This window comes from Uloborus diversus, chromosome 3 (genome assembly GCF_026930045.1).
Source record: "Uloborus diversus isolate 005 chromosome 3, Udiv.v.3.1, whole genome shotgun sequence".
Taxonomy (NCBI): domain Eukaryota; kingdom Metazoa; phylum Arthropoda; class Arachnida; order Araneae; family Uloboridae; genus Uloborus; species Uloborus diversus.
This window is the reverse complement of record NC_072733.1, coordinates 211,788,958-211,861,046: the sequence shown is the minus strand read 5'-3', so window position 1 is coordinate 211,861,046 and position 72,089 is coordinate 211,788,958. Positions and strand designations below refer to the sequence as shown.

The 72,089-nt window shown below is 33.6% G+C and overlaps 2 protein-coding genes across 2 annotated transcripts; one reads left to right on the top strand and one right to left on the bottom strand.

The window, feature by feature from the left end:
- The first annotated feature begins 5,513 nt into the window (after positions 1-5,513).
- On the top strand, positions 5,514-7,286 carry LOC129219278 (uncharacterized). The gene has a single exon (XM_054853613.1). It carries the CDS (start codon positions 5,514-5,516, stop codon positions 7,269-7,271), a length of 1,758 nt encoding a protein of 585 aa, XP_054709588.1. The 3' UTR covers positions 7,272-7,286.
- Positions 7,287-35,238: 27,952 nt separating this feature from the next.
- Positions 35,239-71,355, bottom strand: LOC129219160 (fibroblast growth factor receptor-like 1). The gene is made up of 7 exons (XM_054853480.1): positions 71,268-71,355; positions 62,714-62,995; positions 55,719-55,784; positions 51,555-51,836; positions 41,263-41,384; positions 38,298-38,550; positions 35,239-35,603 (listed from the first exon to the last, which is right to left on the bottom strand). Exons 1-7 carry the CDS (start codon positions 71,353-71,355, stop codon positions 35,239-35,241), a joined length of 1,458 nt encoding a protein of 485 aa, XP_054709455.1.
- Positions 71,356-72,089: the final 734 nt, after the last annotated feature.

Sequence of the window (72,089 nt, the reverse complement as noted above, 5' to 3'; positions counted from 1 at the left end):
GTTAACTATATATTATCGTTTCTTACATAAAGAGCTGAATTTTTACGGTATTTTTTTAAAAGTTGCATTATTCAGCATAAAATACTGTTATGATGCATGAAATCAATGATCAATGGGAGAGAGATATATAAAAATAAAACAGTACGGAACGTACAGTATGTAGTAATAATAAAACATTGCACTGCAACAGTACTATAGAGTAGATACAAATGGGTTACATTTATAGCTTAAAAATTGAAGATGATGATTTATCCTGCGCAATCTGATCGTCATTCTAATATATTTTTAAACACAACAGCTTCGCAATTGCTTTTATAACATTTACATCTATGGTACGACCCATTTTCTAGTTGTTCAAGCTTATCAACCTTTTCTTAAATTGTCGCAAGCTTTTGTTTTCGTCCTCAAACTTTACATAAAACAGCGTCCCTAGGTGCCACAATATTTCATCACCTTTCATATTTAGAATATAGCCATTGTAAATGAAAAATGAGGAGTGGTGAAACATACACACGAACAATACTATGTTTCTAGTGCAGTATGTGGGAACTTGCGCAGTCAGTGATGCTGAAAGGACATTCACGATTAGTGTTTAGTAGTCAATAACAAAACTGAAACTTAGCATCACAATTCTTTTCCAAATATTTTCGAGTTGAGAGCGAAAAATTCGCTTTAGCTCTAAAATTTGTTGCTCCGGAAAAACTAGCGTTATAGCCATTTTGCGTAAGTCGGATTGGGTTGTAGCGGGAGTCGACTGTATATTCAATTCAACAAAATCAGTTGAAGTTTAAAGAGACAACCAGTGGTGGGAAATATTTTGATACCTGAGATTTTGGCACATTCGCCAAATTTTGAGGTTTTGTAGTTTTATTCTGGCAAGATTGGCTAGGTGAAAAAAATTTAAAGCCTAGAATATATATGAGCATACAATAATAAAAAAAGATTGAAATACAAATATACAAATACAAATACAAAAGTGACAGGCTCTGGGCCCAGCTAGACTGGTCCTAGTCGATTTACAATCCCCAGTGAAGATCAATGGCCCTCTTAAAACTGTCTACTCCTTTGCTCATTACCACCTCTTCCGGTAAGCTGTTCCAAGGTTCCACTACCCTGCTAAAATAATAATTTTTCCTAATATCCATGTTAGCCTGAGATTTAAATAGCTTAAAACAATGACCCCTTGTCCTGTTTTCAGTGCTAAACTTTAGCTCCGTAACATCTTTCATTTTAATAAATTTAAACAGCTGAATCATGTCCCCTCGGTCTCTTCTTTGCTCAAGACTGTACATTTTTAGCCTTCTAAGCCTGGAATCATAATCTAAGTGGGAAAGTCCACTTATTAGCCTTGTAGCCCGCCTTTGAACCCTTTCCAATATATTAATGTCTTTCTTAAGATAAGGAGACTAAAACTGAACAGCATACTCCAAATGGGGTCTTACCAAACTTCTATATAAGGGCAGAAGAACTTCTTTAGATTTATTTGAAATAGATCTATTGATAAACCCAAGCATCTTATTGGCTTTGTTGCTAGCAATGCTACACTGTTGGCTAAACTTTAAATCCTGACTTATTAGGACCCCCAGATCAGTAACTTTGTCTGCCTGACTAATGACTGAACCTTGCAAATAATAACTTGTACACTTATTTCCATGCCCTAAATGTAGCACTTGACATTTCCCAACATTAACAGCCATACCCCATTTATCAGCCCACTCCGTAATATGATCTAGATCCTCTTGCAGCTGATTTGCTTGTTCTTCATTTTCTACAGTCCCCATAACTTTGACATCATCAGCAAAACAATTCATGTTCCCAGAAATATTTTTGTGAATATCGTTCATAAAGACAATGAACAAAACAGGCCCTAACACTGATCCTTGAGGAACCCCGCTTAAGACCTCATTCCAATTAGAATAATTTCCCCTTACAACTACTCTTTGTTTCCTTCCGGTCAGCCAATTTTTTACCCAAATGAAAGTTTTCCCTCCTACTCCTATATCAGCTAATTTGCTAAGTAAAGCAACATGCGGTACCTTATCGAAAGCTTTTTGAAAATCAATGTAAACAACATCTACAGGCTTCTTATTGTCCAAAGCCATGGTAACTTTGTCATAGAAATGTAATAAATTAGTTGCACAAGATTTACCTTTCCTAAAACCGTACTGAAAACTAGTCGATTATTAGTCTCTAGAAAATTTACTATCTTAATTTTCATCAATGTTTCAAAAATTTTGCAAACCACCGAAGTTAGACTCACAGGTCTATAATTTCCCGCACTCCCTTTAGACCCTTTCTTGAAGAGCATTGTAATGTTAGCCAGCTTCCAGTCCTCTGGCACTGTCCCCGAATTATAAGAAGCATTGAAAATGTTTGCGATTACATCTGCTAATTCCTCTGCACATTCAACTAAAATTTTCGGATAAATATTATCTGGCCCCGGAGCCTTAGTCTCTTAAATTTTTTTCAAATGAAGTAAAACGTCATCCCTGGAAAATACAAAGTCCTCAAGCTGTACTATAGCTTGTGTCTTGTTGGTGTCAACTGTTGAGATACAGTTATCGTTAAAAACACTCGAAAAAAAGTTATTAAGAACATTAGCAATATCACTATCGTCCTGAATTAAAATTCCGTGCTCATCAACCAGTGGCCCAATATGACTATTTCGAACTTTCCCCGAATTAGCGTATGCAAAAAACCTCTTGGGATTCCTGTTTATGTTATCTGCCAGTCTTTGCTCCAACTCTCTTTTCTGAATCCGTACCAAATACTTAAATTTACGCCTTGCCTTACAATATTGGAGTCTATCTGCACTGTGACCTGTTTCTTTAAACCTATGAAAAGCAGCTTGCTTGTAATTTAGAGCGTCTTTAGTTTCCCTGGAGAACCACATTGGCCAAATTTTAGTGTTGACACCCTTTCTCCTAAAAGGAACATGATCCCTAACCGTATTCGCTAGATTTTCCTTAAACTCTGCCCACTGAAGATTCACATCGCTATTGTCCAATCCAGAAGAAAAAACAGCTTTCAAACTCTGCCGAAGTGCCACAAAGTCAGTATTTCTGAAATGGGGCACAAACCTAAAATTCTCTACTTTGTGCATATCAAATTTAATCCCAAACCTAATACTGTTGTGGTCACTATCTCCAATGTGTTCCCCTACACATAACCCCTGAACAGAGCCTTCCATGTCGCAGAAAACTAGATCTAAAATCGCGTCCTGTCGAGTACCCTGAGTTACAATTTGATCTAAGAAACTGTCACCAATTACTTTCAAAAAAACCTCTTCTCTGCTATTACTATGGTTAAAATTATTCCAATCAATTCCTGGAAAATTAAAATCTCCCATTATGATGACTGACCCCTTGCTAGAAATGTCACTAATAATACTAAACATCTGTTCGTCTTGACCCTGGCTTAAGTTGGGTGGCCTATAAATATTTCCCAAACGTAGTTTTTTGCCCTTATTACTAATCAACTCCAGCCAAATCATATCAATCTCATTAGGTTTATCATTAATTACCAATTCATTGCAAATTAAATTGTCTCTGACATAAAATAAAACCCCACCACCTCTTTTACCTACTCTATCTTGTCTAAACAAATTATACCCAGCAATAGATAATAAATCATCATCACTTTCGGTAGCCCATGTCTCGGTAACTCCAATAATATCCAACCTCTCTTCTATAATTATGCTTTTCAATTCTTCCATCTTGTTCCTAATACTACGAGCATTTGTATAAAAAACCTTAAGTAAGCCCATCTTACTTTTATTTAATGCTGCACGATTGTTTGAATCCCAAGTGTTAAAATCTTTTCTCTTATTAGCCACCCTATTTCCGTTTCTACTAAAATCCCGATAGTTAGTACCCTTTCGAATTCTGCTCCTTAAACCATGCCCCCCATTCCAACTTAGTTTTTTGATTCTGAAGCCTCTAAAACCAAACCACTAACCATTTTGACCCCTGTAGAGCTCAGATGTAGGCCATCCCTAGCAATCCAATCTCGTTTACATCTACTCCACACATCAATAAACCTGATACTACGCTTAACGCAAATTTCCTTGAGTACCAGGTTCATACACCTAGCCCGTTGGTTTAACCAACTCCTATGCACTCCATACCTGGGAAGCAAACCAACCACTTGGACATTTGCCGAACAGTTGGTTGCTTTGTCCAACAGGGAATCCCATTCCTTTGTAAACTCATCATTGTTACTATGACCTTCATCATTAGTTCCCACCCACAAAGTAACTACATCCTCTTTATTAAATACCCCCTTCTTTTCAACAACCCTATTTACATCTCTCACCCGAGCCCCTGGCAAACAACATCTAGCCACCTTACGTTTAACTCTGCCTGTTGAGTTTCCCACCTCACGCACCATTGAATCTCCCAAAATTATACCCTTTGTTTCCCAGTCAGTCGCCTCAGCAATAACTTTCCCCTTTACCTGTGGAATTTTCCCACTATCTAACACACAGCTGATTCCCACATCCTTTTTACTAACTTCCTCCTTTAATTCTGGAATATTCCCACTATCTAACACACAGCTAATGCCAACCTCCTTTTTGCTAACTTCCCCCTTTCCCTCTGGACTGTTTACCCCATCTACACGCCTACAGCCTAATGCTAACTCACCTTCCAAAGTAAGCATCCTAACTCTGATTTCTGAGAGTTCAACACAATTTGTGCAAATGAAATCCTTCTCAGACTCATCCTTCCCCTTAAACAAGCAGAACATCTGACATAGGTCACAAGAAATCCACTTGTCCCCTTTACCACTTTTAACCTCCTTCATTATGAAGGAGGTTAAGCTACTTACTGCTCCCGAATGTAATACTGCTCTAAATGAAGCTACTTACAGCTCCCGAGGGTTAATGAGCGATTGCTCCCTAGTTTATAAATATCAAGGTGTTTTATATTTAAAAAGCATGCTAAGAAAGAGTGGTAAGAAGCATGAAAATTGAAATAGTGAGAGAGATGGGCTAAGTTGTTGTTTAAGGCGATTTTCATGCATTGAAAATAAATGCTTCAAACATTTTTTGCTCATAAACTATTGTGAAACAATGCCTTATTGAGAAAATTGAGCTGAAATCAACGAGGAAACAGTACATTTCTATGAGAAAAATAAATTTAAGTTTGTAAAAACTGCTAAAGCAAAAATGCTAATTAAGCTGTGCTCAAATTTCTGCCTCTTCCTGGGTACATTCCGTGAATAGAAATAATTCTGAGTGCTAAATTATTTTAATTTGTGATTCTTCACACAATTGTTTTGTCTCTAATTCTAGTGAAATAGTTAGTTGTAAATGTATTTGATGTTTTCTGTTGGCAAAATTATTTTAGGTAATTTTTGTCTTAATGCACAAATTATTTACTAATGCACAGTGTTTAATATTTATTACAGATGGGTTTATCCGTTATTTGAAGTGATGATGCTACTTATGGAATTTACTGCATATCAACATTGCAAGTTTTCTTTTACTTATAGCTTAGCTTGAAATTTAATCTATGGATGCTATAAAAAGAGCCAGTTTTGCTTCTAAACAAATCAAAGCAGGACTTGCTCCATTAGCTTCTTTTGAAGACTTGCCTTCTGATGAATTAGAAAGTCCTGAAGAAGTAAGAGTTTGTGCTAGAAGTTCTCTTGAAATTGAGTCCATTAGTCAAGATCTTCAATTTCACACTCCGGATTCTCTTACTTATTCATCTCAGTCCACACCCCGTGTTGAAAGTGATTTTGATTCTCAATACACTCTTACACCTGGTGATCCATATCATGGTCAATCATCTAGTGATCTCAGAACTACATCATTATCTTCACTCTCAAAAGAAAGCACAGCTCTTAGTGCCAAACAAAAGAAAGGTTCAGCAGTATCTTTAGGAACATATGAATCTTCTGAATTGGAATACAGTCAAAGAAAAACATCATGGACAGATATTTTTAAAAATCATGATCAAAACACTTCTAAAAGTACTAATTCTGTACCAGCAGTAAATGAAAAAACCATAAAAAAGAAATCTCGCAGCAGTGATGTGTCCAAAGATTCTTTAGAGACAAAATCCAAAGAAAAGGGGAAGTTTTTATCAATTTTCAAGAAGAAAAGCAGTAAAAATATCAATTCTCCTGTTTCCTCTGATACTTTCATTTTACCAAATGAAAACCTAACTGAGTGTGTTCAAATTCCTGAAAATGTGTTGCAGCCAAAGCTAAATAATGGCAGTGTTTTTAAAGGTAAAGAAAATGAACTACCAGAACCTGAATTTTGTCCAACAATTACTGAAGTTCAAAATGACCTAGGTAAAGTAAATTCTGAATGTAGTAAAACAACTGACAATCATCAAATAAGCCACAAACAAAGAAATATAAGCGAAAAGTCATTTGAAAAAGAGTATAATATTTTATCTAAAGTTGATGGGAAACAAGTAGATCAACTTTCAAAAACTGAAAACATTAAAGCTATAGTTGAAGAATTCCTTGAATCATCAGAATCAGAATTAACATTTGAAAGTAAAGAGATTGTAGAGGAAAAAAAAGAAGATGATTTTGAAGCTGAAATCCTCCTGCCACATGATTTATCTGAAATAGAAGAAGATCCAGTTATGGAATCTCGGGCATTTACATTTGAAGTTTCAAAACATGTTGTTTTACCAACCCGACAAGAACGATTGAAGATAACTACTAAACCAATTGATAGGCCACGTAGTACCACACCCATAAATGTTGCCCCTTTAGAAGCATTTATACAATCTGTTTCTCCGACATTTGATCCAAAAGTGGAAAAAATTAAGTTGTCTTTGCCAGGGGAACAATTTACTGGTCGAGATAAAAGTCCGAAAAAATCATCAATAAAAAGTTGGGCAGATTTTTGTGAGAGAGGGCTTCATAGTCCTAGGATGCATAATAAAACTGACAGAGATGAACAAAAAAGCCCTTTTGATACTTTAGATGGTGCGTATGATGTGCCATATTTCACATCTAATGATAATTGGGCTGCATTTGAATCCAATTTTAAAAGCTCAGAACTGAATCGTTTTGGTGATAACTTTACCGTATCAGAAAATATTAAAAGTGATTCTAGTGCAATGCAAGTTTCAGATAATTATGTACATTTTGAAACCAATTTTCAAATAATTACTTGTTCTTGTGAATGTCATATAAATGGATGCAGTTCCTGTGGTGATTCCAATTTATTTGAACCTGAGAGCATCAAAGGAGAGTTAAATATGCAAAGGTGTTGCTGTCAGTGCCACAATAGAAAAAGTTGAGCTCAAGTTGGGCTAATTCCCAGAGACTGCTCAAATGCAGTTTGTTTACAATTGTATAATGTTGCCAATTCATATTATTCTGAACAAATAAAGTTTAATGTATTTGTTGATCATGCAAAACATTATAACTATATATAATTAATGAATGTTGAGTGTATCAATAGTTAAGTTTCCTAATTTATAACTAAAGCCTTATGCAAGTCTTTCAATTCAATGTTTGTTTTCATTTTCCTCATGGTGTATGGGTGAAAAATGCTCGAATGAAGTTTAGTTCTGATCAAGTGTACAAAATGCATTAGAGTATTTGAGTTTTCATTTTCTAAAAATTTAATGATAGTTACAGCAAAAATTATGAAAGATAATTTACTTTCAGTATTATGTTTTATCAGTATTATTTTTGCTTGTTTTGGGTAAGTTACTTTTCCTTTAGTTTTTGGTTGCAAAAGATGCGAGAAATAAATAATATTTATTTATTTTTAATGATAAAGGATCATTTAAATAATTCTCATAATTGAGCTGCTGTAGAAGTAACCAATTGTAACTTAATTTTCAGAATTTTCTCTTATTATAACATTTTAACTCTTTTTCATAATTAATAGATAGCTATGCTGCATGTCTAAAAATGACTAGTGTATTTGAAAAATGAAAAACAAAAATCAGGATGCGATACAGATAAAGTTTGTTACATTGTAATTGGTGAAGTTCCATGTGCAATGAAATTTATTCGAAAGTTCTGCAATTAAATTTACGGGCTGCCAAATGGAATTATGGATTTTTCGATAAGCCTTTTTGCAATTTTTCTTTAGGTTAACTTTCAAATGTACCAGACATTTTTAGATTTCAACTATATATATATATATATATACACACACATCTTCACACAATACAGTCATGCTGCCTAAATGTGCTGTGTAAAATATCCATAAACTGAATATATTTGTAATCAAGTTTTCATGTTGAAAATCAGAATATTATGCTGAAAATACTGTTAAATCTGTTTACCTGTTAAATACTTTATATTGCCCTAGTAAGCTTAAAAAAAAAAAAAACCTTCTATAAAATAGTAACTAACATTTATTTTCCATGTAGTTAAAAATTCCTTGAAATCATACACCTGATCATACTTTAATTGTTTAATAGTATGCTAAAGTAATATTTATAATAATCTCTGTCTAAAAATAGTTTTTGTTTTGCCACATTTTAATCTTTATTTTTAGTATTTATTGAATTTATTGACTATTTGTACTTTGTCATCACTGTGGTACACCCAATGAAGGATGCTAGTTATCTAGTTTATTATATTGCTATGTATTTTACATGTATTTTATGTATTAGTATATGTTTTTATTTTAATTCATTAAAGTAAATAGGTCCTTTTACAGAATTTTAAAATTTGTTTAATTTTTTGCTATGCAAAGCTTTTTGCTTAGGATGTTTTCCCGCTGTCACATAAGACATTTAATGAGCTTCTGGCAGTTTCATATCAAAGGAATTTCAGTGCAATTATTTGGAAAAAGGATAACATATTGGTAATATTTTGTTCTGTATTTGTATCCAAAGAAAAATTTATGAAAGGACCCACAACCTATAATATTTCACGCGTAACTTATTCCACTGTCACTTCCAAATTTTATTTCAAACCTTTTATGTAGTATTACATTGCTCTGACTTGCATTTTCTTTTTAAATCTGTGCAAGCTTCTGAGAGTTATTTTAACTTTAATACCACATACTTTGCACCGTTTTACAATGTTTAGTAAAAATTTAAAATAAATGAATAAAGAGATGTTTTTCTGTTCAAAAGACAAAACACAGCCTGTATTAATGGAAAATTCCTCACCTCCGTGACAGACCTTATCAATGTCATTATTTGAATGATGATCTGCCAAAAATGTAGCTTTTGAGGGATAGAAAGAAACAATGTATAAGGCAGGGATAGCTGTTCAAAAACATACAAGTATAGCATAACCATTAAACCAATCAGACTGCCCAATATGCAACTGCAAACTTGAAACACATTTTTCTTGAAACTACTTTTTTTAGTACGGTTGACAAGATATCTCAAGTTCTAATGCACCGATTTGTTTGAATTTTGTCACAGACTTTCTTAATACTATCAAAACTGTCTCCACATAGGGGTTTCTGTATTTTTGTTTTTTTACTATTTTTTAAAAATTACCAAAGTTGAAAAATGGAGCCAAAAATGACTTTTTTTTTATTCAAAAACCGCCATTTTGTGCAAATTTTTTCCCCCAAATTGGCTACATCCAGACAATTCTACATCCTTGTTTAATAACAGACAACCTTAATTCCATGTTTCAGATCAGCAGGGGGATTGGAATCTTGTCAACCTGTAGACACTTTTTTTTTCTGAGTCCCCACTTTGCCAACCTCTACTGATTTCAATTTTGAATTTTTCTTCCCACTATTATACATTTTTATGCTTCTCAAGTATCAATAAAAAACTGATAAAAAATTGATAGAAAAAATGGTCACAGTTTTTTTTACTATGCCCGCAAAATCGCCTCAAAATCGAACCTCTAGACTAGAATGCCCCTTTGAATGAAACTTGAACTTGGTCACTTGCCCATGACCAAGTTGCCTTCTTTGGTAATAAGGCCCTGAATCTTAACATATTTAATGCAACATTGTTAGATTGTTAGATTATGTTATATATTTTTGTAGGTTTCTTTACCTTACTTATAACAGTAGGGTTTGAATGATAGGGTTCAGTGAAAAATATAACTGGTAGAGTTGTTTCTTGAAGTTTTCTTGATCAGCCTTACCTATTTTGCTCAAACATTCTGGTGCTAATGATGGAAGCTGTAGAGACCGTATCAGTGAATTTTAAGTCTTTATTGAGTCATTTTAAGTGCTTCTTTTTAGAGCATTCGCATGCAATGGCGTACATAGCACCCCCGTGTTGCGGGGGAGGGGCACGTTCTGGAGAAATAATACTAATGTTAAAATTATGAAAAAAATTCTTGCAGGGGGAGGGGTGCATTATTAATCTTGCTGGGGGGGGGAAGGGCACTGAAGTCTATATTCGCAACTGTTTGTACAGGTAATTAACACTCTGCTATTGTTTCAAAAGCTTCATGACATACACTTCAACTACAAGTATCCAGCCCCTTTTAGTGATCAACTTTTTTAGATTCCTAGAAAAGTGAAGAGAAACTTGATGAAATGTGTGTTCAGTAACTTTTTTCCCCATAAAGCCCACAGTTTTCAGTAAAATTTGATTCATGCATACATTTGAAGACCAGCAAAGTATTGAAGATAATTTTTGGGTCATTCTGCATTGTCAAAAGCTGCAAGTTTTACAAAATAGTTTGATGTTATTCACAAATATTTTATAAATTTTTGGGGAAAATATCACTTATATTCATGAGATATAGGGTCTTACAGTAAAAATGAGTAGATTTGTGTGTGTGAATAAAACAAGCCCTGTGTTAGTTATTAACGAAATTCTTTTTTTTTATTTAAAATTCCCTTGCATGCCATTATGTATGGAATGTGAAAATGTTAAAATGTCGACTGCAGCTTCTCACGGTGGCACAGATAGGTTCACACGGTGACTGCATAGATCTGGCTTTAATTTGAGCAATGACCTGCATTATGTTGGCTTGAAAAGCATCGACGGATTGTGGCTTACTTGTATAGAACTGTAACTTCAGGAAACTGAATGAGAAAATGTCTGGCATTGTCAAATTGCATGATCTTGTGGGCAATTCACGACCATTCTGTGAGAGATAACCATACTCTCAAATCTTTCATGCAAAATAGCTTGTCTCGCCTTCTGTGTGGCCCGTAGCATTGTTCTGCTCAAACTATTGTCTACGTTTATGTCATTACGTTTGAACCACTAGAAATCAGTTATCATTCTGCAGCTTTCGCTGTTGGAGTAATGTTCTCACCAATGCCATTTTGAAAAAAAATATTAATGACACAGACAACCCAAAATCCGCACCAAACAGTAATTTCTGTGTATTTATTGTAGGGTTCATTGATTTAAATCAGCTTGATCAAAATCGGAATTAAACTAATGATTTAAATCAAGTGATTTTTTTTAAACAAAACCATTGATTGAAGTGAGTTGATTTCACATTATAAATTAATTTTGCATTTTTAGAATGTGTTGCTCTAATTTTAACTGTACTACATTATTCAATTTTAACTTCAACTGGCCAAACTACATACATCCCTCTTTCTGTGTGTGTAACAGATTTTCAGACTTTTTGCAATATTGTTTTTGCTTCAAAATAGATAGAACAATAGTTCAGAACAAGATAAAAATTTGCAGTTTTTCTTATACACCATGACCTATATAGTTCAAAAAAGAAAAATTTAACATATTATTTTGCACTAAAAATGTCATAAAACAAAATCACATCATATCTAAACATAATAATGTACTTATAAATGTTTAAAAAATATTGTACATTTAGCGAACTTATCCTAATTATAAGAGTAAGTTGAATGGATTCATTAGTTCAGATTGCTTACTTATCAAGGTTTTTTGCCTTCTTCATCCCAATTGAACAATTGAATCCATTTCAGAACTTTTTTTGAACTCAAAGCTGATAAATATAAAAAACTGCCCAATTAAAAATAAAAAAAAATCTTCTGAAAAGTATGAAAATTATAATTTTATGGAATAGTGGTACCGCTATTTCCTAGAATTATAGTTCTAGGGGGGGATGTAAATTTAATTTTAATCATGCTTTATATTAAAAGTGCAGTCTAATTATACCTATTATTAAAATTTAACCACTGCCATGAAATTAAAATAGCTAAAAAGTTGCTTTTTCATTTGTTGTATGAAACATATTATATTTTTAAATGTAAAGTAATAAATATCTACAAATTTTTGAGGATTAAAAAAAATAATAAATTAAAAAGAATTGACTTAAATAAAAAAAATCCGATTTAAATAAAAAAATCACAAACCCTGATTCATTCCCATCTGGTGAATCTCGTGTGGATTGGTGCCATCAAATACACTAGTGAAGGGCAACCTCATCTGCCGTAAAATGGTTACAACAAAACTCTTATTTTCATAGTTAAGTTCTACTATTTGGACATTCTGCTAAACTGGGTAACTTGCCATGGTGATTTGGCAACGTGAATGATACGCAAGACAGACGCCACCAAACAACAATCCTACTGCAGGCGGCCTACATATACCCACTCCAATTAAAGACCCTTTTATAAGCATTTCTTTCAAAAATGCAATTCACTTCTCAAGAATTCACTCATATGCGGATATCAGGTAGCGCTGCCTGCCAAACTTTCAGGAAACTTGACAGCATACAAGAAAAACAATGTACTGAAATTTGAAGTAAAAATTTTGAAAATAAGATATGAGCATTTGAAAGGATTGATTTTTTACTAATCCTTTCAAATGCCCATATGAAACATAGCAATTTTTCACAATTTCATATCCAACAAAAGATTGAAGTTAAACATTATATAGCTACGTAGGATAAAAACTGATCATTTGTGAACCGTCCATTACCATCAATCTCCTATTTGAGAACCAATGAAATTCAATTCATTAGATCTTTCTAAGTTTTTAAAATATCAAACTGGATTTTTTTCATATGTTGTCACATACAGCTGACTGCAAAATTATGGAAGTTATAAATTATCTTTTGGGCATGCTCAGTGAAATATTAATTCCATTGAATGCTCATCTCTTATCAAGTTTTTAATGTTTTTTCTCAATTTCAGTGTAATATTTCTCTGGTATGCAGTCAAGTGTTCTGGAAGTTTGGCAGAGAACTTTGTTATAAGCCAAAAACTAGCAAATAAATTGTCATTTTTGAAAGAAATGCTTATATTGTTTTGCACGTAAGTGATCCTGTATAGTTTATTAAAATTATATAGATTTATTATACATAGGAAGTTAAACTAATTTGAAATTGACTTCCTATTTACTACTCTTAGCAATTCAAGATGATTGTAAAATTATCTTCTCCAATTTTTTGTTGGTCTCCTAAGTGCATGTGGTTGAATTTTTCCTGGAAAGTGGGAACTTCCTTTTTAATAATCAAAAGTACAGTATTTAGTAACTTAAGAGTTTTGAAAAAATTTGAAGCAAGTATTAAGTTATTTTGTGTTGATTTCAACAAATACTTAAGAAAACTTAGTTAATAAAAATACTTGCTGACTTTTCAGATCAAAAGATAGTCAAATAAGCACACTATCATAAAATCATTTCTTGACTAAACAGTGTAAACTTTTTCCAGACAGTTTAAAAGTGAGTCAAATAGTGCAATACTTTCCAAAGGAAAAACAACTTGATGTTTGTCCAATCTATCGTATTAGGTGAAAATCATGTTTTAATGTTCAAATATGTGCATTTTAGTTTATTACTGCTTAAGTGATGAGAAATATTTAAACTCTATTGAGTTTGGAGACTTTTTTTTTCCTCAACACTTGTTCTTTTTATGGCTAAAAATCATATATATCAGTCAATATTTGTCACTTTCCCAAATTGTTAACAGCATGTATCTTATGATGATAATTTGAATTGTTGTATGAGTTATAAATATTTATATGCGTGAGTAAAGAAGCTATTTACAAGGTTTCCCTGGATCTTTTAAAGTGCTTTATTTTGAACGAAGCACTTTAAAACAGTGATACTTATCAAGTGTTAAATTGTTTTTATTAATTTTTTTTTCAGTTGAAATTTCAAATATATAATTGCTTAAAAAAATGTTCTCTATTTGGTGTTGCTTTGATTTGAAGAAATAGTTATTCTTAAAATTACCAACAAATAAATTCTTTTCATTCGATATAAAATTTACACATTTCAGCAGTTAATATGCTTTTATACTTAAATCACAATTTGTTCTTTGAACTTGATCACAGTTGATTATAGTTTGCTTTTTCTTGTTTGTTCACGGGTTTTCCAAGATAGGAGAATACATTTCGAGAAAGAGTGAAAATTTTATGATTTTTTAAGAACTTGGAAATAAAACTTTGTTCCACTAAAAACCCACTGTATAATAGGAGAAAAATAAGGTTTTTTAAAGCGCTTTATTTATATTTTCATTTTGGAGTCAAACCCTGTGTTTAACTTTGTTCGTTTAATATTGAATGCTGTATTGAAATGTGAATCAATGAAAATCAGCTTACTAAATGAACTGGATTCTTGATTTTTGTATTGTGTTATTTATATTATCTAGTAACACCATGTGTATTCCTCTTTTTTTTTGTATTTTATTAACTATGCATATGAGGCGTTGGTGAATGAACATGACAAAAAACATTTAAACATTAGTAATAGCATAATAAAAGCATTAGACAAATGTTCCTAGTTCATAAGGGGCTGCACTTTTTCTTACAATGTGCGTACAAACTCTGTTTTGAGTACTGTACAGTTCTTTCTCATAACATGAACTTATTATTCTTTTGTAATTGTTTTGAAATAAAAATGGCGCATTCAAAATTATTAAGTATATAGCCATTGACATTTATGGTATTCTTTATGCTTTTGTTGCCCCTAGAAAGGTTCAAAACAAGCCTCAATATTATTTTGAAAATTAAGCTAGTTTAATTACCTCTTTATTTTCTCTTGATAAAATGTTGTGTTCTGAGATATGAAATGAAATGATAACTAGTGTGTTGAAGGTTACCAAGTTTAGCAGATATTATTTAACATTCCTTGAAGGGAACTCTCATCTTTCGGGAGACTCTCTCTCTAGCCCTTTAATGAAAATAGTTGATAAGTTTTAAGGCTGCATTTGATACAAGAGAACAATATTGGGTGTGCCACTAACCTGCATAATTATTTTAAATTGTTTAATAAATACATAACATATACATATTCTTGTCATTACAATGTGTTCTGCATCACCAGCTTCAATGTTGAAACTCATTTTGTGCATTTCTTGTACTTCTTTTCCAAATGTCATTTAACTATTTATGTTTGCATTTTGACGAATTTATTAAAATTATATTCAAGTTTTTCTGAAGCTCATATCTCATTAATGTCTTAATTTTTTACATTTCCTCATTGTTTCTTCATTTTGTGTCTTCAAATTTATACTCAATGCAAAATTTAACGAAAGCTTTTTAAAATTTCAAAACAAGGCATAGAACTTTTATTAATTCTTAGATTCACTTGTTTAGCTAATCGTCACAAGCTGAATAATATTCTTTTAATCTAACAGCTATAATACTAGCTGTTAATTTTTATTTGGTAGCAGTAACATGACATTACAATCGTCAGTTGAATGTACTGCAATCATGCATGAGTCTTATCCGAGAAATACGCGACAAATTTTTTTAAATTAGCCATTTGTTTTTTGGTTGCAAAAGTACACTCAACTCCAAGCTAACAACATTATTGCATGAGAAATATCAAAAACAATAAAAGGTCAAACTGTCCAAAGAGAAAAGTCATGAAAGCTCCTTGTGTTCATCAGATATGAAGCTTGCATTAAAGTTTTTATCAATTATGTCATCCTGTTCTATATCTGCAACAAACACAAAGAACTTATGTTATGTAATACTTTTTTCATGAATGTCAGATTTCTTTGTACCCTATCAACCCGATGAAAAAGAATTTACTACAAAAGATGTGTATAACTGAAGGCAAATCACTTGTAACACACAAGTCAATGCATTGCCGAATTGGAACCCGATAATATAACTTAAAACCACTCAAAAAATATTTAGAGCATTAAATCGCCCCCCGTCCCCCCCCCCCCCCGTTTAATAGATATCGCTTTAATGCTATTTTCGTGCAGATTCTGTGTTCTTTCACTCTTAGCAAGGTTTCATAGCAATGGTTTGCTGGAAAATTCCCCATTGATCCTGCAATAGACCAGGATCCCTTGCCCTTTTTCGTTATTCATTACTAGCAAGCTAATTTTCCGTTAGTAGCTTCATTTTGTCGAGACCCCCAACATTAGCCAGTACAAAAATTTTGTAAGTGGTACTAACAGGGGTAATTAAGACATAGTTCGTTGATTTGGCGGTTATCAAGCCGAAAAAAAAAATTGTCCTACAAAATGCACAATTTGATCAAAGATGTCCCACTTTTGCAACATGTACTATTTATGAAGACATGAAATATAATTACTAACCTGCTGAATGTTTTTGGTCAGTTAATATTTATATGATTTAAGACACTCATTGTCCTACATATTACGTGGTATGCTTTTCTGGTCCGACACTCCAAAGTTGTCAATACCACAGGACCATTTTTTTTTAATAACCGTAGGACACTAATATCACTTGATAGATTAGTGTGTTTTGTTCCCAAATAAAACAATTTCCTATGAGAAAACAGGTATATATCCCTAGTCCTACAATAATTGTTATTTTCGTTTTCCTATGAAACATAATGTAAAGTGAAATCATATTTATTGAAATAAATCAACTTTATTATCTTATATAAACAAAAAATTTTTTTACTTTTACACATAAAATAAATTAATTTTCTTCTGACTCATCAGACAAATATTCGTCATCGTCGCTGCTAGTATCACTCTCATCTTCATCAGTATCTTCTTCATTTTGTTCGTCTGTGATATCTAAATCTGTAATAACATGAAAAAATTAATGAGTCGCCAAATAATTAAAAAATAAATTTCAATAATATTAATAGGGTACCTTGCAATTCAGAAGATAATTCTTCAAAGGATATGCTTTGAGGACCATCAAACCAATAATATTCATATTTGCCATCAATTTTTGTCCATCCATAATTTTCAGGAACTTTATCTGTGGGACATTGCATATATGCATTATGCCATACATTACAGATGAATACAGTTCTTTTAATTTGTTGCAGTAATTCTTGTTTTGTTGGTGGCAAACTGGAAGGATCATACTCTACAATATTTTTTTAAATACTTCTTCATTCCCATTTTTTGATTAACAGCCTTTTTCAAATAGCTCATACCATCTTTTGTTGATATCATTTTTTGTTTTTAATGAGTACACTCTACATACATACTCTTCAATAATTCAAACTACTTCATTGGAAGTTGTTAATGTTGTATGATCACTTCTTAGAGTTGAATAAAAGCCTCTTGAAAATTTTTATTTTTCTTTAAAATACTGAAAGGTTTTTTTTTTCCTTTACGAAAAAAAAAAAGAAGCAGGATTGTAGTCATTTCTTGTAAAAATATGGCATATAGCAAGTGAACATGATAATTGATCTCAAAGCTTGGCATAAATTTCATTTATGTTCAAGTATAATTTTTTTATTTGTGCTTAAATTAATTATTACTTGTATTTCATCTTTTAAATACTTGAAATTTGCCAACATTATTATTGGTATATCGGAATCTGTACAATGTATCTGCACATGATAGTTGCAATTGAATTGACAAACGTGGTACACAATTTTTTTATCAGCTTCTTCATGATAACAAGAAAGATTATGATCAATAGTTCTTTTTATTTTATTATCACTAGACATCTCATTAGTGTAACATTGATCATAATTAAATTTAACAGTCTTTCCTTCAATCAATGTAAAAAATTTATCCCTTGTCCATTCTTCATTTAAAAATTCGCCAAATTTTTCTTTAAAGTTGCTACTCCTCAATAATTTGCAGAAATCTGCAGGGCGATTATTGTCTCTACGTATGACGTATTACTGTGCATCCACTTCACCTCTCAGATCATGTTCAAAATCTTTAATACTGGGCTTTTCGTACTCGTCAAATATAATATGTACTTCTTTTTTATTATATGAAAGTATTTTTAATATATGCTTAGAGATTTTACCATAAGTATTTGGAACGTTCTTCAGAGTATGTAATAAATAAAATCCATCAATTATGTGAATGTCTGCTTGTGGAGAATTTTCAATTTTGGTTTGATATTCCAGTAATTCATTAATAATCAGATTTGGGAGTCTTGCAAATTGATCCATTAGTATGACAGTGTGAAAACGGAACAGGAGCTAGAGGATATATTAATCCTTTTTCTATGTCAATTTTATTTTCTAGTGATGCATAAAGTAAACTCCCAAAAACATCTTTGCATTTTAATTTCTTTGACTTTTCTATTAATTTCGACTTTTTTTGCATTCTTGTACTCAAAATTACTTATTTTATTTTTACTAATGGCTTTATCAAACCTATCTGGTGTTACCCAAGTCTCAGCAATGAAATTCTTATGTTGTTTTTAGCTCTCGATTTCAACTGATGATAAAAATTGATATATTTCATGGTTAACTTACTGACCTTTCGATATATTGTAAAGAATTTTTTGGCAGCTCGAACGAAAAAGGGTTGGTGTACTGCTTTATTAGTTGCATTACTGCTTCTAAGTTTTTGGTAGATTTCTTAATCGATGACTTCTTTAATTCTTTCCTTAAGTCATCTGTTGATTTAATATTACAAAACTCCATCATTCTTGATCTAACACTCGTACCTAGTGAATCAGTAATTGACCATTTTTGTCTTGCAGAGAAAGAGTTTGTAACGTTAATTCCAGAAGCTTTAAAAGCAGCATCAGCATTGATTGTTTGCTCAAGTGTTAAGTTAATCGGGATTCTTGAAAACGGTTTCATTGTTCTTCGAATGCCCAAAAAACTCTTTTGAAGATCATTAAGCAATCCAGGATGTGTAGTTTCAATATTTATTAATTTATCCAAATAAACAGACATATACCTGGCATAATTACGGTGGTTCTTTATAAAGAAAATATTGGTTATTTTCGGTAAAATGTATATAACAGGGGTGATTGTGTTCCGGTATTTTACCGGATTTCCGGTATTTACATCTTGATTTCCGGTATCTTCATCTTCGAAAATACCGGAACCATCCTATATTTTCAGAAAAACCCACTTTTGTAAAATTTAGGTCGATGTTTAATGAAACGCCGAAAGTCCAAATTGAAGACGTTTCGTTTGGTATAAAGCGTAAGCTACCGTCATGTTTTGCAATCTCTATGGTAATTATTGAAGAAGAGCTGGGGTGGGAGATGGAATTAAGGCTAGATAAGAAGAGGAAGGAGGGTTACTTGATATTTTCCCCCTTAATATTTTCTTTTCAAGATGACTAATAGCGTTTCTCTGTTGCATATCTTAATATGCAGATGATGTAACTAGGGTTGCCCATTCCCCCCGACTGCGATGGCACCCCTCAATTTTACGAAGCCCCCTTTTCTCTCAAGAATTGCCACCCGCTAATAAAAAACTTAAATTCTTCTAAATTAATTTCTCCAAAAGTTTCTGTGGTATAATCTACTTCATGACCCCCCCCCCCCCTCCCCTCCCGACACAAACACATGAAAATCCTTGCTATAACTATATTATTAGATTAAATTGCTAAAATATTTATTCACCAAGATGGTCTATGGCTTTTCTCTGTTGTAGATGCTTATGTAATAGGTTTTACAGTCCCCCCTCCATTAAATGCTGAATTTAACGACTTATATATATCGAAAATATCGATATTTGGAGAGTGATATATCGTGACATTAAAATTCGGATATCGCCTAGCCCTATTGCGCAGTGATCATAATACATTCTGCCCCTTTTGCCTCAAACTTATTTAATTCTGAAGTATTTATGCACTTTTAGAAAATGAATGTAATAAATGGTTAAGAATTCAGATACAATGGAGGAAAATAAAACATTCTTTTAAAAATTTTTAAAAATGAGAAAAATTAAAAGAATTTAATTCTCTCCATACACATGGACATATTAAGTCCAATTAAAAGTTCGAGTTTCAGCCCCAACAAATGATTATGTATATAAATAATGTGTGCATACACGTAATGTATATATGTATGCCCATCAAAATACTTTTTCTTCTTGGAAAAAAGTTCAGGTATTTTTTCATGGAATCACAATCACCCCTGATATAAGCAAATTAAAATTACCTATACGAATACTGTATTCTAATTGAAGATAATATTCAACTAATTTGGTGTACATTAAATAAATTTGAGGTGTTTTACCATGTCTTCCAATTGAAGTTTCATTTTTATATTATTCATATTTTTCAAATAACTTTTTCAAATTCTCATTGGTTATTTATGAGTCCTCATTTTCTTGTTCATTAAATATTTCTAGGTATTCTTGGATAGTTTCCAGGTTCTCATCATGTTCTTGTAAAAACCGCTCCAAATGTAAAACTTTCAAAGCAAGAGAGAGCAGAGAATGAATCTTTTTACACCTATTGAAATGTTTTCCACTTAAAAACGAATTGATAGAACCACTGGCTAAAATTTCGCCTAACCCTAATACACAGTAAACAATTATGTGCGCATGCGTACTAATATAACTGAACTCCATTAGCAAAATGTAGTGAATTAATCTATTTTAGTTGTATGAGTTTCAAATTACATTGGAGGATCGGCAAAATGTACCAGGCAATTTGTAAGACAATATTAAATCATATAAATATTAACTAACTGATCGAATAAAATTCAGCTGGTTAGTAATTATATTTCATGACCTTCTTAATGATACCTGTTAGAAAGGGGGGACCCCGTTGATAAAATCTTGGAATTTTGTAGGACAAATATTTTTTTGGCTAATATCAATAATTATTTTGAGAATTAAAAAAAAAAAAAACCCAGTTAGTAATAAATTTTTTATTATCATCAAATCAACATATTATATACCTGATCCTCCTCTTAGTTACCACAATCGAGTATTTTTGCAAAGGAAACTGTTGGGTGTCTCATCGAAACGAAACTACTCACGAAGATTCAACTTGATAGTAATTATTTTTATATTTGGGATTTGTACTACAACTTCATAGTTCGGACCAGAAAAGCATACCACGCAATTTGTAGGACAATGTGTGTCTTAAATCATATAAATATTAACTGACCAAAAACATTCAGCAGGTTAGTAATTATATTTCATGTTTTCATAAATATTACATGTTGCAAAAGTGGGACATCTTTGATCAAATTGTGCATTTTGTAGGACAGTTTTTTTTCCGGCTTATTTAGATAATTATTATAAGAATTATATATAATAAAATTTAGTTATAAAAATTTGATAACCGCCAAATCAACAAACGATGTCCTTATTACCCCTGTTAACTACCACTTACAACATTTTTGTGCTGGCTAATGCTGGGCATCTCAACAAAATGAAGCTACTAACGGAAAATTAGCTTGTTAGCAATGAATAATGAAAAAGGGCGAGGGATTCCAGTCTACAACCCCGGGATGCCGCCACTAAACATGTCTATTTAAGCGCACTAAATTCATTTTTGTGTGGAATCAAAAATATGGTATCAGAATTTCAGAGCTAGTGCTCCATTTTTAATATGATTATAGTGCCTAAATCTAATTAATTTTTGTTTCCCTGGTATGGATGATGAATAAGTTGATAAGAGTGTTTTTTTCTCTGGGACTGCATGTGTTTTAATGCATCTTTTGTCAAAGATTTAAGAGATAAATTAATAAAATAAAAAGAAGAAAAAAGAAAAAGAGGCTATTCTGTCCCACCTTTTTTTTTTCTCACACTGTACATAGCAATTAATAAATTAATGTAAGATTTTCAAGCTATTCATGTTTGTTTGAACTTTATTAAACATCGTTATTACACTTTCAGTTAAAGCCCCAATCATTTTGTATATAATGGAAAATTAAACCATTTTTAGAGAAAATTCAATGTACACTATGAACTAAAAATTTTTATACACTGTGACCCAGTTCTTTTTAGGCAATTCAGTATAAGTTATATTTAAGCTATTTCAAGCTTTAAAAATGTGTCACTACTTTTATCTCTCTCTCTCTCTCTCTCTCTCTCTCTATATATATATATATATATATATATATATATATATATATATATATATATGTATATATATATTAACCTGGGATAGATGAAAAAAATTAAGAGAAATGTTGAAAAACAAATTCACCAAAGGAGAGCAGTCGGGTAACATTTTTGGAGACTTGATGATGAGTCTATAGCCTCAGCTATCAGAAGATAAAATGAGATGTCCTCTGTCTTAATATAGTCTACATCTATTAGTAACATGTCCTGAGAGCTAGCATTATATTGCACATAATCAAAATGCTTCATCTGTGATGGCTAGGGATGATTTTTCAAAAGAGAAAAACTCATTTTCATTGAAAAAGGAAAGATAGTTGAAAAAATTGATGCTCAGTGGAATAAAACTAAGGTTTTGGAAAAGGTTTTACTCCCAGTCCAGAATATGAAGTAAGCTGAATACTACTGCTTCCAACAAGATGATACCTCTTCCCATACTGCATCTGTGCTTCAGGGGCAGGGCCGATCCTAGCAGGTGTGCAGAGTGTGCACCGCACAAGGGCGGCCAAAGCAAGGGGCGGCCGCAGGCCGCATCATATAGTTCTTTTAATCAAGCAAAATTCCTCAAGAATTTCTCACAAGATAATATAATAAGTCTAATAAATATGCTGAATTTTAAATGTTCAATTATCAAAGTGCCAATTTTCCAACAGCATAGCATATTAAGAAAAATGGAATGTTAGACCACATTGTGTTGCTCCATTATTCATCAATATCAACTCTTTACACACGTGCTTCATTTGGTTGTAAAATTTGTGACAGAACTGGTAATCAGGCATGGATACAGGGGAGGGGCAGTGACGAAAATCCCCCACCCCCACCCCGAAACATGAAAGGGTGCCTTTTAAAGCTCACTAATGCTTCACCCAGCTTCCCAAGTTTTTATTGTCCCTAAACAATGAAGACATATTTTGTGTAAAAAAAAACTATGTTGATAGGATACTCTCGCAAGTATTTCAAACAACAAATTCTGTGTTCCTCAGTCGTGGATGCGTGGAGACTGGAGAGACAATGGAAAATTGCGACTCCCCTGAGAGTCAAACATATATAATCAACGAACTAAAATTTTTAATTTTCCCCCTTTACAGCAATTTTTTCTAATTAAAATCACGAATGAACTGCCCAGTTTCAGATCAGGTAGGAGGACAGGGCCTTTGCCCCGGGTTACAAATTTTAAGTGTGGCTCCAAAACGAAGATCCAAAAGGATGCCTTGACGAGACTAAAGAAAGCTTCGAACTGCGTTTTTAGGACTTCAATTTCGGAAAATTTCGCTGATTGAATCTCCGATTTTAAGGATCCAATTAGGTCTCTTATTCACCCTTTCTTTCTTAATGTAAACAAACATAGCCTAAAAATGATGGCTCCAAAATGTCTTTTCTGGAGACAGCCCTCCATAACGTCATCAAAAATTTCTCAATGGCATTTTTCGCATTTCTTCTTCGAAGTTTTTGCGGTAGAGATCCTTGAAATCCATTCCCTAACATTACTACCAAAGATAGTCTGAATTGGCGTCTCTAGAGAGGCCTCCAATCCCACCCCCTCTCACTTAACGTATTCAAAAACAAACTAAAATTGCGTTTTTCAATCATTAGTTTCGAAGAACTTTGGGGGAAATTCCCCGGATCCCCAATTTTCTCCAATGTAATCACTATAGCTCAAAATTTCGTTTTTAGACGGTTCCGTGGAGCCACCAAACCTTCCTGCCTAAACTAGACTGAAATTGATTTCAGTTTCAAAAAACAATTCTTGAGGACACACTGAACCCCCACTCGCTCTTTGTCCCATCGTTATCAAACAATGCCTAAAATATGATTTTGGGACTTCCATTTCTAAAAAATTCCGGATGGCTTATGTAAACTCTCATGGCGCTAGGGCATCCGGCATCCCCCATCAATCGCCGAGGTGAGGTGGAGAAAAGTCTTTAGTTGTATTTTTCAGATATTGATATCGAAAAATATTCAGAAAGATCCGCTGAAGCTTCCAGGTTTCCTTAACATCACTAAAGATAGGACAAAATTGCGCTTTTTAGAGCCCCAAAATCCTCCCTTCACAAAAATAGTCTGAAATTGATTTTAATTCCGAAAAATATTTCAGTTCGGAATTTTTTCCCGTTTCCCCTATCGTGTCCAAATCTAGTCAAAAATGTGTTTTTGAAACAATAATGCCGATAAATTACCGGAGGAAAGATGTCAGACCCCCTAACGTCACCAAAGACATCCTAAATTTGAGTTTTAAACTTCAATTTCGAAAATTTTCGATAGAAGAAGACGACCGAATCTTCCTTCCTCCAGCAATTTCAACAAAGATAACCCAAAATTGCGTGTTTAAATCTTCTGTTTCAGAAAATTTTCGGGAAGAACGCCAATCTTTCTTATACTAATGTCACAAAAAATAGCTGCAATTTGACATCAATTTTGAAAGAATTTCAGGAAAGAACTCCAACATTACTTTCCCCTCAAGTCTCGAAAAATTTCCTAGAATTGCAATTTTTGACGTCAATATTGAAAATTTCTCCATGGGCCTTAAATGTTCCCGACTCTTTTGTTCTTGCAACCAAACACAACCAAAGATTAATTACAGCTATTTTTCATGCGCCAATATCGTATATTTTCTGGGGGCGATCCCCCCCCCCCTTTTCTGATGTCACCAAAGACAGACCATAAAATGCGTTTTTGCGACTAGTAAATTTCGGTACCTATTACTTACTTCAAAGATATAAATTGTACCTAAGGAGTTTCTAATTTTTTACATAAATTCATCCTCTTTCTGCTTTTTCTTAAAATTAGAACTTGATACAGAAATTTGAAGAAAGATTTATATGGGCGTTAAATATTTGTTAAAACATGCAAATTGCTCTTCAGGGGCGGCACATTAGGTCTTTGCACACGGGCGGCCGACACCCTAGGATCGGCCCTGTTCAGGGGTGGTGCTGCAAAAAAATTAGCTGACTCTTCTCCAGGAACGGAAGCTCCCCAACTCCCCTTATCTGAACTCACTTCATCATTTTATGTGTTCATAATTATAAAATCTCTGATTGGAGCAAATTCAAAAACGTTAGTCGAAAGATACAACTGGAGATGCCAATGGAAGTGTAATCCTTATGTGATGGATTTTAAAATAAGTCCTAAGCTCGTTAAGGAAGTAAGAAATGGAATTATTCCAAGTCATTCATTTTAATAATACTTTACAAAGGAGGCAATGAGAAGCAAAGGGATGTAAGTGGACATTTTCAAGTGTCGAGTTTAACGACTGTAAAGATAACATTCTAGGTATGCTATCATTGATTGTTCCCCCTAAATCATGCTGTACAGCAGCAGCTACCAGGGCTACTAGTATCATCTCTTGCCTCAAGACAGAGGAGGGGTTCACCCAGCTGTAGTTATCTCCAAATTTTTAATTTTGCCACTTGCATCCCTTTATGTCTCACTGCCTGAAATGATACTTTCACTTGATTCAAAAATTTTTTGTATGCTTTGTTTTGTGATGTTGTAACAGAGCTTAGAAAGTGCATTGGAACTTATTGGTCACGTTGTAATTAGTCTTAATTCATTATATAAATACAAATGTATCAACCAGCAACAGTCGCTTGGCCTAGCTAGGCTGGTCCTAGTCAATTTATGAGTCCCCAATGAAGATCAATGGCCCTCTTAAAGCTATCCACCCCCTTGTTCATTACCACCGCTTCCGGTAAGCTGTTCCAAGTGCCCACAACCATACTAAAGTAGTAGTTTTTCCTTATTTCCAGGTTAGCCTGTTATTTGAATAGCTTAAAACAATGACCTCTTGTACTGCTTTCAGTGAAAAAATTTAATCCGTTAACATCATTCATTTTTCTGTTGACTTTTAGAACCTTTCCTCCTTTTTTTTTGCCTCTTTCGGGTCTTAGTTTTCTCAAAATTCGGAAAAAAATTCGATTTTTTGAAATTTTCGGTCCCTGATTTCTTATTTTTTCTATTTTTCTCCTTCGAATCTTCATCCTCCGCGATATCTGCCAAAAACGTTTGTTTTGGAATCATGCCAACGATGTCAAACACGTGCTGCGCCGAAATTTGCATGCCTCGTTTGAGATTTCAATCTTTTTGCATCCTGCAAGTATTTCAATTATTTTTAATGTTGGGTGGTTTTTCACTATATGCTAGCTTATATCTGCTTATTTTATTCATCATATCAATAATATTTTTATTTCTTTAATTTATTTTAGAAAAAATGCAAAAGTCAATCAAAAAATGTGGCATAGCACCCACAGTCTCGAATTTTATTGAAACTTGGCATGGTTACTTTTTTTTGTGTATTTAAGAAAATGTAATAAATATTTATCGTGAATTTCAAACCGTTTAGGTTTTACAGCCTGTTAAAAGTTTTGAGATTTCATGATTCAATGAGGCGGCTGCAAGTTGTTATTTTGATTTCGAAATCATATTAGGAAGTTTTTAAAGACAAATTTTGGGTTCCAATGCAAGGAAAAAGATAACCAATCGTTTATACACATGTATATTTATTTATTTTCAATTCTTACTATGAAAAGTATGTTTTACCACATAAAGAAATTTTAGATTTTTCTCTCTGTTGTAAATTTTTACTTTACAAACAGACCTAATTTTAAAATTAATGTTCTCACTCAATTAACATTATAAACTCAAATATTTTTAATGGAAAAAATGTATTTTTCTCTAAAAAATATGAGAAGTTAACACTATTGTGTGATGCAGCCAAAGTTGACCTCTGAGTCCCCCAACCCTTTGTCCAATAACTCAGGGGTTAGAAATTGTTACCTCTTTTTCAAAATTTTGATTTATTCATTAAAAGACACTCTTGCAAGAAATGGTACAATGCAGCAAACTGTACAAAATTATTACTTATACTTAATTAAATACTGATTACCTTTAAAACTGGTAAATTAGCCTTTTTTTTTTTGATTTTTGAATATCATGGCTTCCAGGTTCTATTTTGATGCGGTTTTGTATATCATCCCTTTTACGAAACTTTTTTGGATTTCCTCCTTTTTGCTCCCTGACCACTCTCATTCCTGCATTTAGACAGCCATATTGAATCGCTGACAACCAATCAAAATTCTTGTATTATACAAAGAACCCAGTGCTTTTTGCAAAGACATGCAGTCTAGTATCATATTCTAAATCTGAAAGGCCCCTTACTAGTCTAGTTACCCTTCTTTGAATCCTTTCGAATACACAAATATCTTTCCTCAGATAAGGCGACCAAAACTGCACAGCATACTCAAATGGGGTCTTACTAAACTTCTATATAAAGGCAGAAGAACCTTCTTAGATTTGTTTGAAATAGATCTTTTGAAAAACCCAAGCATTTTCTTAGCTTTGTTACTTGCAATGCTTCACTGTTGACTAAACTTGAAGTCCTGATTTATTAAGATACCCAGATCAAAAACATTTTCTGCCTGACTAATGATTGAACCCTATAAACGATAACTTGTACGCTTATTTCCATGACTTAAGTGTAACACTTGACATTTCCCTACACTAACTGCCATACCCCACTTATCCGCCCACTTAGTAATATAATCTAAATCCTCTTGAAGCTGTTTTACCTGTTATCTGTTCTTTACCTGATCCTCATAACTTTTACATTATCAGCAAAACAATTCATGCTTCAAGAAATATTCTCATTGATGTCATTCATAAAAATAATAAACAACAGAGGCCCTAAAACTGAACCCAGAGGAACGCCGTTTAAACCATCACTCCATTTAGAATGATTTCCCCTCACAACTACTCTGTTTCCTTCCAGTCAGCCTATTTCTAACCCAAAGTAAAGTTTTCCCTTCTATTCCTATATCAGCTAGTTTGTTGAGAAGAGCAACATGTGGTACCTTATCAAAAGCTTTTTGAAAATCAATATAAACAACATCCACACTTTTTGTTATCTAAAGCCAAGGCAACCTTGTCGTAGGAATGCAATAAATTAGTAGCTCACAATTTACCTTTCCTGAACCCATACTGCAAACTAGTCAACAGACTATTAGTCTCTAAGAAATTCATAATATTAATTTTGATCAAAGTTTCGAAAATCTTAAAAACCACTGAAGTCAGACTTACAGGTCTATAATTCCCAGCATTACCTTCAGGCCCTTTCTTGAAGAGCGGGCACTGAAGAAGTTCTCTGGCACTGTCCCTGAGTTATAGGAAGCATTAAAAATATTTAAAATAACATCCATTGATTCCTCTGCACATTCAACTAAAATTTTTGAATAAATATTATCTGGTCCCGGAACTTCATTTGCTTTATTTTTTTTTCAAATGAAATAGAACCTCCTCCCTGGAAAACACAAAATCCTCAATCTGCATAATAGCTTGTGTCCTACTAGTGTCAACTGTTGAGATAGAGTTATCGTTAAAACACACTGGAAAAAAAGTTATTAAGAACATTTGCAATATCCCTATCATTTTGGATTAAATTTCCATGCTCATCAACCAATGGCGCAATTTTACTATTTCAAGCTTTCCTAGAATTAGCATAAGCAAAAAATTTTTTAGGATTCCATGCTATGGAACATAATTCCCAACCGTTTTTGCCAGTTTTTCCTTAAATTCCGTCCACTGCTGATCTACTTCACTATTTTCGAATCCTGACGAAAAGACCTCTTTCAAGCTCTGCCTAAGTGCAACAAAATCAGTGTTTCTGAAATTAGGCACAAGCATAAAATTTTCACCTTTGTACATTTGAAATTCAATCCAGAACCTAATGCTGTTATAATCACTATCTCCAATATGATCCCCTACACACAACCCCTGAACAGAACTTCCTACGTCACAGAAAAACATCATTATAAAGAGGTTTTTTATCCCCCTTCTCTTGTAAATGTGAAAATTTATTAATATTATAAAAACATCGAGTCGTAAAAGTGAGTGGATATATATGGCTTGAAATAGAAACGTGGGAGAATACTTCCCCCCTCCCCCTGGCTTCCCCACTTGACAACACCACTGCAAATATCAGCATTTCTATAATACAGAATATAAACAGAAAGATTGAACTGCATAAAAAGGACAACCAGTTGTTGCGGAAAGCATCTAATGTTTCATATGCTTGAAGAATTAATTTTTTTACTAAAAATAAAATTGTGTAATTATAAATCTTATTTGTAACATCTGTTAATTTATTGAAATTGTAAAAATGTTTGTGTTTTCAAATGGAATAATTGCAATCAATACACTCCTATACTAAAATACACTCTTTAATAAATATTTACAAAATAAATTTGAACAAAAAACTGGATGGTTGATCTTTCATATAAAAACATGACTGAATGATAAATTTCTTATCGGAAATTGATGCGTAAAGTCAATGTAAATACCAAAATGAAACTTCAAATACACTCTAATAAATATTTACAAAATAAATTTCAACAAATAACACTCAGGTTGCTCTTTTATACATAAATATGATTCTATGATTATTCTCTTATTTGGATTAGATGCTAAATGCCAACTTAAAAAATAATGTTGACGGTATTAAGAAACTAAATATAATACAAATATTAGAAAATGCAAGCATCTAGTGGCAGTAAGTGTATAAAGAAATTAGAAGTCAGCGATACTCAACCTACTTCCTAACGACCACATGAAGCCTGTCAAACTTATGTGAGTAGAGATAGTAAAGGAAGCAGTGAAATTTGAGTGGCGATTATGTAAAATTATTTTTGTGTTTGTTTAACTTTAAAAAGCACTTTTATTTTCTTTTTGCAAGTATTTTGAGTTTTGTTTAGCCCTAGAAAAGGATACATTCCTGAATACATTCTGTGAAAGTTTGCAAAACTCACTTTGCAAGATATTGATACTTAGTTCACTGTTATAACCAGGGGTTCCAGACGAGTGAAAATATTCCCTCTAAGGTGAAAGCATAGTGCCTGAAGGTGCAATGCAGGCTAGAAAATAGAGCAGAGGAGCCGAAACAGCATGCAATCGCAAAAAGACTCATTGCGCATGCGCTTTTGTCTTAGACATACATTCAACCACCTCAATATGGTGGACAATTGATGATTGCGTTTGTGTGTCTTTGACATTGAATGAAGTACACTATTGGATTAAAACACAACTTTTCTGGGATTAATTATCCGAAATTACAAGTAAATACAGCTTTTGATCACGTTGTAGCTTTTAGGGCTTTCAAACATAGTTAAGTGTTTAAAAGTGCATTTATTGCTTTTCAAATACCGTTACTGTCTTTTAGTTAGTTAACCGTTACTATCGTGAAAGTTCCATTATTCAAAACGCTACTAAAAATATCCTGTCATTATTTTCTTGAGTACTCGATGAGCAGCTTTTATTAATCACAAAAAAAAAAAAAAAAAAAAAAAAAAAAAACACCTGCTATAAGATTATCAATAATCAACAAGTGAGAATCTTAATAAAAATGATTCTTGTGCTTCGTATATTATAACAGAAAGCTAGCGAAAAAAAAATGTCTCTCAGTCTAGCTTTTTTTTTTTGCTTTTTCATTCAAGTGTTAGAATCATTTCCTGTTAGCGGTTAATGTCTCGATAGCGTTAGAAATTTCTTTTGGTTTTTTAACTGTCGAAAAACTTCATGTGCATTTTATTTTGTTACTCTTGATTAACGTTTATGGAACGATTTTGTTTTTCCGTCACTGTAATATCCCTGAATATTTTTGGCTCTTCATGTAAATAATTCATAAGTACAGCTATGCTTCATTTTCGGAATGCGTCATGCTTTAGTAAATGTATAATTTCTCACATTATTTAAATAATTACTCGTCTTTAAATTATAACGATTTGTGACAGATCTTTGATACCAAGTAAAGGGGTAGATATTTATTGTTTTATTAATTCTTAACATTACTTTTTGTAAAAAAAAAACTCATCAGAACATGTTTTTAACGGCCCCAGAGATATTAATATTATTTATTTTATGAATTTTTAAGAAAACGATAAAGATTTCACTGGTCCGCAAAGTTTTTCATTTGCTTTTACCGCGCCCGTGGGTCAAAAGAGGTTGAGAGACACTGAGTTAGAGCAATGAGCACTTCTTAACTATGTTGAAAACTCTGAAATATGATCAAATGCTGTAATTACATGTTTTAATCATTTCCAGTATCGAGTTCAATGTGAAGAATGTCCAAAACGTAGAATATCATAAATCAAAACAAAACTTAAAAAAAAAAAAAAAAAAAAAAAAAAAAACCACAACTGTACTCAAAAACGCATACAATACGGGGGAGGGGGGAGGAGGATCTATAGTAAGGGGTGCCATTTCTCTCTCCAAAGGTTCCTTTTTTTCACTCCGGCTGTCTATTTTTTAAAAGGTGCCTGCTTTTCACCCTATTTAGAGGTGCGATTTCGGCTCCGTATTGGGTGCCGCTGGTGAACAAGCGTTTCTCCCTTGAAAGGTGCCGAATGCATCCTGTAGTTTTAACAGTGTTGTGACCCTTACAGAATAATTACGAGTATGTGTATGTGTGCTGAAAGAAGAAAAGACTGAGCATCGCTGTTTTAAATGCATTTTTTAGTGGAATATAAATGCACTAAAAGGTTTTCAATACCATCCTATGTTCTACAATAAATGCAAAAACCTCAAATGACATTTTGGGTAAAATGACTTCAAATTCTGCAGTCGACATATTTTGCATCTTGTTTTACTGTTTCTTCATCTGACATTAGTATAAATATAAAACTTGTAATAGTTTAGAAACTCATAAAATACAGGTGGAAAAATGTTAGGAAAATTTCTGCAGATATTTGTCGAAGTTGATTCATGTACTGAATCGATTTTGTTGAACCGTGTGAAGTGAATGAAAGTGTTGTGAACATATTTTTTCGTCATCTTTTTGTCCGTACGTGATACATATGTTTATTGAAGAAAAGAAATGATTACCGGTTTGGAACACTAAACGATTTGAACGTAAAAGTTTATGCTAGCTCCGATTGCAGATTTCATTAAAATAGTCCAGTCATTTAAACTTAAATTAGGTCGGAATCTCGGAATTCGAGATACCCAGTTGTAAGCCTGTAAATACTTGTATATTGACACCCTAAAAGTTGTCTCAAAACCTCCATATGGTAGGGTGTACGCAACTATTAAATTTCAAGGTCAAAGGTCACAAAAATCGTTTTTTTTTTTTTTTTTTTTTTGCGCTTTCTTTGTAAATATCCCATTTCTTGTGGATTTTTTGCTATTTGTATTTACTATCAATATTGTAAAATACAAAATTCTCTACAAATTTTGTTAAAATTTTTTTTTTATACGGTGAACCGTTTTCGAAATAGAGGGCGGAGAGCGCGCGGTCACAGGATCACTTCAGATCAACCGGTGCCTCCGGTCGAAAACGCGCCATATATAGTTGATGAACTATCGATAAATCAATGATTATAAATATTTGTCAATTTTTATTAACTATTATATTGTATTTTATCATTTTCTTCATGCATTAAATCTATATCTATTCAATAATACTGATACCGTTTCCTAAAATAATTCATCATGTTGTATGGAGCAGAGAAGATACTTTTTCTATTATTTTTGATAAATACATGAATTATTTACAAAGGCATTACAGTTCCAAAATAATTGTTGTATTTGACGGATATTCAGACTACAATAAGAACGTAAAATCTATGGAGCAGCAGACAAGAGCTGCTGCACTTTCAAAAGCGTATGAAGTCTGTTTCGATGAAACAATGGTTGTACCAGTTACTCAAGAAAAATTCTTATCAAATCGAAATAACAAAGATATGCTCATTAATATGTTAATTGAAAAATTACAAGCTGCAAATAGTGCTACTAAACAAGCCAGAGATGATGCGGAAGTTCTTATTGTTGAAACTGCAATTGAGGAATCAAAGTCTGAAAAAACTGCAGTTATAATAGGACAAGATATTGATTTACTTGTCATTTTAATTGGGCGTACACTGTCTTACGAAAGAGAAATTTTCTTTAAAAAAGTTGGTAAAGGAAATGTAAAAACGGAGATATACTCGACTAAAAGTTTTGATAATTATCCTCATTCCAAAACACATATTCTATTTCTGCAGGCATTAAGTGGCTGTGACACAACTTCTGCGCTTTTTAAAAAAGGGGGAAAATCATTTTAAAAAGTTTTTGAGAACCTGACAAATTTGGATGAACTAGCTGCAGCATTTGAGGAAGAAAATTGTTCGGCCCAGAGATTATTAGAGAGTGGAACTCAAACTTTATTGGCAGTCTATAATGCTCCGAAATCTGTGAAAAATCTCGATCATCTTCGTTACATGCATTACGTCAAGTCTACAAAACTTAATAAACCTATGCAGCTTTCAAATATTCCACAAACAAGTACAGCTGCACATCAACATTTCAAACGTGTATATTGTCAAGTTCAAACTTGGTTACGGCATGATTTGGAACCCCAGGTATGGGGTTGGGCAATGCGAAACGATTTTCTGGAGCCTATCATGACAATTTTACCACCTGCTCCAGAAGATTTGCTAAATGCAATTTTCTGCAACTGCAAGAGTGATTGTGGTTCGCGATGCGGATTCAGGAAAGCGGGCTTGCAATGCTCTTTATCTTGTGGCCAATGTAATGGGCAAGCTTGTCTGAATGCTCTACCATATCAGAGCGACATTAACGAAGATGGAACCTTGGAACCCCGAAATCATGGAAGAACTTGAGACAAATGTCGTTGAAGACGATAATGAAGACCAGTTTGAAATTTACCAGCAGCCGAAAGACAACGATGAAGAGGAAGAAGATGATTAAAATTATAGATTTTAGTTTTTGTACCCTTTATTCCATTTTTTTACTTTTAATAAAAATAAATGTATTGAATGATTTTTTTAAAATAAAAAGATTAATTGATAATTTGTTTTTTTTTCATCATGTAAGAAGTTATTAATATTAATTAGGTTAAAAATCAAATATAATTCCTATATTTTCATTAACAATTCTGCAATTACATGGGCAGGTAAGTGTTGTTAAGTAAATTAATACTTAATAAAAAGTGGATAGGTTAGGAAAAAAATGATAAAATATAATAGTTAATACAAATTGACAAATATTTATAATCATTGATTTATCGATAGTTCATCAACTATATATGGCGCGTTTTCGACCGGAGGCACCGGTTGACCTGAAGTGATCCTGTGACCTCGCGCTCTCCGTCCTCTATCTCGAAAACGGTTCACCGTATAAAAAATTTTTCTAACAAAATTTGTAGAGAATTTTGTGTTCTACAATATTGATAACAAATACCAAAAAACCCATAGGAAATGAGATATTTACAAAAAAAAGCGCAAAAAACCGATTTTTGTGACCTTTGACCTTGAAATGTAATAGTTGCGTACACCCTACCATATGTAGGTTTTTAGACAACTTTTAGGGTGTCAATATACAAGTATTTACAGACTTACAGCTGGGTATCTCGAATTCCGTGGTGAACTTACTATAATGACTGGACTAAAAAACGTTGTATTTTAGTAGGTTGTGTTTCATATGAAATCAGTGAAGTCTGTCATGACGTCTACTAGCAGTGTTTTCTACAGCTTTATTCAGATTTTCGTCAATTTTTTCACACTAAATATGTTTTTGGATTTTGGTTTTGCTGTTTGCTTTGAACTGAAGAAATTATTTCTTGAAATTCTAAAACTGGTGTATGAAACGGTCACTGGAGAGTAGCAAATCACCTCGTTTTACGTTTAGTGAAGTGAAGTGAAGTAACCATTTATGGCATCGCTATCACTATCACTTAAACCTCTAAAAAAATACCACCAGATTGCATCAACTCTGGTAAGTGTTAGAAAAAATCTGAATTTAGCAAAAAGCTTTACAGTTACATATGATGTCATTGATCTATGTCAGGCCTAGCAAGAATTCATTGAAGAAGAGCACTGGGTAATAGTAAGTCAGAAGGTATTAATGGATAGAAGATGGCAAAACGTAATAAAATGCAATAATAAATGAGAAAAGAAAATAAATAAAGGTTGAACAAACTCGTTCAGTTGTCGCGGCTCAATAACACTTAATGTATTATGTCCTTCCCGACTGTCATGCGTGCTGGCTTCCACGACAGTGTTGCTTGAAAACTAAATGTTTCAAAACGTTCTACTTCCTAAAATATAATGAACTGGTGAAGCAATGCAGATGTTGTGGGATAGTTTGACAAGCAGTAGATCGCCCGTCTTTAAAGTAAAAAAATGTCAATTCTATATTCGTTGTTTCTTTGTCAGTGTGCATAAGACTTGACCTGAGACGTCCTCGAAACTTGATCTTCACAGTAGTCGTAGATGTAGTTCGTATCGCTGCACAGCAGTTTTGAAGCTGAATGCGGATCCCTGACTTCGATGTATGGAATGAAATCCTTTTTCATCGGCTTCCTCACAGAAGTTGCGGCTTGACTGGGCTTTCCAGCTTCAGTGTCTACAGCTGTTGTATTGTTTATAATGCCTTTCTGAGAAGACTTTCCTCTGCAACATAAACGGGAGCCGAGAATTACTGCCGATAAGAAGGTCACAAATGCAATGATGACAATCACAACTAATGTGGTGCTGCTGTTTGCAAAATAGGATGATGTATTTGGCACTGTCTTGACTGAAAAAAAAATGGAAATAAATGTAAGTTCAATGTAAAATAACTATACTCGAAGACAAACTTATATCTGGCATTCACAATCATTTATTGTTCGTTTAAATTTCTTTCTTACATTTTTCATTACTAAATATCAGTAAATAGTTAAATCAACGTTGGAAAACATTGCCCTCAATAAAACTACAGTCGGGATATCATAAGATGACATCTGATGCGCGAAGCATGAAGCTATTCCATTAGAAAAATAGAGGAGCAGAAAGTCAATTTACTTCGCGGTTATTGGTGTTGTCCCTATAAAGAATTTTTCATTTTTCAACCTAAATGTAAATCAGCTCTTCTAAGGGCAAGCGTCTTTTTATCAAACTACACGTTTGAGAAAAGTTTTTTTTTTATTTATACAGAGTGTTTCTGAACTCTTGGGAAAACTTTAAGGGGGGGGGATAATACACATCTGAATAAACAATATAATGGCAAAAAATAAACGTTCCAAACGTCTTCCGAAGGAGCCATTAAAGTTTAGAGTCCAAAACTTCAAATGATCATAAAAAACGGAAAAAATGGTCGATTTGTTTGCGGTTACCGCTAAAATTATTCTTTTTATCAATACTTTCTTGAAGATAAACTTTTAAGATGTAGTTTAAAAAATGTCGATAGAGGCCGCTTTAGACTTTAGAGTAACAAAGAACTATTTTTTACTGCTATTTTTGAATCTCATTAATTGTTTTCTTTTGCTTGGACTTAAATTTTCAGCTGCTTGTCTAGTTTTACCCTATAACACAATAACATCTGCAAATGCGCAAGTAATCAAAACTAAGCCGTTGAGGGGTGCAATTTTATAATAGTATAATCTGTCACTAAATTATGCGCTATAGTTAATGATACTTCGTAATGGTTTGAAGCATATTTTGTTTCTTTCAAGATGTGTAAATTTCAACTAATTAGAATTTAAAATCAGTGTTGATTGAAATCCCTGGAGTTTTTAGTAGATTCTAAGCTTTCCATGTATTTAGTTTTAATTTTATTGCGATTAACAGATCAATTGCTTTTTTTTTTTTTGATATAGTTAATGCCCGCCTGAATTCTACTTAAGAGCAAAATACCGGACAAATGAGTAACTTGAGTGTTTGCAAATTAGGCTTTTCAGGTCCAATTTTCTTATTATATAGTATAGTACTAATTTAAATGTCAAGGGTGGTAGTAAATCTTCTTTTCGTGAACCTGCCTTTATAACAAATACCTGTGAAATCTACACTGGATTAAGACGATGAATCTGCAACATTTCAAATCAGCATTCGTTAACAGCTACAACCTCATTGGCATCTTGAGATCAGATAAAATTCAACCAGTTTAGATTTGTGAGTATTAATTACCAATAGAAATGATTTTAAAGTTGCATATTATGCTAAAATTAATATACGTAGCCTCATGCTTTTGGAAACCAGTTTATTTTTCTACACGACTTTGAAAAAAAAAAAAAGAAAAAAAATCTATACGAGTTTTTCATTTCGGCATCATTCAGCAAAGACTATTTTGCTCGCAACTTTTTTGAACTTGGATTTCTCAATTTGAATTTTAAGTTTATGTTTTACTTGAAGTGTATTTTCCTTTTACTTTTTAAATTTTTAGTTAGTCCTCTAGCGTTTAATATTTAATTAAAATTATTTTCCATTAAATAATGGCGCTTTGTTGAACAAAATGAGAGCAAGTGAGGAATATTGGGGAATGTGGGGCAAAGTGAAATGGTGAAATATTTTCTATTTACAGCGCCCCCTATCTGGAAATATTTTAACTATGTTCTTAAACATATAGTTGATTCCAGTAAAGCAATAAATTGTTCTAAAGATAAAGATATATATTTTTTCTAGTCATTTTCTGAATTTGCAACCATTTTGTAATATTTTGTGATTTATCATACATAACTTTTGTATTATAACATGATAAAGTTATGTAATTTACATTTAAAATGTCAATTGAAACCTACTGATGTGCACTGCAGTACTTATTTGTTTAATATTAGGCATGTTTAGATTTTTATGGTTTAATGCAATTTTTCAAGTGGCAAAGTGAAATATTTGATTTCATTTACTTATTCCTTCATTTATTACATGGCTTAAATATTCATTTACATCAATTCATTTATTTATTTACTATTTTATTCACTCAATTTTTTTTCTCATGTATTTAATTAATTTAATTATTTAATCATTTACTATTTCATTATTTACTCATTTATTCATTCATTCGCCCTTATACATTGATTTGCTGAAAAACATTTTTTTTTTCTTTTGATGGTGCAAATTTACTGCCAAAAAGGAAAAAATAACATTTCAATTCAATAATAGTACAAAATACATTATTCTTTCTCAATGTAATGTACTGTACTTTTCAAAAAGAAGTTCTAAATTGTTCACTTTGAAAAAGGTGACATTTTACATATCTTAACCATTTTTCCAGATTGAAGGAGGAAAAAAAAAAAAAAAAAAAAACACCCACCTTCCACCAGAAGGTTTGTCACATCTTTAGTTTCTAGAGAAAATATCTTATATTTTAAATCAATTCGAAATTAAACTTTCTATTGATACGATACATACTCGTTTAAAGTAGTCTAGTAGGCCAATGCAAGCAAAAGCATATTCACATTAATTACACATGTAATTGTTATTTTCAAGGATTGCTTTTTTTTAATTTCAAAATTACCTGTTCCAATCACAGTTAAGGTGACGTTTTTGAAACTGAACCCTTTATCATTTAGGGCCAAACAGACATAAGTTCCAGAATCTTCTTTCTCTGTGTTTCTAATAAGCAGTTTCGACTTGTATACTCCATCGGTAGCTGTGGTTCCATCCGAGAAATTCAGAGGTCTGTAATATGTTGTTCCGGAGCGAAATAATGTCAGGTCATTTGAAAGCGTTGAATGCCCAATTTCTTCCTTAAACACTTTCTTCAGCCACTATGGAAATTAATAAAATAATGTTGTATTTTCTGTATGTATGGAAATGAGATTATATTATTTCCAATTTATACATAAAAAATGGTAATAACAAATTAGAACAAACATATTTTTAAAGAAGGGGGGGGGGTGGGGTTCTGCGTCAAATAGGTTTCTATTGCATTTTCTTATAACGCACGACTGCCCTTGACGAATCTAAACCAGTTTGACCACGTGATCATGATTTGTCGAAATTTTTGCCCTTCACTTGTTGCAAGAAGTGGTCGATTGGGTAAATTGTCTGCATCTCACGTGTATTTAAAAACTGGATACCAATCCTAGGAGAAGGGCTAGAGATGCTACCCCTAGTTAGCATACTTCCATGACTGTGATAGCAGTTGGCGTTGGAAAATCCTGTGTTTCTAGGATTATTAATCAGAGCAAGAATTTTGGGAGTGTCTCCAAAACGGAATGGTAAATGTGGATGCAAACGCAGGAACACACCCCGAACAGACAAATCTCTTGTACGAAATAGTAAAATGCATCCTCGCAAAACAAATACGGCTCTTCAGAGAGAATTATTAGCTACTGGTGTGAGCGTGGATTCGTCAGCACATCGTCGAAGACTTATTGAATCTGGGAGATTTCCAAGAACACCAACCAAAAAACAAGTATTAATGCCTGAAATGAAGAGAAAACATTTGGAATAGAGCAGGAAATATCGGTTCCGGACTGCGCAAGACTGGAAAAAGGTTGTATTCAGCGACAAAATGCATTTTATTGTGCAACTATTTCGAAAAGATTTCTCACGCGAAAAGGAGAACGTCTTTGTTCAAAAAATTAAGCCCTTCAGAAACATGTTTTGGGATTATTTTACGTCTGAAGGACCTGGCAGCCTAGCATTAGCTGAAGGAATGATGAACTTTGAAGAAAATACATTTCTTTAATAGAAAGCCTATTAAAGAAATTTGCCTATGATGCAAATGTTCACTGACGGTGTTGGTATCTTTTAACAAGCCTTCACGTCATACTTCTAAACTAACAAAGATTTTTTTTTTCAAGAACAGAAATGAACGGTTTTTGATTGGCTTGGTAATTTTCTTGATGTAGTTCCTGTCGAAAATTTGTGAAGCATTGTAACGAGACGTAAAATTGCATTCAAATACCAAAATATCGAAGTTGATTCAATCCATTCAGCATCTGTCACAAAAATTGGCGTCGATAAAAACTGACCACTTGTCGCTACTGCAGCGAAAGCTAAACTACCGTCTGACACTGCATTTCCTGTGTTCATTGCAGAAGTTTGTATTGCGAAGACATTATTGTGTTTTCAGGAAGCTAAAAATCTCCTTCTTGTTGTGCTCCTTGTCTTGCCTATTCCTTACATGAATCTTGGCTACGCCCATTCTTCTGAGCGCTTATTCAAAAAAAAAAAAAAATCGTGCGTGTGTGGGGGGATTGTGAGGGAGCACTAACATAATCATCTGAACTGAAGTATTGTTGGATTATTGGCCCGCTTCACCTCCAAAAATTTATTTTGTGGCCCTTGAGTTAAAAATATTGGATACCCCTGATATGGGGGATAGAGAAGCGGTCTCGGACCCATCTACGTGCATGTCTTTCTTTTTACTCATCGCAACTAGCCGCAGCCTTCTCGTTTTATTACCTAAAAATTTTACAGCAAAATAGGATTTTACGGTAAAATGTACTAGCAGCATGGATGAGCATAAAATTTCAGGAAAATTTTTAACGGTGAAAAATTTTGAACGTTATATGAAACGATTTGATTTTTCCGTGATTGTAATATAAGTGAGTATATTGGCTGTACCTGTGAATGATCCATAAATACCTACACTCTTTGGTACAGATCATGCCGTGGTAAATTTCAATAACATATTAAAATTACTGAGGGATTTGGGGGTAATCATAAAGCTGAGAATGCTGAAGTTAGTGAAAGACTTCTTGGTAAAATATGAAACAATGGGGTGAGACACAGTTTAACATTTGTCCTCTCCTCCTCCAAAATTGCAGTCATTAGTGAAAAATAGCATGAACGCTCTCAGTAGGATTTTAAACGGATAGATGAACGTTGAATTGGTATCTAGAATATAAAAATGTTAGCTGATTACTGTTTTGGTATGTAATTCAAAAGAGTTTTAGAATTCATAAAAGGAAAAGTTACTTTTTCGTCATTTTCTCTCATAAAGTGCAGTACATTTTTCTGTTCAATACTCAAATCTGCCTTATTTGAAATCACAATATATACACTTTATTTACCTAGAATAACTATATTTGTGATGAAAATTCTAATTACAAATAAACAAACGTGTTTAGAATTTATTTGAATTTTTCAGTCTTTATTCATTTATGGAAATTAAATTCATCACAACTTCCAAATGGTACGTGCTACAAGAATTTTGTTTATGTATATGTGTTTAACAGGCCATATTTTACATGAATCAGCTATTTAACTCAATGTTATAAAACAAAAATTAAATTTTATCGCACAGAGTAGTTGGCGATGGGAAAAAAATGCCGGGATTTTCTTTCTTTAAATTCAAAGGCCATGAGACTTCTAATACAGTGTCTAAAATGTCTTGTTCTCAACACTTTCAAAGGGACAAAAAGTATGAGAAAAAGCGTGACAACCCTAACAACGCTCCTAATTTAGCAAGAAAAATACTAGATTTTTTTTTTTTTTTTGCTGTACTATAAAACTGAAGAAATTTTTACTTTGATGTGCAGTTTCAGTCCTGGTCTACTGTCTACTTCACACCAGAAGACAGCTGTCGCTCCTTCCTTGATGGTAACATTTGGAGGCTCTAAAGCTATGATTCGGGGTGGAGATGAGGGATCTGCGAATTAGAAAAAGTGAACTTAGTCGAACGGCAACATTTAAATTGATTTTTTTAAGCACATGATTTGAAATCAATTAAGTTCAATAAATCTCAAAAATAATGTCGAGAGAGAGAGAGAGAGGGACATATAAACATGGACGACCGTACGTCTTGAAGTTTATGTATAACTTCTACATGTACTCTGAATAGCCGAGGAAAAAGTTGTGCACCAGCTTTCTCTGGCTCCGTTTGAACCATGCTCAAGTTCCAACGCGCCTTGATATCCTGGGCTTACGTTGTTTTGATGATACAGAAGAAAATATGATACATAAATATTAATTTAAAATTTTCTGCATACTTTCATAATTTATATGTACGCTGTTGTGCAGAAATTAAGGACGAACTTGAAAAGTTAGCATATCAACGGAACCAAAAGTCGGAGAGAAATGAAAGACCAATCAGAAAATGGACTAGGGTCAGGTACCAGTACATGAGGTTAGATACAGCTAAACACGATGGGGGCTTGTCAGAGCGATGTAAAGCACACTGGCCATGTAAAATCTATCTCTGAGAGCAAATGCATGAGTTTAACAACACCGATGGATTGCTTCAGTGTGAAATGCCGAACAATCCATACCTTTGACGACATTTATACGATTTTATTAGAGGTAGAATGATTGAAAAAAAAAATGAAGAAGGTCGAAGCGTTTCAAGTGTGGCTGAGGTGCTCAGTACTGGTCACAGCATTGTTTCACGACTTAGAAGAACATTTGAAAGTGCAAGAACTGTACTGTGCATCAGTAGTAGTCATTCACCATGAACTGCGGCAGTAGACGACTGCTTTATTTCCCTACGCTGCCGTGCTAAGCACAAAAGTGGTATCTACACTTTTTGTCAAAATTGAGTTATTGTCACGAGGTGGTTCTTTATAACATGTTTTACCCCTATGCAATGTTTTATTGTCATTTGTGAACTGGAACTATTTTTTAAAAAAATCTAAAAAAGTGAAATCTGGATCAAATACATGGAGGCGTAAAACTTTAAATAGTAGTTTTTCGGTTTGACCTCAGCTGCAGATACGACTTTTGCGCTTAGCACGGCAGTACGTGCAAGAAGAAACAGGCGGCAGACAGTGGGAGAAATAGTAAAACACATGCAACAGACTATTGGACTACCGATATCCAGGGAGGCTTATAAGTCCATTTTACTCCCTGCCGGTATCGCATCTTACAGTCACCAAGAGGCAGCACAGCCGTGGTTTATTTAACCGATGATTTGTACGGTGTACCCTTAACACCTGCTCATCGGAAAAAGCGTTTTATGTGACGCCGAAAACGATCAAATTGGATAGACAATCCCTAGGGTCTTGTAATCTTTACCGAAGAGGGCAAATTTAGTGATTCTGAACTCATGCATATCTGGAGAGCAATAATACGACTGGGAAGGCATCATGATTTCTAACCTTAACATGATTGACAACTTTCGCTGTAAAAACAATTCAGAAGCGTTCCTGGAAAATAATGAGCAGCTAATATGCCCAATTTGTGCCAGTAACATATCTGGCAAAAAACAGGAACTTTTCCACTACAATTCAGCCACTTTCCTGAATTATCCCAGAATCTTTCTGAAGAATCAATAAATCTTCCCAGATAAGGCCAGTCATTTCTCTGAAACTTTCAGAGAAAACGTAGGTAGATTTAAAATAATATCTTGGTACCTTCCGGATGTATCAAGAAAGCTCCAAAAACATTATTGCAACCGTGGCCAAAGCAAAAACCGAATAGCACGTATAAGCATCAAGCACCTCAATTGCCTAGAATTCTAAAAAGCTACGGAATTCTGAGACTTATTCGCTCTCATTGGGAGTTTAATTAATCTGGATGCACCGTAATCAAACTGAAAGCGATACACTTAATAAATCCCCACAGTTAATCTTTAAATTGGTAGCTAAAAATATTGTTCACAATAGAAAGAAGTCTGCATTTGTGCAACTTGTAGCAATTCAGGAAACCTTTTGGCAAAGATACTTGATTTTCACAGTAAATGGACGAAAACCTGTGAAATCCCGAAACGTTCCATTGTTATAATCGGAATTCTTTTACAGTCACATTTCCGAAAGAGGTTAAATAACTGGGACCCACTATCATAACGAGATTCTCCGTCATTTTTTGAGGTGTTGTGTGTCTTGAGTTCCTTTCCATGAACGACAAAATTCCTTGGTTACTGTAGAAGACCTATTCGAGATTGAGAATACACTGAATGCAAGGATTGGGTGAATGCAGATTAAAATCGCATTGAGCATGTACGGAACTCTCTGGGGGGACACTTGGGAGCACTCATTCTACAGCCAGTAACGATTCCAGAGTTAGCAAGAGGAATGGACTGCAATGTGTCAACTAGACATTGTCAACATCTTAATCAGCATGAGCAGACGATGCACAGGGAGTTCGTATTTCCTCCGCTTCTCCTCCTAATAGTCCGTGGAGTTTGTGACAAAAATACCAAAAACATTTCACTTCCGGATACCAGTCTGAAATTTTGCACAGTGCTTATCTAAGAACAAAAATCCGCCGGGAGGCATTTGACCAGAGGTCATGAACCCCCTGTGATGACGTCATCAAAATGACCGCCTTATTAAGAAAAGTGCGTTCGTTTAACTGCTCAGAACTCTATTATGGATCTTAATATTGCGAAATTGAAGTATATAATTTAAAAGCACTTTAAAAGAGCTATTTAATAGTGATTGATTTTTTTCCCTGTCACAAATAGTTTTAGAGTTATTACAATTAACGTCATCAAAATGGCCGCTTGAAAAGGTAAGTACGTACGTTTAACTGCTTAGAACTACATTACAGATCTTTATATTGTGATATGAATGCATATCATCTGAAAGAGCTTTAAAAGAGCTATTTAAGAGATATTGATTTTTCCTAATAAGACAAGTAGTTTTAGAGTTATTAAAATTTCCGTCATTAATATGGCCGTCGCGGAAAGGTGAAAAGTTTCGTTTAACTGCTCAAAATGCCATTAGAAATTGTTCTTCTGTAAAAAATAGCTACACTAATTAAAATCTCTAAAATAAACTATAAAAATATGCATTTCATCTCCCCCCTCCCCCTTAATAAAGAGTTTAAAAAATTTCACTGCAATAACGTAACTACATGGGGCGGGAGGGGGGGGGGCATTCTCATTGAATTGTTCCAATTGTTCCACCGCATCTAACCCGCACTGAAACTTTTAATTAAAAATTCCTTGCCGGATTCAATACACATATGTATTGTCACATAATAATTCACTTCTCCTGCAAGTGCGATCGTCTGTCGTCTAGCGGCAAGAATCAGAACGACTACTCGATTTTTTCAGACCAATAAGCTGTAACTTTGGATTGCAGTCCACCTAGCTCGTTTCTTTCCAGCTCTGCTGTTCTCAGCAATAATTAATTCCATAGTGATATGTTTATTATTCAGATATAATTTTCAATAACTGAATATTTGACTGGTTAATGCTGTAGAAAATAATATCAAATAAAGATCAGTCATATTGTTACGGTTTGAAATCAATAACTTCAATTGTTGGTTCCATCTAGCATTAAAATTATCATATAGCTTGTATTCATTTCTTTATGTCCTTTTAAATAAACAGAACGTATTTAAAATTCGTAATATTTTTTAGAATAAATGTTTCTCCTTCATTTGGTCCATGTGACCTCGAAATACTAACCTAGCTTGCAATCATTTCTTTCATGTGCTTTTGAAAAAGTAAAATATTTAATGAATTGAGTGTTTGTAATCAGGGTCCCATCTACGCCCTGCTAAAATCTATTCAGTGGGCTATGCTGAATGAGTATGGCGAAGATAAAATGTTGGTCATGTCAGGTGGTCTCCATATAGAAATGGCTGTTTCATCTGCAATAGGTACATGGCTTGAAGGAAGTGGATGAACTGAACTTCTAGTAGAAGCTCATGTAACAACATCGGGAAGAGCAGAAAGAACACTAAAAGTTTCGCATATGAAGAGAAGTTCGATAAGCTCACGACTTTGCAGTAACTACTCTCCAAGTTCTGTTAGAGAAAGCGTATCAAAATCGAAAAGATACAGAGGGGGTTACATTTACAGACTGGGTTAAGCGAAGATCAGAAGAATTGCCTCAGTTTAAGTACTGGAAGATTACCATGGAGCTAGAATGTATATTTTTAAATCTGGTGCGCACTATTCGTCAAGGAAATTTCTCAGACTTTACTGTCACTCTTGAGAACATATGTCCATGGATGTTTGTTCTTGATCATACGAGTTATGCCCGATGGCCTTCAGTATTTCTGTTCAATTGGAAGCAGTTACCAGAAATGCATCCAGCTATTTTTCAGGAGTTTCATAGGGGAAATTTATCTGACTCCAAAACTGAGAGGAAATTTTCCAGGATGGCACACGACCATTTGCATGAGCAAAACAACAAATTGATTTAAAAATCATCAACTAATCTATCACTTTTAAGTCATGAGGCGTCATTAATACAGTGATGGTTGCTGGACAAGAAGTTGTGCGCATGATTGGGGAGTTTGAAGAAAATCAGAGCCTGAAGTCTGACGTCAATACTGAAAAGCTAGATACTAGATACATGAAGATACTAGAAGCTTTTGTATTCGGTATGAAACTCATGTTTCCAGCTTAGTTGAAACATTTGAAGAACACGGGAATCCTTTCGAAGATGACGATTTAACTACAGTGAACAGCAACAAAATTGTTCTCTCGGAAAAAAGTGCCATTTCTGTGATGTCAGCGCAAGTCAATTCAATACATTTGTAGAAGATCGCTTAGTGTTAAGAAAATTATCCATACATGATGTTATTAAAAGAAACAATCTCCTCTTGAGGAGCAGAAAAATATATCTGTTCAGTTCAAAGACAAGCAAAACATTGTTGATTTGAGGAGGGGCAGCACTCTTTTTACTAAGCTATATGTTGCCTGCCAAGTAATTCAAATGGATGTAAAAGAATTTTTTCTCATGAAAACAGCTCGTGTCCACCTTCTATATCCAACCTCGGCAAATTTAGGAAACAAAGAAAAAAGTCCGACGTAATTTCTTGTATCGTCCAATCAACTGGACTGGTTTTGACAGCTATTCCGGAAGCAATTGTCCATTTATGGGGCTGCACTGATTCCATGCTTGTTACTCAGTCTACTGGAACTGTCCAACAAAATTGCGATCAGATTGTGAATATTAATGAGACTAAAAGCGTTCATAGGGTAGATTTAGTTTTTGACCGGTACTCAAAAGGAAGTTTGAAAAGCGACACGAGACAATAGAGAGGATCTGGACCAAGAATGAGTATTACATCCAATGTTTTGATACCAAAGTCATTTACTAAATTTCTTGCGAAAGATGAAAATAAAGAGGAGCTTTTCAAATTGTTGGCAGAAAATCTCGTGAAGATGGATCTACCAGATGGAAAGCAGGTTGTATGCTCCTACAAAGACACTGTAATTGCTTGAGTCAAGAACAGTTTTGAAACCATGCCTACCGTATCCCACGAAGAAGTCGATGCGAGGCTATTCCTTTATGTGCAGCATGAATACTCGAAATACTCAGGTCATGCAAAGATCACCGCGAAAACTGTTGACAGTGATGATGTAGTGATTGCTATGTTCCGAATTCCGAAACTGCAAGAGCTATGGGTGGAGTATATAAGTGGAAAATATCTGCGGTATCTTCCAATCTACGTTTTGCACCGTAAAGTTCCACAGGGTGTTCCAGATCTTCTGCCTTTTTCCCATGCCTTTACATGAGCACACGGTGTCTAGTTTTACCAGCATTGGTAAAACTAGGTACTGCATGGAAAATGTGGATGGCAATTAGAGATACTGACAAAGTTTTTTTGCACTATACTAAAGTACCCGAGAGCATCAATGAAGACGATGAGCATTTCCTACTTATTCAGCGCTTCGAAGTCCTGACGTATCATTCATCAAGCTCAATGGAAACCGCAAATGAAGCTAGGAGAATTTTCTTCACCCAGTAAAACAGACCAGTTGACTGTATTCCACCATCTAGCAATTATCTTCTGCATCACCTTAAGAGAGCAATATTACAGTGTTTACTATGGACAAAATGTCTTCAGCAAAATTTTCAGCTCTTGGATCCATATCAGTGGGGATGGGTAAAAATCGGTGAAGAGTTTGAACCTCTTTGGTATGCACACCCCGAAATAACAATGGAGAAAATTCAGGAATTTATATCAGGCAAGTGCAAAGAGATGTCTACACGCTGTCGATGCGTCAAATCAGATCTGAATTGTACACTTCTTTGTAGTTGTGAGGGTCAGTGTAATACGTAAAACGTTCTTTAAAAAAACTTACTAGGTTTTTGTTATAACAGGTACTTTTTCTTTGTATTAAAACATGTAATTTTCGTCTATTTGTCTTATGTTTAAAATGAAAGCATTTTAACAAAATTGTTTTATTATATGATAGCATTAATAATTAAGTTCTCGATCCATTTGGGGCGGTGACTTTGATTATTTCTGCATTTTAACCTTTCTTTCCTTCAATATAAAAGTAATATACTAACAAAAAATGTTAAAACATGAAGTACAAATTTAAATTTAATGAAATTGGAAAGGTTCTTTTATAATGCAGGTATAACAGTAAAAATTTTACTCCAATATCGCAGAATACAGGGAAGTCATTGTTTTCCTACCAATTTTCACGTTGATATTGTAATAATAATTAAACTATTTGTCTTCTTTACTAATAGTAAAGCTCAAAGTTTGTCGGGATATCTGTCCAGATGTCTCTCTGTGACGAGCATAGCACCTAAACCGTTTGGCCTATTTTCCCAAAACTTGGCACAGAATTAAATTGTAGCATGGGGTGTGCACCTTGACGCGATTTTTCGAAAATTCGATTTTGTTCTTTTTCTATTTCAATTTTAAGAATATTTTACCGAGCAAATTATCATAACGTGGACGAGTATATTACAAAATTATCGTAACGTGGAACCGTAACATGAAACAATTGTTGAAAGGGCCAGGGTCCACCCAGGGCTGTCGTGCACCTGAGGAAGGAAGGAAGGAATCGTAAAATGGCCAAGCAAATTAACATAGCAAATTGAGGAAAAATTCATCATCCATTGTTTGTAAATATACAGGCGAATCAAATGAACTTTTAATTTTTCTACTACGAGCAAAGCCGTGCGGGTACCGTTAGTAGAAAATGTAACTAAGCACTGTTGAAGAGCTTTTTTTAAACTGCTTTCAGATAATGTATTTGAATTTTACAAAATTATGACCAATTATGTAGTTTTAAGCAGTTAAACCAACGTGCTAACCAATACATGGCGGCCATTTTGATGACGTCACCACAGGGGGGTCTTGACCTCCAATCAATTGCTTCCCGGCGTTTTTTTGCTCTCTTATATGAACATAAGTGCTGTACAAAATTTCATACTGGTATCCGGAAGTGAAATGTTTTTGCACAAACTCCACCGACTATAATACGAATTGTTTCAACCTTTCGTCGCATTGTAGTTTTGTCGCTACGTTTTCAATAAAGTTTCTTTCTACACTTTTGATTTCTTTTCCGAGGAAAGTATTGCTTTCACTACCCTTGTTCTTACAAGGCGGATCGTTTGTCATCATTTGTGTTGATTTTGAACGTTGGAACAAAGAGGGAACTGTCTAACCCTTCATGCAGGTGTTACGGTGTATTATTGTCACATGAGACGCATTCCTTAAATAATATCAATCATCGCTCGCTCTAGAACTTATGTCAATAATTTCACTCTAAACGGATTTTTTTTCCAATAATCTTTCTCCACGACACGTTAGTCACATTGCTTACTTTTTTTTGATTAAAAAAAGTATTTTAAAGAGAAAATAAAATCCTTTTCAAATATTAATGCAGGGGTGATTGTGGTCCGGTATTTTACCGAATTTCCGGTATTTTCGGACGTATTTCCGGTATTTTCATGTCTGAAAATACCGGAATTATGATCTTTTTTCGTTATGCTTTTATCTCCCTACCTCCGCAATTTATTTTAAATTATATAATACTCATCAAATATACCTGCAAGAGCTCTTAAGATGGACAACTATCCCTTAAGATGGACAAATGTCAAGATAATTTGTATAACACCAGCTCAAAAGTAACCTTGTAATCCATTAAAAATTTAATTAAATGTGCACGCAATATTTTGACTCAGAACTATTTAAAACTATGGCAAAGGTGCACTTAAGTAATAGGGGCCGAAGATTACTCCCCCCCGTTGAAACTTTCAGGTATTTTTTGATGAAATCACAATCACCCCTGATTAATGTACAAGGCGGATTCGCTTTTTCGGAGAAAAATTCAACATACATGACATGTACAAAACTGGATTTTCTATTTGATTATTTCAATGCAGTTTTTTTAACAGTTCAAACTTATCAATATTTACTAGTTATTAATAATAGGAGGAAAAGGTGATAATTATTTATGACAGAAGTTAATATCATCTTATCTAAAAACACCAGAATGTATTTTATTAGTGCTGAAAAACCAGAAGACTGTTTCTGGTACTAAAAAAGAAAAATGATTGTAACTCTAGGAATAACATTTTTGCATTTAAAAATACGACTGAATCGTAGAGGTTCTAAATCAGTTACTTATTTGTATCGTTTTGAGAATTAAGTAGGAAAATAATTAAAAAAAGCAAAATAAATTTCTCCATAGACTTTCCATTCAGGCAATCAATTACGTTTGTCCAATATATGAATGCTTCACTTGCCAAATCGATTAACTCCATAAAACAAAAAGTCGAGAAAAGGGATGAAGAAGATAGCGTTATCCATGGAAGTGAATGGGCTCTCGTGTTACCTTTTCTGCCAACGCAGGATCAGAAATGTACTGAACCGAAAGTTTAATATAAATCCACATTCTAAGCATTGATTAAGCACTATTAAAGCAGATATGAGGATTTTTTTAAAAGTGGAGTTAGTCGATTTGGCTACTGAGTCATTCATATATAAATGTATGTGGGACCTTCTCTCATGCTAAATAGAAAGAGCCTTGTGAAGTAAGGCGTTGACCTTCCCCCTGATGACGTTTCAGTCCCTGGTTTTCCCGTGTTTAATCTTTGCAAGTTTCGTATTTTTGACATTTTTGTTTCTTTATATATATATATATATATATATATATATATATATATATACATATACATATATATATACATATATATATACATATACGTATATATATATATATATATATACATATACGTATATATATATATATACCTATACACATATATATATATACATATACATATATATATACATATACATATATATATACATATACATATATATATACATATACATATATATATACATATATATATACATATATATATGCATATACATATACATATACATATACATATATATATGCATATACATATACATATATATATGCATATACATATACATATATATATGCATATACATATACATATATATATGCATATACATATACATATATATATGCATATACATATACATATATATATGCATATACATATACATATATATATGCATATACATATACATATATATATGCATATACATATACATATATATATATATATATATATATATATATATATATATATATATATATATATATATATATATACACAGTTGGCTCTCTGTTTAACGACGGCTTTTCCGGTCCCAGATGGTCCACTGTAGTGTTAAAAGCATTCTATTTAAGGACGCTTTCTACTTAAGGACGATTTTTTGTGGTCCCTTGAAAATCGTTAAACAGAGAGCCAACGGTATATATATATATATATATATATATATATATATATATATATATTTTAACTTTCGAAGCCTAGAAGTTTGAAGCGTATTATTTTAAATTAGTGACATATGTCTTTTAGTTTCACTGTTAATTTAAATATTTAAAAGTAAAAACCTTTTTTATTTCGTTTGGCAACGAATAAAAAGTTTACAAAAAATGTTTTTTACATCAAATGTTGTAATATCAAAACTTTCGTATATTTTCATTTCACAGGGTTTCCGAGGATAGTCATGGCGCAGATGTAAATTTTTAGGGGGATTGTTTTAAGGAATATTTGTCTCTGTTTGGGATAGGGTGCCATTGCTCTTGGGGGGATGGAGATTTGAGAAAACACTCTTCCTTTTTACATACCAGTTACTTCTAGGGAAAAATCCATGTGACTTTCTCCTTTGTTATTCCGTGCTATACATTTATATATTCCTGCATCGGATTTCTTGAGTCCTCTGACTTTGAGGGTAGAGTGAGCCTTTCCTTTCGTTCGCACATCGTTCTCTGATGCTTCAATCAAATGGCCGTCCTTCAGCCAAAATATATGGGGCGTAGGCTCACCAGAGGCAACGCAGTGGAACGTGGCCTGCCCTCCTACATCATCGACGAAATGAGTGGAAGCTCTCTTCTTTATCAATGGAGGAACTGAAAGTAAAGTAAGTGACAAATACAACATAATGTACGAACAAATAATTGTAAATAAAGTTTTGGAAAAATGAGAATAAAGGAATTCGTCAAATTGGCAATAGTGTTTTGGGTTTTTGCAATCAAAGCTTCACGTTGACCACATACAGTAAAAGTGCTGCTTTGTGAAGCTAAAGACACGTCTAACCGTTGTTCTTGATACATTAAATAACGTTCTTTCCCACAAAACTTTCATATTAATGCAGACATACATGCTTTTCGGTGTTTCAAGGAACCTCTTTTTTAATGCAACGAAGTGTGAGCATTAGGATAAAAAGTCATCTAAGAAAAGCAACGGGGTGGATCATAAGATAACTTAAATCGTAAAAATCGGAGATTAACAAAACAGAACCGAAATTTATTTCATAATTCCATCGAGAAAAACCGTTAAATAGCAAATTTCCAAAAAATTCCGATAAACAATAAATATTTTCAAATAGATAACCACTTATGAATAAATTGGTAATGAAATTACTGTGGGGAAATATTATGTAACGAAGCAATTGTAACATTTAGATAAAAGCAAAAAGAAGCAGAATGAAAGAGAATCAACTGAAATTAGTTGATCGAAAACATGTAAGCCGATTATTAGAAAATAAAAACAAGACAATGTACATACAAATGAAAAGAGAATGACAGGGAGATTCCATTTACATCAAAAAATAGTGAACAAAAACCAGTTATAAAAATGGAAACCAAACTGAAGAAAAATACGGTGTTGCAGTAATACGTCAACTAACGCGACATTACATGCAATATACAGACAGCCCGGTTATTGCATCCAGAGACTGTAGATTTGTCCTTGTTATGGACACATCAGTATGGAATAGAGAAAAACAGAGTCGGAAGCAGATATTATCCCAAGCCGCGTTTACCATGAGACTTTTGTACCTCGCATTTCCCCGCTCCAACTCAAAAAAAAAAGATTAGAAAATACACCGTTTACATGTAATAAGAGCTTGTACCCTGTACCCGAGAAAGCGGTTTTACCCAGCATCCTTTGCGGCTATACCCAGCTAGTCAACATACTCGGTTCGCAAAGTGCACTCTGGGTAAAAATCCTGCATTTACTCCAGTCGATAGCTGGAGGAAGGAAGATTCACATTTACCCGGGAAATGACCGGAATGTGGTTAAAAGCAGGTTTTTCCCGGGTTAGAAAACGTCCCTGTAAAGGCCTGTTCACATATCGGCCGTCCGTTCCGTTCATCACGTTTGTTTCCTCCCGAAACAGGTTTTCTTTGCTGGTTGCCATGACAGCAAGCCGTCTTGGACGGGACCGGTTTCGATCAGAAGAACCTTGATATCTGACGGCCGTCAAAAGTAGAACAGCATTTCATTGGTTCCCGCCAAGCAGCGCGCTCATTTCTCTGGTGGGTGAGTTCAGCCACGTGATTGATATGCGGCGACCAAATATGAATGCTTCTCTGTTTTCGTCGGCAGTCCGTCACGTCAAAAAAACGGTATGGACGGGACGGATGGCCGATAAGTGAACTGCCCTTAAACGCGGCTATTGAAGCTGTGAGTGGCAACAAACGGGTAGACAAAGTAAATTTATCTCATTCGTCTATGCAGGGAAAATTTTAGGTATTAAGCAGTAAGTTACCGCCCTTAAGCCACGGCTAATGCAGAACTACACGCAGTATATCGACATCTGCTGCATTTTTTTTGCACATTTTTTCCATATAGAAACGAAAAGGTAAGTCTTTCTAAAAAATGTAGTTTTTTTGAAAATTGTTTTAAGAAAACGGATCCTGATGAGAACATTCCATCCACCGACATATACTGACCGCCACAGTGCTCTATAAAGACATTGTTTGGCGCAAAAATTATTTGCCATTGCGTCCCGTTATCGGGATATAAAGTCTGATATCTGCCGAAATTTTAAGAAAAGCTCAAATTTAAAGACTTGGAAATATGTTAAAGGTACACGCGACTTTACCGTCTGCATGTGGCTGGACTGCAAAATGTATGAAAGATGTGTTCCATTATTTACCGAAACTCGCTAAGTTTGGCAACTTTTCTTAAAATTTCGGCAGGATTTAAGAACTCATATTTTGACAGCGGGGACACGAGGGCAAATAGTTTATGCTTCCAGAAACATGTTTTAATATGCTAAATAAATATTAAAATTATCATATAATATGTGTCACAGAGCATTAAAATATCACTTCATATTGCAAACTTTATGATTAGCATAGTATATGAATTGTTTCAAAAAAAGAAAAAAAAAACACAGTCTACAGAAGTAGGCTAAGTTTTAAATTGTTAAAAAAATTTTGAAGCACTTTACCTCAATGGATTCTATTGTTCTGATAAGACATACATTATGATGTAATAATGGAAGAGAAATATTTTTTCAATATGTTATTCGCGCCAGAAGTTACGCCAGTTTTAATATCGGTAAAATATGACATTTTCAATATTTCGGTCCAATGTAACTGAAAGCACATTGAACTTGCCACAAAAATTATACATTTTTAAAAGTGCTTATACTTGCTTTTTAAACGACACTACGTTTGCAGTAGCAACTGAAAGACGCATGCCGTTTTTAGACCTCAAAAAAATGCTAAAAAACGTCGAAAAAGCCACTTTTTTGTGACCTTCATTGAACTTGGGGCAGCTAGCTGCCGCAAATTTATCGTTTATTATAATAAGTTAGACCCTTCTATATTTCATACATAAAAATTTTTTGGAGGTAAAATGTTTTCGGAAAGAGTTGTGGCACATAGCAATTTCTATGTCTCAAAAATCCACTTAATTTTTAATATCGCACACAAGCCTTAGGGGACCCGTAGAGACTAAACAACTGAACTTTAGAGCGAAAAATTCTGGATTTGGTCTTTTATTAAGATTAATAACAATTGACAACTTTTTGAAAACAATCTGAGATGGCATGAATCACAGGCGTGACACTCTCTCAGATTACTGCTCTTAAGTTGCTTCGTATAACTTATTAATGAGAGCAAATACTAAGTGATCCATTCTAAATTTTCAAAAAGTTGTTGATTCTTTAATGTGACAAAGTCATTCTGTTAATTACTTTTTTCTCCTTCCTCTTAGGTATTTTTGACCAATATACGGAGTTATGTTACGTAAGCTAAGTGTTTTTTTTTTTTTTAGAAAGCAGCGTTTGAAAAATGCCGATTAGACGTAAAAGAACCCTCTTTGAATATCTTTATATTCTCAATTTATTTTCTTTTAAGCTAAGTTGTTTTATACGAGGCGTATTTTTAAAGTAAGTTCCGTTTTGATATAAAAAAAGAACGAGTACAGATAGAGCAAAGAAATTTATTGCACAAAAATCTACCATCCTTACGCTATTTTTTGACATTGCTCCCGTGATTTTCCAAACATTTGTCATAGCGTGGTACAGGTTTTTGTATACCTATTCATAGAAAATTGCCACCTGTGTAGTCAGCCATGGGATAACATGTTCTCTGAGCTCATTATTGCTGTTGTGCCACAGACCACCTTGGAAAGACTTTAGATGCCGAAACAAATGAAAGATGCTGCGAGCGAGGTGAGGGCAGACCAGAGGATGTTCAAAAACGCCCCAGCCAAAGCCCTGTAAGAGTCCTCATGGTTGACTAAACGGGCGGTAACCTTGTACGAATAGGTATACAAAAACCTGTACCACGCTATGACAAATGCTTGGAAAATCACGGGAGCAATGTCGAAAAATAGCGTAAGGGTGGTAGATTTTTGTGCACTAAATTACTTAGCTCTATCTGTACTCGTTCCATTTTTATATAAAAACGGAACTTACTTTAAAAACACGCCTCGTACTAAGAAAGGGGTTGTAAAAAGTGTATCTTCTAGTATGTATTTTGGAGTTAACTTACATCCATGAATCCTGTTCGCAGAGTTAGGATTAGCTGGATTGTTTTTCGTGTCTTCAACTTCTGGATCTGTAAAATGCGAAATACATTATATATTATTAATATGGATTAATGAAGTTTGTATCATTGTTTTATTCAACTTCACTTATACTTAAAACTCTTTTTGAAGAAAAAGGAATTTAACATTAAGTTGATAATTATTAAATGTTATAACACTACTTTATACCGATGAAAATAGTGTGTTTTAAGCGGAACTAAGAAATACATTGATTATACTCTTACAAAACTGCATGACTTTAGTAATAATAATGGTAATTAATAATTCAGTTATATAGAAACGCAAAGTTTTATGAAAATTTTCAAGGATTTTTGAGCAATGTGTTATACAGTCGACGCTCAATATAACGACCACACATTATAAAGGCCGTCCCATTATAACGACCAGTGGTAGAAGTCTCAACTTTGTTCCTATAAACTCTATGTTAATTTGCTTTCGTTATAACGACCGTTCTGTATCGACTAATCCAATACAGCGACCGAATCAGCGGACGCTATTTCTTGTGTTCTTTCCTATAAAACAAATTTGTAGCTTAAAATGACATTGATTATTGTTTACGGACATCTGCCTGCAGTTTTCAATGTCAAATCCAACTTTAAGTGGTTTGGGGTTCACCACAGCTAGCACAGAAAAAATAATGGGAGGAAAAATCGAGAAAATTCCAGATTCCTAAGAAAAGGGAGTTGACAGATGTATTGGTAGTTTGGTGTTTGAATCTAGTATTTTTAAAGATTTGGGGTTCTCGAGGGACTTTTAAATGTTTCTTTGGAAAGCAAGAGAAACAATTTATCACCTATATCTGAAACAGAAAATAATGTTTTGTAAAAATCACGTCTGCTAAAAAGGCAGACCTCTGTTTCTGGTTTTATCTTCAGAAATTGTTGTGGTAGTAGTAGTAGTAGCAGATCTGAAAGTGTGTAACATTTTCCTCCCTATATTTTCTACTTTAAAACTTGTTTAATATTCTGTCATAATATTTTGCACACTACTTTTCTAAAAATTCCTATGATAAAAACATTTGGGCATTTACTTGGGCATGCATGATGACGGTGTACATTTTTTAAATTTATACCTCTTATAACGACCACTCGTTATAAAGACCTTTTTCTCTGGGACGGAGATGGTCGTTATATCGAGCGTCGACTGTAATAGGGAAAAAATAAAAACTATGTAATGTCAGTTGGAGTAAAAGGGAACATAATTTCGGTGTATCAACATTAGAGCATCTTTACGTCTTGGATAAACTAGAAATTAAATTTTTGTGCAATGTAGTCAAGACTATTCTCTATGAATAACTGTGGGCACTAAATTTTTGACTTTATGTTTATTTGTTAGAGATTGAAGTCCTGTTTCCCTTTATGCCAGAGACTATGAGGAAAACGGAAACACTCCTTTTTTGCCCCATTAAGCTTTTGCAGGCAATAAACTGCAATAAACACAATCAGTTTAGAAGCTTATGAAGCTTTACACCAATAATATAAAACTGTGACCCATAGGTCGCATGCTACCTGCTGAATCGTCCAAATGCAACTTTATACCATTTAAAATACAATGATCGTACTTAAAAATTAATAATTCAGTGAATTCATATAAAATACACACAAAAGGCAGTTACATCAAAATTTATTCTTGCACGAAAAAAAAAATGTAAAAACTTTGCTGTTTCCATGTACCCTAGAATACAGGATTTGTGGGATAAATGGAGACACCTAATGAAGTACTCATCAAAAATTGATATGATGGTGAAATTCATGACTAAATATTTTTAGTCATCTTTTAAACAAGTAAAACTCGTTGAAATCAGTTTGCTTCGCATTTGTAGACCTGCTAGAGAAGAAAACGGAAGATCACTAAACTCTAAAAAAGAACTTTTTTCAGTGTCATCTTCAAACAAGGAAAATGTCCAGGGTCTGGTGGGGTAAAGTGGTCATAAAATCGTAGGTTTTCACCTCAGGTGGATAATGAATACAATAAATTCTTTAAACACTTCAACTTTTTTTGTTGTTATTTTACATTGCATTGTTAAAGAACACGGTACAGTGAATTACAGGAAAAAAGATATTGATTTAAGTAGGTTTATAACACTTCGTTTCCCTATGTATTTGACCACTTTACCCCATGGGGTGGGGGAGAGTGGTCATAGCATGGGGTAAAGTGGTCATAGTTAAAACTAGATGCAGAACCGTTACAAATAACCATAATATTTGTATATTTCGGTTATTTTTTTAATTACAAGTATGTGCACAAGTATAATCGGGTATGCACGAATATGTACGTGTCGTATATACATGAGTAACCACGTTCTTATATTAGTAGATACATGTATACTAGGGTGGGCCGAAAAAAGGAAATTTTCGATAAGCAACTTCTAATAGCAAAAAAAAGTTGTGTATTGCCATCCTAAGTATGAGAAAGATAATTAAAAAAATCAATATGTATGTCTTCAGATCGCGCATTGGCAGCAAAGTTTGAAAAAAAAAAAGGTAAAAATTGGTCAATTTTCAAATATTTTTACTAAAATCCAAATGTTCAAAATTTTTGTTCTAATATCGTTTAAATGCTTCCTTTTAATAGTCTTTTAATTTGAAAATATTTACATTCCTTTACAGTTTTTAGTTCGCGCATAAACCGCCAATGTACGTGAAATTAACCAAATTTCGACGTTTTTAGCTTATTTTGTATATTGCAGTATTTCTTCTTTTAAATCCCAGTTTTTATATTTTTCTACAGTAAATGTGCATTATACAGCTCTTTGCTGGAACTGCAATAAAATTATGTTGCATTAACAACCCAGAACCAACCCCAATTCGGTGGTTGCACTTGTTGTTCCACCTTCAGCTCCCAAGAAGAATGGTTATTGACAGGACTCATACATTTCTAAAGTGTTTCGATTTTAAAATTTTTCATATTCACGCATAATATTTTATTTTACCAAATAACCTTTTGCCAGTTGTAAAATTTTATATTCAAAATGCAGTTTCTAACTGCCTTACCCTAAAACAAAATTTTCACATTTATTCGAACGTTTATTTCCAAGCTATAGATATTTGTTTGACGTATGACCACTTTACCCCATTGACCACTTTCCCCCACCAGACCCTACACAATCATTTGGGAACCCGAGGGACTCTCAGAATGTCTTCTATGAGTCACCTAGACTTCACTCACCAATAGTTTACTCCAGGTGCCTCCAAGCTTTTTGGCCAAAGTGCCATTTTGAAAAAATTTCTCGAGACTCGCGGGCCAATAGCCAGATAGAGGTAGTTCAACGCACAAAATGTATTTCAGAACCACATTAAAGTTTTGTACTAAAACTAATTGACATGTGTAACTATTGTATTTCTAACTAAGCGTTGTTATGGTATTCCAAGAATTTAAAAACAAAATTCAAATTTTACTTCCAATCTGCTGTTCTTATCCGCCAGATGCCGGATAAATCAGCAAGAGAAGTAAAACAAGTTCCTCTCTTAGCGTCAGAGATAACATTCATTAATGACTGAGTTAAAAGATTAAATAATCAAGGATAGTTAAAAATTGAACCAAGTTGGCTTATTCCAGCAGCTACCAACTCCATAATTTCTTATTCAATTATAATTAGTTATTATTCGTGAAAAAAATCAATTCACTGACTGTTAGAAACATTTTATATAAATTTATTACGTTATCTATTGACTTAAAAAAACATTCGCCAATGCCTTTCTCCAGTACCTATCCATTTTTAATTACTAACCCCAATTTCTAACGAAACAAAGTCCAAAACATTATAATGAGTTTTTCTTAACGTTAAACTGAATACGTCGCCCGGTTTTGGACGGTCTACTTCGAAAAGAAAAGTTATGTCAAGTGAGGCAAGCGTGAAAAAAAAAGAATAATTTGAATTTTGATATTTTGAATTCAAATTATGTTTTTCGCAATCACGAGCTGCGACAGGACCTCACTCATTGGAGTTATTGTTCCTAGAAACGGCTGCCCTTCCTTTTGGGGTGGTTACCTGTGTATGATGTGTATGTGTACTAGGCTTGTGTGTGTGCGTAGACCTGTATGGGGGGAGGGTATGCATGTTGGCGTGTGTGTATGTGTGTAAAGGCGCGTGTATGTGTGTGAGTGTGTATGTGTATAAATGTTTATGTGTATGAGCGTGCGTGTGTGTAGGACATGGACGCCACTGACCAAAAGAAGCGGATTCCGGGGAGCAGTGCTCAGGACAAGAGGAGGATTGCAGAGAACGGTGGGGTTAAAAAAGGAATCAAACATCAAGGACGGTAAAATGAAAACAATTAGCAATCGTGATAGCACTCAAAAAAAAAAAAAAAAAATGAATTTGAATTTTGACATCTTGAATTCAAATTATGTTTTTCGCAATCACGAGTGTGTGTATGTAGGCGTGTGTGTTTGTGTGTATGGGTTATGTGTATGTGTGTGTATGAATGTGTGTGGGGGGGTATGTGTGTGTAGGCATATGTGTTTGTGTCTGTGTGCATGCATGAATGTGTGGGTAGTTATGTATGTGTGTGTGTGTGTATGTGTGGGTGTCTGTATGTATGCGTGTGTGTAAGTGTTTGTGTATGTGTATGTGTTTGTGTGTGTATGTGTTTGTGTATGTGTTTGTGTGTGTGTGTGTATTTGTGTATGTATGCGCGTGTGTGTAGGACATGGATGCAACCTGGAGACGGCTTTCGCTATAGGAGCAGGATCGTGAGGAGCCAGCCGGTCCACGGTGATGGTGCAGAGGGTGGCGGTGGGAAAAATCAGCGTAACGCCAAAAACAGTCAAATGAGAACAATAAGCAATCGTGATTGCTCAAAAATCTGTAAAATTTCCCGACAGATAATGGAAAAACCTCTTCTTAATGATTTTATGCACGCTAATTAAAACTGAGCTCGCAGCAGATGATAAATTTCCGATTTAATATTGATGTTCCTTTACTTTTTTTAAGTATATTAAGTGCTTATAACTTTTCTGGCGATTTTACAGCCTTGGTGGTCTCGAAACCCGGAGGAAGTAAATCCACTTCAGGGGTATTTTTTGTGGGCTTTCGATTGAGATCGAAATGAAGACAATCGGATAATATTTCGTGTAGAAAGAGCCATTTTCTGGTCCTGAAATTGAAATTCGAACGGTTCGGTACTTTTTCGGCATTTGAAAATTTCTCTACTTTTTGTTCTCTTGTGACCAAGTACCTTCCAGCCAAATTTGGTCGAGATTAGACTTAAACTGTGGATTTGTTTAAGGAACATACATCCATCCATTTTTTTCTTGCAAATATATTCTCTGTTTTATTTATGCAGATTAAGAGGGACTGAAAGAGCTGAATTACATGACATTATTCAATATTTTAACGATTGATATCGCATGTATCTTTATATGTGTAATTAAAAACTTACAAAATGTAAATGTATAAGGAAATCTGACCCAGTGAAATTAAACATATCAAGTCATTAGGACTCGGGTAATTTGTGGAGCAAAATCTGGTCTGCCCAGGTTTTAGAGACTCGTGGGCCTTATTTGGCCAACGCGAACATAGTTTGGTGACCCCTGGTCTAGTTTCAAATAACTACCACAAGTGAGGAAATAGATTTGGTTTTTGTTTACCTCATAATTTTTTCACCCCAACTGACTCTATATGACCTATTTCGTAAAAAGTATTGCGATCCCTTAAATTAAATTATATTTTCTGCAAAAAAAAAAAAAAAAAAAAAAAAAAAAAGAACTATTTTCTAGGATTTATTGAATTTAAAGTTCTGAGTTATCTTCCTCAGATTATAGATATTTATTACGTTAAGTTTTTTTTCATTATTATAGCAGTTACTTCTAATCCAAGATTTATAAATATTGGGAAAATGTTAAAATTATTAAAATTAATTAAATAAGTATTCATTAATTAATCAAATCTAATTATTATTCAGATTAGGAATTTTTAAAAATATATAACTGCATTGTTCAATGATTTTTTTCGGTTTAAAAATCTGTAATTGTGTTTTAACTCTCATTATATGTACCAGTATGAGTTGAGCTGAATAATAATGTTCAAAGTGGAAACAAGTTTTTCAAATTATGCCAAGATACGCAACTAGTAATTTCAACTGCATACACCGTTGCAAAACTCTGAATCTGTAGTTGAGGCAAACCTAATCTGGCAGCGTCGTAATGTTATAATTAGGATCTGCGTAGCCTTCACGATGCTGCCAGGTTAGGTTTGCCCCAACTATAGCTCTGATCATAGGTAAGGAAAAACAACTTAGTTTTACAATAAATTTGTAATGAAAATTGCAACAGCTAGAACGAAATTTACTTTTGGAAAGATACAAATGTAAAGTAAGTCTCTCTAATAAGAGTTACAATAGAGAAAAAGAAAATAATTTGAATTTTGACATCTTGAATTCAAATTATGTTTTTCGGAATCACGAGTGTGTGTATGTAGGCGTGTGTGTTTGTGTTTGTGTGTAGGGGGTATGTGTATGTGTGTGTAGACATGTGTGTTTGCGTCTGTGTGCAGGCATAAATGTGTGGGTACTTGTGCGCATGAATGTGTGTGTTGGGGGGGGGGGGTATGTGTGTGTAGGCATATGTGTTTGTGTCTGTGTGCAGGCATGAATGTGTGAGTAGTTATGTGTATGTGTAGGTGTCTGTACGTATGCGCGTGTGTATGTGTTTGTGTAGATGTGTATGTATGCGCATGTGTCTAGGATGAAGATGCAACCTGGAGACGGCTTTCGCTATAGGAGCAGCATCGTGAGGAACCGGTCGACGGTGATGCTGCAGAGGGTGCTGGTGGGAAAATAAAATGATAGCACATCAAAACAGTCAAATGAGAACAATAAGCAATCACGATTTCTCAAAAAAACTCTCCGAGAATAACTGTAATACATAGATAGAAACAATATTAGAAATCGATTTAGCAAAAAAGGAAGAGGTTCATAAAAATAGCTAAAAAACTTACTGTCGACTATAAGAGTAATATTAACTCTAACAGTCCCATGACCATTGATGCCCTCGCAAGTATACGTTCCGGCATGATGTTTTGTAACCAGTTTAATTTTCAGAGTTCCTTTGTGTGTCAGTTCGTAGCCTTTCTCCATATATAATGACATGTTGCCTTTGAACCAATCAACAAATGTTTGATATTCTGTCATTTCTATTGGACATTTTAGAACTATGCTTTGATTCGCTTGAGCAAATGTGATTCTCTCGTCATCAGCAATGGCAAGTTTTCTGGGTGGACCTGAAATGGTGGAAAGAAAAAAAATAAGTTTGCGTTCGTGAATACAACTTACTGAAATGGATTCTGAAAACATCATTTCAAAAAAAGCAAAAAGTGGTTCTTGGTATTATATTTATCATTTGTCATTTGTATTATTAAGAAAGAGATGATGATGCATATACTGTAAAAACACTTCTTTTCGCCAGCCGTCATTTCCGTAAAAAAATATATATCACTGTACCACGCGCCGAAAATTTCGCGAATTTTGCATAAACAGCAACGAACGTTGAAAAATAACAGTTCGCGAGGCTTAAATAGGGAAGTTGCAACCTATTAAATGTTCATATTTTGGCTATTGGATATTGTTATTTGACCCTCAAAACTAAAAAATTCACCATCGCCGAATTTTAAAACACCGTGGTTGATTTTTAATGAATTTTTGAAAATCCACGCGCAAAAGTTCGCGCTTCTGAAACGTCACGAGCCTACGTCACAGGGCGCGAATGGGCAGCCTTCCGCCGAAGATCCCTTGCTTTCGCTAGGGACATTTTGTGCGCGCTGATATTTTTATTTTTTAGAAATTCAATAATCCTTTTGAACACAGGCCGGATTCGTTAAAGCACAATCTAAATAATCTTCCTCAAGTAACACCAATGAGATATTCGAATATTTTCGAGAGGATAAGAGGTTTAATGTTCCAGAAACGCGAGGAGTTACATGCGAGGAGAAAGCCTTTTACGTTTCGTCTTCGAAGTCGAATGCGTGACCTTCGCTTCTCCCCTATCGGAAGAGGGGATGACGTCACTTCCTATGCCATTTGACGTCACAGGAGCTTGAACTTTAAAAAATAATTTAAAAAAAACTACTTATCGTATCGCAAAATTTTTTTCACCTATGATGTTCATACATGTTACTCTATCATATAAAAATAAAATTGAAAAATCGAAAACTTCCCTATTGTCGTAATTACGACTGACTCGCGAAAATTAAGACCTCGCGAACATAAGAGCTTTTACAGTATTTTGCTAAAAGTGTTTTTTCAGCAATTGCATCCTAAATTGAATCAAATGTAGGACTTTTTAAGTGGTTAAAAATAGTTGAGAGAAATTTAAAATTAGTGGATCCCATCTTAAAATCTCCTCTCTGTTTGGGATTGAAATGTTCCAGGCAGTACAAAATTTAGTTTATGAAAGACGGAAAAATTTGCTTTTATGAAACATGCCTTACTCTCAAGAAACAGCGTGATAAATTTTCCCGAATTTCGCTGAAATTACATTTTTTTTTATCTCCATTAAGAAACTTTTCCAGTTATTTAACAAAAACATATTTGGATTTGAATTGCCCCGAAAATGTCAATAATTACTGTAAAACAAAACTAATAACAGAATAAGAATGCACTACCATTATCTCAAAATACATCACTTTCAAGATGACTTTTCGTTAAGTAACTTTCCGATACCCGTCAAGATTTTCTTCATATCGCCTTTTACCATTAAAACGAGACATCCACACGATTTTTAGGATGTTAACTGAAGTCTGAAAAATTATTCGTTGGTAATGTAAAACTAGGAGGTATAGTTTGGAAACGTCTATTAAGTTCTCCCGGAAAAAGTTAAGTGTAAGTACTGTACTAAAGATATCAAGAGTAAATTGTTTTGTCTACGAATCAACTATGTACTTTTCTGACAAAAAAAGGACTTCAGTAGGACTTTTAAAGATCTCTGGGCCTTGGTTTGAAAAAGGAAAAACCATCCACAGACACCGAAAAATTGATCTATCATCACATCGATTACAAATGATAAAGAAAAGACGTCGAATTTAATGATAATTCTCGAACTGGATTACGATAAGTTACATTGGGGAAAAATTAATTAGGGGTTGCTTATGAGGAATGAAATTCCATGTAATGCGTTTGCGCAGGAGAATTATTTTATTCATACAGAATTCAAAGTCACTGGGAGAATTATGTGCTTGCAGATGTATATTAACTGCGGATACTTGTTTGGTACACTGTAAAAATGATTCAGAAACGTTCCTGGAAAATAATAGGCAGCTGATGTGCCCAATTTCAGTCAGTAACATATCTTACAAAAACCAGGAACGTTTTCTGATAAAAGTCAGTAACCTTTCTGAAATATTAAGAAATCTCCCCTATTAAAGCCAGTCGTGAACCTTCTAGAAAAATTAAATAGGTTTAATTTATTTGATTAGAACCTTCCTGATTTACCAAGAGAGCTCCAGAAGTATTAGAGCAACCACGGGCCACGCTAAGCGAAAATTGCAAGCAAGAACCAAGCATATTCCTTGCCTGCAATTCCTGCCTCGCAAAGCTGTAGCTATCCAGTGACTTATTTGCTCCCATTGGAAGCTTAGTCAATCCGGACGGGCCATAAACATTCTAAAGCCGATACACTTAATAAACACGCTCCGTCAATATTTAAACTGGTAGCAAAAAATATTTTTCACACCAGTGCAAGGTCTGCATTCGTGCATCTTTTAGGAATTCAGGAAACTTTTTTGCGAAGATACTTGATTTTTTGGGGAAATAGGTGAAAACCTCTGAAATCACGAAACGTTGCACGGAAATAACCAGTAACGTTTCGGAATTTTTTTACAGTGTATACAATGCACTTGTTTCTCCTTTTTTCTCCATTCTCATTTTAAAGAAAAATTTCTAATGGGAGTTTTTTTCTCAAAAATTTAGTACATGGTTCCTTAAAGTTACACATAAAAACAATGTCGGTATGATTACTTTCCTGACAAATATTATCCGATCTAATATGATCCATTGGCAATCGGCACTGAATTTCTATACATAAGTTTTGACTCCCTAGAAAGAAAAGTGGTGCTGACAGAGCAGACGTAACAGCTATTAAGTCGGTCAGAGTAATATGGTAACTCTTAAAGGTGTTGGCACTAGGGTTCCCAATCCCGCGCCGAATTCAGTCCCGCGGGATTTTGGGATTCTAAGGAGCCAATCCCGTGGGATCCCGGGATCCCGCGGGATTGACTTGATTAATTTAGTTTTAATGTCAAATAGAAAAAGTTGACTGCTTTTGTTACTTGAATTAGTAGATTTCTCGAATCCCGTACACCAATTGTTTCGCATTACAAAGTCAACTCCCAGTTAGCAATTACCGTTTAATACAAAAAAGTGTGCCTAAAAATAAAAATGTCCATTGCGTCTTAACAAAGCTCGTATGGAATGGGAAAGAATTTTTGCTTAAAAATGATGCGCTTGATGAAAACACGTGCTGTTGTTCCACAGCAGTTGGTTTTACTGAGATTAAATATTTGTGGATATTTAGCAAAAGATTCCCATCAACTTAAAACCTTCTGAAATAGATTTTTCTTTTCTTATGCTGATAGGGTTTTGCTCGACAACTTGGACACATTTTGGACAAAAATGATGCCTACTGGATATGTGTTATGTTGTATCCAATTTAACTTGTATAGAGAATACTTTGTTCCTTTGTTAATGTTGGTCATTGTACCAGTGCTTTTGATTCATTACAGCAATGGGTGAATGCTGTTTGGTAACACCGAGTCGCAATCTTAGTGAAACTTTTTGGATCACTTCGCTAATTTTACCTCTCATTTTTAAGAGACATTTAAAAACTTGAGTAGTTTAACTTACTGCACTGTCAAGCAAATAATCCTGTGTTTCATCCACGTTTTTGTCGCCTCTTTTAAGTCCTGCCTAATATATAAAAAAATGCCAGGCTTTTCATTGTTTTCTTCATTAAAGTTACAGAAGTGCTCTAACGATGCATTCTGGCTACTCCAGCGGGTTTTGCAATCTGTAATACCCCTTTTTTATATATTTTTTAAAGCGTAATTTTCTGAATTTCAAAGTTTAGAGATGGTTTTTGAAAATGTTTATAAATTTTACGCTTTTTTGAAATTGCTGTACTTATGAAAACTGAGACTTGCTCGATTCCATTATTTGTCACAGATCGAGCAATTCTGAAATCGCTTGGGAAAGTGATTTGGGCACTCAACGTGTTTGATTGAATTTTCCAATAACTGTGGTACAACATGTCGGGTCGCACGAAATTTTTATGTCTCAATGTTCGCTTGTTTCGTTTCGTACATTAATGCTACACTGTAAAAAAAATCCGTAAAATTTACGGAAAAAAACTGTCAGCCAGGACGCCAGTTTTCTTCCGTTTATTTTACAGAAATCTTCCGTATTTTTATTATTTATTCAAGCTGATTTATTATTTTATGAAGATTAAAAAATGAAACTATACTTTCATAAATCCATTTCAATATTTACTATACTACTACGAAATACATGTATACAAAGGTAAATTTCCGAATATGCCTCTGTAACAGATGACAAAAAAACATAATAATAAAATATTGATTAGGATGCAATGAAATGGAAGTTGCAAACGATTTAAGACTTACTCGCTTTAAATAAATATAAGATCAAAAACTCGAGCACGAGAACCAAAATCCAAACACGCGGGCGAAATTTCGAAGATTCGAAGAAAACCAAAGTATAACCGGTTACAGATTCAAAAAAACAGAGAAATCCTGTATTTTATTACGAACAGTTTTTTTCTGTAAAAAATACTGATAACTTCTTCAAAATTTACAGTTTTTTTTTTACAGTGAATGTTGTTCTTGCGTATCGTAAAGTGGGGCTACTTGAGCTTCCAGGGACTACTTGAACCTAAAAGAAAAAAGTGTTTAAAATCCGTCCTGGTCCTATAAAACTCAATGTGTAGACTTAAAAAACTTTCTCCATAACAGGTAGCAGTACTAAGTAGTGGCTGGAGCATGAAACAAAGTTTTTGCTATTCCCGCCAATTTCTGATTAAGGTTATGATTGCAAGTTGTCTAAACAGTTGTTTTTAGTGTCTGCAAACTTTCACATGTAAGGTCATGGAAACATCTGATATCATCAAGGTCAAGATAGTTTTATGTTTGCATTCTATTTCTTAATTAAATAACAGTGTTTTAAGGTTATAGCGACATAATTAACACAGTAACTAATATAAGTTAGTAAAAGTGCACTGGTTGGCTTAAAATGGGACTACTTGAAACCAGCGTTCAAACAGCCCCAAACCACATTCCATTACTAAATTACGTTAAGTATAAGGTTGTAATCTTTTAAAATAAAGAGGTTAGTTACTATTTATACCCGTTTATTTGCAAATCTAGGGATAAAAAGGGTCCAAGAGTAAAAGAGAAAATGTGGATATAAAGAGGAAAAATTACGATTGTGTACAGATTCAACTAATTCCGGAGAAATGTCTTAGAGAGGGACATCAGCCCATTTTGATTTAAGTATATCAACTCTAAAAAGGAAATTAAAAGATCGTTCACAAAACAAGCCTAGATATCCTGTAGTATTTAGTAGCTAGGAAGAGCAGATATTAAATAATATCAAAGAAAAAAAATTCCACCTAAACCATTAAATTGAGGGGTATTCATTCTTTCTAATGTTTAAATAATGCGAGCATTTCAATGGGTTTTAGCTGTAGTTAAATTATATTTCTATTCGAGAAATTATGTTTGCCTAAAAATATGCTTTTATGTATACGTTGATTTTATATTAATTTTTATAAATCATTTGCAATTTATATAAAATACTTTGCTCACTAGAATGTACGTTTTGAGTTTTTTTTTTTTTTCAAAATCATTTATCCTTCGCGATACTATCATTTGTTTTATAGCTTTTTCTAATGGATTTGCTGAGTGGGATCAAGTAGCCCCAGCGCGGGGCTACTTGAACCCAATTTTTAAAAATAGGAAAAAATATAAAAAGTTAAAATTTTTGTTTAAAAAAAGCTTTAGGAGGTAGCAGAACGTCTGAAAAGTGGTAAAAACAATGTTATTAGTTCACATTATGGGTTTAACAAAACATTCAGTGTAAACCTCCAAAAATTATAAAAATTCGGGTCCAAGTAGCCCCTCTTTACGGTATGTAAAATTTCGTTCCTTCTGTGAACTCTCTCTCGATGCGTCTCCCCCCCCCCTTTTTTTTGGATTTAGAGTGGGTTTTCAAGTATATGAAGATTTTGTAAAAACATCTGCAAAAAATCAAGGTTTCAAAAAAGTGTAACTTTAAGAGTTGGATTTATATTTAACGATAAGTATACTTCTTTAAAATCATGAATCATTTTCTATCAGAAGTTACTTGCAACTTTTTGAAAATAACATTAAATGACTTGCACCAATGTCATTCTACATTTCCGATGATTTTTCTGAAAGAAAGTCAACTACATGCAATGATTGGTATAAATTAGAAGAGAGCAGAAAATTCTGGCTGCACTGAAATCGACTTACACTACTGTTATTTTTACCTGAACAACAATTTAGGCCCGTGGATAACTTTAGCACTCTCTTATTAGCCCATAAGTTTAATATCCTTTTGTGCGATTGGTACACTTAACAGAGAAACTGTTCTCCACGTGAGGACCTCTTAGCATGAAGCCTTAGGTTGCTTTATAGATAAGGTAAAGAGGAATAGCCAACAGTGCAGCATTGCTAGTAACAAGGCCAATAAGATGCTTGGGTTTATCAATAGATCTATTTCAAACAAATCTAAAGAAGTTCTTCTGCCCTTATATAGAAGTTTGGTAAGACCTCATTTGGAGTATGCTGTTCAGTTTTGGTCTCCTTATCTTAAGAAAGACATTAGCGTATTGGAAAGGGTTCAAAGGCGGGCTACAAGGCTAATAAGTGGACTTTCCCACTTAGATTATGATTCCAGGCTTAGAAGGCTAAAAATGTACAGTCTTGAGCAAAGAAGAGACCGAGGGGACATGATTCAGTTGTTTAAATTTATTAATATAAAAGATGTTACGGGGCTGAAGTTTAGCACTGAAAACAGGACAAGGGATCATTGTTTTAAGCTATTAAAATCTCAGGCTAACATGGATATTAGGAAAAATTATTATTATAGCAGGGTAGTGGAACCTTGGAACAGTTTACCGGAAGAGGTGGTAATGAGCAAGGGAGTAGATAGTTTTAAGAGGGCCATTGATCTTCACTGGTGATTGTAAATTGACTAGGACCAGTCTAGCTGGGCCCAGAGCCTGTTGCTGGTCGCCACTTTTGTATTTGTATTTGTATTAAACAAAAGCTGCAAAATGTTTGACTTAAGCTACTTTTGTTCAAACAACTTTTGACTAACACCCTAATTATTCTAACTCGTGTATTGAATTCGTTTATTCCTTGATAGGAAAATAGTATCCATGACTTTCTAAAAACTTTTTTCTGCTTACAAAATTACTGCTACTTTAAACTCTCTAGTTTTGTTCTTTTGATAAAACGTTACTATTCGCGATGTCCACACACTATAGTTGTCAGTTTTCATTTCAATAGTAGGGGCATGTGGGGTAAAGTGAAACGGTTAAGATGACTGAGTTTTTTTCAAAATCACCAAATTGGAAATTTGTTTTGAAAATTGCAGTGTACAAAGAAAGAACATTGTATTTTATAATAAAACTTGCATCATAACATTATTTTTAATTTTTGGCGGTAAAATTGTGCAGTAAAAAAAAGTGGATTTTTTTGAAAAATTTTTTCATGGGGCAAACTGAAAAATGATATATTTTTCGAATAAAATACTTTCTATCCGATTATGAAAAATATTTTTGAACAAAATAATGAGCAAATAAAAGGATTATTTAATAAATAAAAAGATAACGAAACAATAAACTAATAAATAAATTAATTTATTAATTACTAAATGAGGAAAAAGAAAACAGTGAATGAATAAGAGAATAAGCGAAAGAATTAATTAATGAGTGAATTATTAAATGAAGGAATGTAAATAAGTTAGTTAATAAATGAATACATAAGTGATTTAGCAAATATTTGAATGTGTAAACGAAATGAACTAGTTCACTTTGCTCCATCCACTTTATACCGCATGCACTTAACCAATTGTGAAAAATATTAAAAATACAAAGAAGCTAAATATTAACAAAATAAATACTGCACCTATTATTAGAAGGTTCCAATTAATGTTTAAAATGTTAATAAAAAGAACTTTATCATTTGATAATATCAGAATAATTTATGACTTACAACAAAATATTGGAATTTCAGTATCAATTTTTGAAAATTGCTTGTGCTTTGATTTTTAGAGACATTTTCTGCTTGACATAGTTAAAATATCACTAGATAGGTGGCGCAAAAAAAAAAGAGTAAATATTGCACTATTTCACTTTGCCCTACATTCCCCTACTATAAAACGTGAAACGTTATTGGGTGCTTTTAATTCAATGCAGTAAAACCACATAGTAATACATTAATATAAAAAATTACTAACCTTCTGCTAAAATACTTTTAGGTCCATAACTGTAAAATATGAGAAACACGGAGCAAAGAACGACATTCAACTTTCCGAAGGTCAGCATAATGAAGATGCACCTGAAAATTGATAGCAAATATGCGTTTTATTAACAAAGAAAACTGAAAAACGCAAAGCATTTTGAATAGTTTTATCTTGCAGTGTAATGTCTAAGAGAAGAGTTAATCTAAGAAAATGTGTCACTTGTACTTGCAATACAACAGAAAAAATAGACGGATATACAGCTTTTCTAGAGCGAAATTCAACAAGATCCTACAAAAACATGCACTAAAAACCATTTGGGTAAATAATAGAAATAGTGTTATATAATTAGATCATAACCATATTCAGTAATCGTTCCAATGCTCATTTGAATATATCGCGCTTTTTCATTGTCCCCAAAAAGTTTAAAATAAGTAAAACGTTGCTTTAAATTTGAGACCACTGAAGTAAAAACATTGCATTACTCAAAAAAAGTTTTCTTCTTTTTTGAACAAATGAACAAAACTGGTGTTTTAAATTTATTTTGGTTTGTTGTAGAGTTTAAGTTGCGACTTAGATTCTTATTTCTTCAAACATTGATGTATTTAAAATTCATTTTTCTATATCTTAAATGAACAATTGTAAACTAGCGTTCTTGTGAAATTTAGGTTGGGAAGTCTTCCCAACCTAATTGAGATGAGAACAAACTTCTTTTTTTTTTCGCTGGTTCAGGCATAATTAGCTTATTTTTATGTCAAATGAATAGGTATTTTTCATGGCTTGGCGTTGATATAACGAGTGGTTATATCGCGCCTCTTA

Coding starts and splice junctions, on each gene's coding strand:
- LOC129219278 (XM_054853613.1), top strand. CDS start 5,514: ATGGATGCTATAAAAAGAGCCAGTTTTGCTTCTAAACAAATCAAAGCA.
- LOC129219160 (XM_054853480.1), bottom strand. CDS start 71,355: ATGCTGACCTTCGGAAAGTTGAATGTCGTTCTTTGCTCCGTGTTTCTC. Junction 41,385..51,554: donor TTTTTCCCTAGAAGTAACTG/GTATGTAAAAAG, acceptor TCTAATTCGCAG/ATCCCTCATCTCCACCCCGA. Junction 35,604..38,297: donor CTTAACTGTGATTGGAACAG/GTAATTTTGAAA, acceptor TTTTTTTTTCAG/TCAAGACAGTGCCAAATACA.